This window comes from Leucoraja erinacea, chromosome 34 (genome assembly GCF_028641065.1).
Source record: "Leucoraja erinacea ecotype New England chromosome 34, Leri_hhj_1, whole genome shotgun sequence".
NCBI classification, from domain to species: Eukaryota; Metazoa; Chordata; class Chondrichthyes; order Rajiformes; family Rajidae; genus Leucoraja; species Leucoraja erinaceus.
Genome location: NC_073410.1, coordinates 13,255,654 through 13,327,742, shown reverse-complemented (window position 1 = coordinate 13,327,742; position 72,089 = coordinate 13,255,654). Strand labels below are relative to the sequence as shown.

The following is a 72,089-nucleotide window of genomic DNA, read 5'->3' as shown; positions in this document are numbered from 1 at the left end:
GCATCCTGTATATTTCAATAGGTCATTCTCCAAACTCCAAACAGAATACAGACTCGCCTGTCTTGGTGGGACTGTTCTCTCATCCCAAGAATTAGACTTCTAAATCTTCTCTGGTCTGCCACCAATGCTACTATAACCTTTGTTTAAGAAGGAACTACAGATGCTGGAAAATCGAAAGTACACAAAAATGCTGGAGAAACTCAGCGGGTGCAGCAGCATCTATGGAGCGAAGGAAATAGGCAACGTTTCTGCCCTAAATGGTGAGAAAATGGTGAATTACCTGGGGAAGTTTATCCCCGACCTCAGCGAACTGAGTGCGCCCCTGAGGGAGCTCATCAAAAAGGACACTGCCTGGGCTTGGTTCCCACAACACCAACGCGCCTTTGACGTCCTGAAGTCCGATTGGTCAGTACCCCCAGACTCAAGTTCTGGTCTCCAAGTGGAGGCGTGGGTTCGAATCCCACTTCTGACACCATGTAAAGAAGTCTCAACAACACATTGTCTTAACTGTAGCTTTTATTAACTGTTCACATAATTGCTATACTAGCTGTACGTGGTCTGTCACCAGAGCTAGAGAGAGAGACACCAGGGAGGGAACACGCAATTATACACCTAATAAGGGGAGTGGTTAAGGGTGGTGAGGTCACTATGTTAAAGGCACATGCACTAGCCATCTACACTATATCCTTTCTTAGATAAGGGAACACATAACAATGCCAACACCCTGTACTTTTCCAACAAAACTTCCCTATTGCGAAACTCCAATTCTTTTGCATAAAAGCCAAAATGTTATTTACCTTCTTTAACTACCTGCTCTATCTGCATGCTAATCTTTGGGTGATTCATGCACAAGAACAAGGAGATCCCTCTGAACTTCACTCCCTTGCTGCCTCTTGTCATTTACATCAATCTGCCTTTTGATTCCTCCCACTCAAGTTCACGATCTTGTACATTGTTGCCTTAAATGCTATTTGAGGTAGTGTGTACAGTTTTGGTCACTCTGCTGGAGGAAAGGTGCAATTGAACTGAAAGGGTGCAAGCAAGATTTACGAGACATTACTTAGACACACAATGCTGGAATAACTCAGCGGGACAAGCAGTGTCTCTGGAGAGAAGGAATGGGTGACGTTTCGGGTGGCGACCCTTCTTCAGACAGGGTTTGAGCTATAAAGAGAGGCTGGATTGGCTATGAGGGGTGTACTTCAAGAGGTTTATAACATTGAGGCGTGTCGATAAGATGAATAGCTACGGTCGTTTCCCTAGGGTAGGGAAGCCTAAAACTAGGACACAGATTTAAGGTGAAAGGGAAAGACGTTAACCTCCCATCCCATTCCCACCCTGACCTTTCTGTCCTGGGCCTCCTCCGTTACCTGACTGGGGCCACGGGCAAACTGGAGGAACAGCACCTCATATTCTGCTTGGGTAGCTTACAACCCAATGAAATGAGCGTCAGATTCACCAATTTCAGGTAACCTTTAACTGACGCCCTCTAGCTTCACAATCCACTGTCTCACCGCTTCTGTTCTTATCTCTGGCCTTTGACCTAACCACCTGCCCATGAGCTACCACCCACCCCCCTCTCGTCTATGTCGACCAAGAACCTGCCATGCTTTATCCTGCCTCTCCGGCGTTCTCATCTCCCGCTCAGCCACAATCAGTCAGAAGGGTCTCGATCCGAAATATCACCTGTCAGTGTTCTCAAGAGATGACGCCTGACCGACCTGCCGAGTTACTCCTGGACTTTGTATCCCTTTGCCTCCACGATGCTGCTCGACCTCTCCAACAATGTATTTGGGTTTTTTCCCCTTTGAATCTATGAAGCCTAGCCCCTGGTTCGACGAAGAATCATTTCAAATAATATTAAAGGCATTATATAAAAACTTTTGGGGTTTTTTTTGTGCGTCAATAGTCCAAACGATCCAAGAACAAAATAACCCACTTAAAATTTCTTCTCCATTTTTGGAACTGTGGACAAAATGTATCCTGAGAGAGGAGAATGGAACTTTAATCCACGATTGAGATAACATCACGTCCCTTCAGTAGGGTTTAGTGATCGTGTGTGTTTTTGAGGTTGTTTGCAAGCATTTGTTGATAAAGCCACTTGTTCTGGTATAATACTTGCACTAACTTCTATTCAGCGAACAGTGTGAGACTATGCAAATACTTTCCCCCAAGTCCTTTCAAGCGGGCAGCTCATTGAAAGAAAGAGGAGATTACATTGTTCAGCAGCTGCGGATTTGGACGCTGATTTAAGTCGTGAGTCATTGTCACGTCAATAAAGGGAGCCTTGATGAGTGAAAGAGCAATGAGCAGTGCAAGAAATGTGCACGGTACTCTTGCGCCAGACACATTTTCCCAAACTTTAAGGGGAGATCTGAGCTAGCGTGAAAAAGGGATTTGCATGCCAAATGAAGCAAGCCAGGGGGATACGTCCTGCCTGCTTGCTTGGTGTTTAAATCCTCGCAAAAGTTAATTAAACCTGCATTATACAGTAAAGCAACTTGAAATCGCGCTAATGTTGAGGTATTCCATGGAGATTAAGGGTCATACAATGGGAATATAATTTACATGGTAAATGCTAATATGACCAATTAGAATGAAGGCTTGGAGCCTAGATGTGGCCAGCGGGAGCGATTCGAGTTAAACTCTAAACTTTTTAAACATGTATGTGTTTACGTTATTTTGTATTACACATGTTGACATTATTCTCATTCTCAAACTGTTGGATGCAATCCTTTCGAGAGAAGTCTTGTAAAATGTGCGGGTGAAACATTTGTCACCGTCCCATTAGGACCATTTTCCATTGACGCGAGCATCTCGATGGACGCCAGCTGAACCGTAATGTATCAAAAATATTCCTCATATTCTGCTTGGGTAGCTTACAACCCATATGTTAATTGGAATATTGGAAATTCCAACAGGGAAGCCAAGTTTGAGGAAGGACCCCGAGTCGAAACGTCGCCTGTCCATGTTCTCCAGAGATGTTGCCAGGCCCGCTGAGTCATTTCAACACTTTGTGTACATTTCAACACATATTTAGACAATCTAAGTTCACTGTTCTCTGTGCTGGCTTCGAATGGGCCCAGTCATTCTTGCTTGGAGATTCAGCGCCTTAAAACTTGAGATCGTTCTTTGTGATGAGATGCATCGAGGCTTGATGTTTCACTGTCTCAGACGCCCGGCGACTTTGTGTAGTCCAATTACTATCCTCTGTCTTTTTACATATCTTTCATTAATTTGTTCTATGAACCTGTTCATATCTGTCGGTTCCCGCTCCCCTGACTCTCAGTCTGAAGAAAGGTCTCGACTCGAAACGTTCCTTCTCTCCAGAGATGCTGCCAGTCCCGCTGAGTTACTCCAGCATTTTGTGTCTATATCTCCAATCCTCCAAAGTTTATTTGCACAGTTAAATCCATGCTTTCTGGGTACAATTTCTGTGACCGGAGACTTCACCAAGCACGGAGTCTCGCCCCTTCATTGAACGGGTGACTGTGCACCGCCCGCCCGCTTCATTGGTTTCCAATTGAATGTTTGCTTCGCTGAAGGATCGGTCTTGTGGGCCGTTAATAAAACGAATTGCAATTGCTTTGCATTACTGGGGTAAAGGCTTGAGAAACTTGTTTGTGGAACTTAAGCAAAACATCCATGTTTCTGTGAAATCCCTTCAACAAGAAAATATATAATTTCAAATCAACCTATCGTTGAGGGGAGCTCTCTATTTTATACGATTATCGCCTTATATAATATCATGAGGGTGTTATGTCGGCCTGGGCTCGAATGTAAAACAGACGCGGTGTCACTCTAAGGTTAAGAAGTGTCTTGAGAAACCAGCTGTTCCTCACTTGAACCACTTTGTTTATTTTCTTAGCTCTGTCTGCTCTTGCTTTTCGGAGCTGAAGGAGAACTGTCTTTGCCCTTGGTGAAGTTTACAATGAACCAGAAGGTTTCCCGTCAACCCAATCTCTCCTGCAGTAACTGCCAACGCGACAGATGAACCAGACGTACATTGGAGATCAATGAGAGGAAGCAGCAGCCTCGCAGAAATCGGGTTGGGTAGAAACGGCAATTCGAATGAACCCGAGGCTTCGCCAATCCATGCCCTCGAGGCAGAGATGCCGGCCTGACCCGCTGAATAACACCAGCACTTCCTCCCAAATGTGTCCGACGGAAGGACAGTGGAAGCAGATTCAATTTAAACTTTTTAAAAGAGAATTGTGTCGGTACTGGAAGATAAAGACATGGCCATGGGAAACGAGGAAGAGTGTGATTTTTCACAACTGGCACAGGATGACGGACTGGAAAACCTTCATTAAGCTTTCTGATTTTATGATTTTATATTGAGGAATACAAACACACACACACACACACATACACAGACACAAAAAGCTGGAGTAACTCAGCGGGACAGACAGCATCTCTGAAGAAAAGGAATGGGTGACGTTTCGGGTCGAGACCCACGTCGCCCTTCCTTCTCTCTAGAGACGCTGCCTGTCCCGCTGAGTTACTCCAGCTTTTTGTGTCTATCTTCGGTTTAAACCAGAATCTGCAGTTCCTTCACATACATACATACATACATACATACAATACCGTTTATAGTAATTTGAACCTCAAATGAATTTCAAACGGAATTTGGTTTCTGCAATCATCATACAAGAAAAGAACCAAGACACACACCAACACAGTTTACACACACATCCATCACAGCGAATCTCCTTCTCACTGTGATGGAAGGCAAAGTCTTGCCTCACCCCAGTTCTCCATTCTTCTCCATTCTACACACATACATACATACATACATACAATTAGATCCATGCTCTCTGGGCACAATTTCTGTGACGGGGGCGTCACCAAGCATCAGAAACGAAGTCTTGCCCCTTCATTGTGCACCGGGCACACAAACACACACACACACACACGCGCGCGTTCATATGTAGTGTGCAGGTTGCACTAATATCTTTTTTTTTTGCATTGCCTTGTATAATGTGTGCATGATATACTGTATGTATGATGTAAGTTATGCGTGTTGTTTGAGCTGTATGCCTAAGATGCTGGTGCAAATAAGATTTCATTATACCTGTACGGCACCGTGCTTGTACAAATGGCAATAGACTCGACGTATTTACACACAGAGATTTGATGTGTGGGTTGTTCTCCGTTGCTGTTTTAACTGCGAGCAGAAATATTTGCTGTAAGATCCACATTAATAGGTGACTCGTAGCTTTCGGGAAAGTGTTTTGTGAAGCCGGAGACACACATCAAAAACGTGCAGTTTTTTTAGGACAACCCTTAGGACAATCTTGCATGTTAATTTCAAGTTAATTTAGAGGAAAAAAACTGGCGTTTGAAAGAGAGCCTGTTTGTGGTTGATGCAGAATTGAAAACATTACATTCTTAGCCTGCAGACCTGCACGTTTTTCAGAACACCGGAGCACCCGGAGGAAATGCAATGCAAATCACAGTGCAAATGCGAAACGTGCAAACTCCGCATAGTCAGCACCCGTAGTCAGGATTGAACCCGGGGCTCAGGCGCTGTAAAGGCAGCAACACTCCCGCTGCGCCATTGTGCTACTCGGGGTGAGTTAGTGCTGGGGCGAGTTTATGCTTCACCCGTTTTGCTCTCTGCTCCCTCCGGTAAGACCTTGGGGAATAAGGCTCTAATCCCATCTCCTGGACCAACTGATGAACAGTCACGAGGACAGAACAAACGGCGGGGAACAACGCTATGACTGATATGGAAAACTCTCCAAAAACGGAAGCTTGCCGTTTTATCGCCCGTATCTTCCAATTGATGCTTTTTTAGACATTTCGCTGGTGACGTCCTGTATTAAAATGTCATAACCATACAAACGGAGAAAGGGGATCTATTCTAAACTAACGAGGAATAATTCCTCAAATTTTGCAATTGTAGTTACATAAATCCCGTCATACTGACATCTGACACATGTTTTAATCTAACGATAAGAAAAATACATATTTTATTATTGGGACATGTAAATTTTAAAGAAATTTCAATTTACACGCGTTTACAGTATACGGTGAGAATTTACATGTTGACAGTGTAATGTTACAGCTGTACATATAACTGTGCACAGAAATCTGCATGGTTGTCTTTATAGATGATATTTAAACACCATTAATCGCGCGCGCGTGTGCGTGTGCGTGTGTGTTGAATGTCTATATAACATGTCTATATAAGTATTATTTTGGTAGAGGATGGATAAGATAGCCAGAATTTAAGAACACGAATTACTAGTATTTCTTATTACTGAGTTATCTTAGCTCGTTCAAACAAGACTATGTCATGTTTATATTAATGGCATCAAATCACATTTGTTAATGGTTAATTTAAGCCTTTACGGATAACTAAAGGACAGACAGGATTGACATTAATAGTCGATGTTTCTATGTCCTGAATTCGATTCGTGTGGTTTTGAAGGAAATGCACACAGGTTTAAGCAAACAATTAAAAAATGAAATATTTCTACTTAGGGCATAAAGAGAATCGTCAATAAAGATGAGTAAAATGTCGGGAACATCGGCGCGGTTTCTCTCGCCGTCTTTGTACCACAGAATGGTGAACAAGTAGAAATAACCGCGGCGGGGCATCATGTATCACTCTTCCAAAAGAAGACAAAAGATCTACATTTTCTTTAATTACAAACTGCACATTTTCTACATTTAATCCAATCCAAAGCTGAGAATTAACTAAATTTCAGAGCATCAAACCGGTGCAATAAATTAACGGAGTACAAAGTGCTTCGTGTTCCTGTGTATAACACAATTAAATCGTCCTTTTTCCGTCAAGCTGGAAGAACCTCGGCTTATTAATGTTAGCAAAAGAGGTTTAACTTGCAGTGTAGTCCTTGTGCCATTTGGACAGAGTCAGCGGATCAATACTGGGTTATTCCTTCCCATCTCTTCGGAGCAAAAACAAAGCACACATAAAAATCATCTGGGAGCCCTCAACAAAAAAACCCATCATGTTTTAGTTGTAACAATTCCAAAGTTAATATCGAATGATTAGGATTTCCGAATCTTGTAAGTAACGTGAAACTTTAGTCATGTGCCTGTGCTACAAGCTTCTGGTGCTTGTTCGAGTTTCAGCTGAGCCGCTCAGGAAGATGCAGCATTTTTCACTGCGGTAAAGGGAGGAGAAGATGAGAGTTTGGTGACAAACTCGGCTGGTGTGTTATTCAACGAAATAAAAGCTGGAAGTTCATTTCAACCAGAAATCCCTCCCACTAGCCCAGAAAAACCAGGGTGAATATTATTTATACAGCAGGTGTAAGTAATGCTTTCTCCCTACACACAACCTCCACGTGAGATAAACATTTATTAGGTAGGAAGTATGGTTACAGGACTACTGGGCAAGACTGTTTGACAGACTGGTCAACATGGATTTAATTGAATTTCTGAACAGGCTGGAGGGGCAGCAAGGCACTTTCCTTTTCACATAATCCATTTGAGTTGGTATTTTAAAAAACAGAATTCAATTTGTGTTTCAAATCTCATTTAAGACACAGTTGGACAGGAACATGGATAGGATAGGTTTGGAGGGATATGGACCAAACGCGGACAGGTGGGACTAGTGTACTTGGGTCACGTTGACCGGTGTGAGCAAGTTGGGCTGAAGGGCCTGTTTCCAGGCTGTATCATTCTCACTCGATCTTGTTTTGTTTCTTCACTTAGTGCCATCACTTCCACAGTCACTCCCCAATTATTTCACCCTACAAACAGCTAACAACAGCCTGTTTCCTTAATCATCGTTACTTTTTTGCACATCTTTCATTCATTGTTCTTTATCTCTATACATCACTGTCTATATCTCTCGTTTCCCTTATCCCTAACCAGACTGAAGAAGAGTCTCGACCTGAAACGTCGCCCATTCCTTCTCTCCAGAGATGCTGCCTGTCCCGCTGAGTTACTCCAGTTGTTTGTGTCTATCCACAATTTTTTTGACCTAGTTTAGCTTTGGACAATAAAACACAAATTTTAAAATTACTTAAAATTTCCAGAATTTCTGACTGTATATATTGCAGTTTTGATCCTGGAAATACAACTCCAAAATCCGTGTTTCAATGCATCCGTTAATCAGAACATTGGTAGAACTATGACAACAGAAATGATTCACTGTGGGGTTACAGGGTGGGAACTAAACTCACTCCCTCGTTAATATATTTGACTTATTTTTTCTCATGAGCTTTTCTAGGAGGATGTTTAGGGGCAACGCAAAGTTTAGGGGCAACATGAGGGGGAACTTCTTTAGAGAGTGGTAGCTGCGTGGAATGAGCTTCCAGTGGAAGTGGTGGAGGCAGGTTCGTTTTTCTCATTTAAAAATAAATTGGATAGGTATATGGATGGGAAAGGAATGGAGGGTTATGGTCTGAGTGTAGGTAGATGGGACTAGGTGAGAGTAAGTGTTCGGCACGGACGAGAAGGGCCGAGATGGCCTGTTTCCGTGCTGTAATTGTTATATGGTTATATGGTTATATCAAGGCTCATAAAATATACTCAGGTATTTTCTGCGGCGAGTTTGTGAGCCTTCGCACGTGCCAGAAGGGAAGAAATTGATGATATATGATTGAACAGACATGTTGTCCACATTCACCACCCTTGGCCACTAATCACGTTGTTACATCGCAAGAGTGATTGCACTTCTAAAATACATGACTGGTTGTCAAACATTTGGGCCATGTTGAGATTGTGAAAGATGGTTTTGACAAATGGGTTTCATATTTTTAGTCGGAAATAAGGTAAGACAAGGGATAAAACTCTGGAGAGAGAACGAAAAGTGTAAAAAAAAATGAGGACAACAAACATATTAATATTATAAAAAGATACATGGTAGATCTAAATGGCAGCATTTGAAGGATAATTGGTCCAAAGGCCACTACTGGCACATGTTTGACTGTACCCAGAAATGCAGCCTAATGGCACACCACATCACCAGTAATTGCACTGTTGTACTTACAGCTTGTTGTTCTCTTAATTGCTTAATATTTTGCAAAACATCAAAAAATGGAACAATGCTCTATGACTGAAAGAAACTGGTGCGTCTTCTTAAAGGAGCGCAGTGCTTCTTTTTACATCTACTTACTGCTTTGCTAACGCTGGCCAATTTGAGACCAGAGAGTGTAGTCACTTTATTTAATTGCCATTTTTTAATGGTCTTTGTTATTGTCAGTCAGAAGGACATTCCAATGGATGACCTTACTGCCGCCTGGCGGGTCGCGCACCCTTTCTTTTTGAGGCACTCTCGTTCCTGGATTTCTTGTCCTTCTTCACACAGAAATATTTGGTGATGGTTTTCCGGCACTGTTCACACTTCACCGCACAGCACCAGTGGAATTTGCAATTGCAACTGCTCATCATCTGCGCTCGTCTCTCCCCCACCGCCAGCCCGCAATCCCCACACAGCCTCTTGCAGCTCCGCTTCTCCCACTTGCTCAGGTGCTTGCCCTTCTTGATGCATTCCCTTCCTTCCGTCCCCTGGAGGCCGAGGGTCTTGTTTTCCAGGCAATAATCCGGGGAATCCTCCAGGTGAACCAGCTCCTTCTTGGAAATGGCACTGAACGTTTCAGCGATGGCGCCTCTGCTGGCAGCACTGTTGCCTGCCCCTTTAAGGAGGTCAACTTTCAAGGCTTTGTGATACTTTTCCTTCAGGTAATTCCCCACCTCGCGGAATTCAGGAAGCTGAAGCCAGCAGGTCTGTGTTGTGCAACTCCCAGACACGCCGTGGCACTTACAGGTCTGCTTCATCGTGCCTTTAACAGCCTGAAGAACAAAGATTTAACAATGCCCGTTTAGTCAGCAAATATAAAAACACAGCTCGGGCACCGCAGGAATTAAGTCACAACTTGCATTTATCATGACATTAAAACACCCATCATGACTTCAGGATTCTCCATGCGTTTTCCAACCTTTGAAGTGCCTTTGAAATGCAATAATTGTTGTACCATGACAGCCATCCTCCACGTCACATAGTCGCACAAATCGGTTCTATTCATTGTGAAGGAAGGATAAAATTGAACCTAGGTATTGGGGAAAAAACTCACCTGGTCTGCCCACGGTGTCTAAAGATCTTTTCTCGCTCCATTAGATGATAGAAGGACCTTGGTGTAATGTCACATTTTAAAGTTATCACTTAGACGGTGCAACACTCCATCTACATAATTATACTGCATTGTCTGCAGTGAGACTTGAGTTGTCCAACCTTTGCTTGAGATACGAAAGTGCATTTATGACATATCAAATATTAAAGTAGGTATATCCCTTTTATCTTATTTGTCTTGCTTATATCTTTTGTTCTCTATTTTTCTTCTTTTTTTTCTTTCTTTGATCTTTCTATCTCTTCTTCATGTTTTACGTTTTTAAGGTGTCTCTTTTGATCACTCTTCCACGCACTTACTATCCTATCTAACTCTACTTTCCTTCTTTTTAAGGTTTAAAATAAGAAGTGGTACAGGAAATGTATTATATTATTTTTGGCTTATATCGCTGTAATGTACATTACTTCTAATAAATAAGATATTTAAAATATATATATATTATATTATATATAAAACAGTGGCGTACTGTACATTGTACATGTTAGTGATTCATTGATAATTTGAACTTTCCAAAACAATGTCTTATAATTGGAGATTCAAAAGATGCTGGAATCTTTCTTGATTAGTACGGGTGTCAGGGGTCATGGAGAGAACGCAGGAGAATTGGGTTAGGAGGGAGAGATAGATCAGACATGTTGAATGGCGGAGTAGACTAGATGGGCCGAATGGCCTATTTCTGCTCCTATCACATGACCTTATCGCCTTGAGCAAAAAAACAAACCACTGGCGCATCTCAGTGGCTCCGGCAGCATCTGTGGAGGGAATGAACAAACCATGTTTCTGGTAGGGACCCTTCATAAGGATCATTGTTTTGTATTGTATTGTATTCAAATTTATTGTCATTGTCTCAATTAGAAACAACGAAATGAATTTCCCTTTACAGTCAGTATCATAAAAAATAAATAAATAATAAATATTAAAACATATTTTTTTTTAAAAATAGAAATTTAAAAAAAAGCACAAACACAGAAATTCCACAGTGGCACCAAGGTGAGGAAGGCACCATTGTCCAGCCAGCCTCCTCTCCGATCTTCCCACATTCCCGCTTCAACATATTGTATATAATACTTTGAATAATTCTGAGGATGCAGCTGGGAAGGTGGGTAGCAAGAAAGAACGAATGTATATGTAGATATTCAAAAGGTCATTGATAAAATGTCAGGTGAAATGATGTTCAACAAAAGATCATGAACGGGCTGGAAAGGGATTGGAAAGGGGAAATTAGGTTAAATATAGTAGGCATATTTTGAGGGACACAAGATGCTGGAATCTTGAGCAAAACACGAAGTGCCGGAGTAGCTGAGTGGATGAGGCAGCTTCTGTGGAGGAAATGGACAGAGGATGTTTTGGGACAGGACCTATCTTCGGATTGATGGGACTTTGGGGCAAGACAAGATCAGGCAAACTAGACGTCAATGTGAGGGCGCTGGCCTGATGCGTAAAAATGTGGGGACCCACTTACTCAGTGAGCACCAGTTGATTTAGATATAATGTGTCGGTGATGTATACCATGTCTTCATTTAGGTAACAACATTCTGTATCTTCTATCTACAATTGTTGTCGTTTCTCAGTCTTAGTAATCCCGTGACACTTAGGAGAAATGTTACAAACATATGCCTGGAAGAAAATGGAAAGAATTGCTTCTCGGAGTCGTTCTCAGTGCGGCCTAGTGGCGCAGCGGTAGTGTTGCTGCCCTACAGCACCAGAGACTTGGCTTCGAACCTGACTACGGGTGTTGGCGGTACGTTTTTTGTACGTTGACAAAAGTGCTGGAGAAACTCAGCGGGTGCAGCAGCATCTATGGAGCGAAGGAAATAGGCAACGTTTCGTCCCGAAACGTTGCCTATTTCCTTCGCTCCATAGATGCTGCTGCACCCGCTGAGTTTCTCCAGCACTTGTATCTACCTTCGATTTTCCAGCATCCGCAGTTCCTTCTTAAACACGTTTTTTGTACTTTTCCTTGCGACCGCGTGGGTTTTCTCCGGGTGCTCCGGTCACAAAGACGTGCAATTAACGCGCTAGCTTCTCTAGAATTGTCCCTGGTGTGTAGGATAGTGCACGGAGTGATCGCTGGTCGGCACGGGCTCGGTGGGCCGAAGGGCCTGTTTCCACGTCGTATCTCTAAAGTCTCAAAATCGTTGCTGGTTCAGACAGGAAATGTGTTTAGTTCCAGGGAACTAAGGATATGGACCCTGTGCAAGCAGAGTAGATGAGTTAATCTTGGCATCATGCTCAGTACAGCACAGGATCAGGCCCTTCGGCATTGTGGGCCGAAGGGCCTGATCCTGTGCTGTACTATCCGTGTTCTCCTGAGATGCTGCCTGATCTCTGGTTACTCCAGCATAGACTAGCATAAATTCATACATTCTAGGAGCAGAATTAGTCCATCAAGTCTACTCCGCCATTCAATCGTGGCTGATCTATCTTTCCCCCTCAACCCCATTCTCCTGCCCTCTCCCCATACCCCCTCTCACCCAACATAGTCTCAAAATGCTGGAGTAACTCGGCGGGACAGGCAGCATCTCTGGATGGAAGGAATGGGTGACGATTCGGGTCGAGGTCCTTCTCCGGACGGCCTTATGGATGAAGTTTTACGCTTCCAGCCGCGCCCTGCTCTTCCGCCGGCGCTACCTTTACCTTTCTGCCCGCCTCGTTATTGTGCAGATTCATGGCTGCCCTGGCGTCCTGTCCGGTCTCCAGCGCGTCCACGAACTGTTTGGAAATAGTTTCTCCGAAGCCAACGTTGTCGCTGCATCCACCCCATAACCAGCCGTGTCCCCCTGCAAGGGACCAAGCGCACAGGTTAATGCCGTCCGCGCCATCGCGGCTCACGGAAGCCACTGGTCGGCGGCCACTTGATCACTTACCCAGTTGCCCGTTGCGAGAATCGTCGCAGCCACAGTTGTCGAAATCCCCCAGGCTACAGTTTCTGGTCAATGTGTACATCACCCCCGCCGAGCTGATGGCGTGCACGAAGGCTGCCTCCCGGTTAGCTGTTGGGGACAATCACTTATTATCACCAAGTGTGTGTGTGTGTGTGTGTGTGTGTGTGTGTGTGTTTCTTTTTCAATTAAGCTGACTTTGGATAAACAGTGCGGTGGTTCTGGGTCGTGACAGAGATGGGATTGTAAAGCGAGCGGGGGGGGTGTGTGGGGGGGGGGGGGTGGGGGGGGGGGGGGGGGGGGTGGAGGGGGAGGGGGAGGGGTATGCGAACGGCGGCGAAGGGGGAAACATGAAACTGGGCCAAACGCAAAGTGCTGAAGGAACTCAGCGGGTCAAGCAGCATCTGTGGAGCAAAATGGGCAGATAATTTCAGGTCGGGACTCCACGTCAGAATAGGCGACTGATCGGGGTAAAGAACAGAGAGAATCGCGAGGACTTTGCTCAATGAGACTGGCTGGCTTTACTGAGGGTCGCGGCGATGAGCCCCCCATGCGTCGAGGAACAAACGATGAAAAATGTTCAGTCGCATCGACCACAGATAGAGCGGCTGCCCCAGAGTGCCAGAGATCCGGGGTCAAACGGGTGCTGACTATGTGGAGTTTGCACGTTCTCCCCGTGACCACATAGGTTTCCTCCAGGTGCTCCGGTTTCCTCCCACACTCAAAAGACGCGCGGGGTTTGTAGCTTAACCGACCTCTGTAAATCGCCCCTAATATGTAGGGAGTGGATACGAAAGTGCGTTAACAGAATCCACGTGGACTGGGTGGTCGCTGGTCGGCACGGGCTGGGTTGGCCGAAGGCCCTGTTTCCATGCTGTATCTTTCATTCAAAGCAGCAAATCTGCACAGATTATCTCGGGGAAACGGGTCGATGGATTGTTCCCGTTGTCGGCAGGAATAACTAGGTGAAAAGAAATGTAGAACGAAAGAGACAAGGCGGCCACGGTGGCGCAGCGGTAGTTGCTGCCTTGCGGCGTCGGAGACCCCGACTACCGGTGCTGTCTGTACGGAGTTTGTACGTTCTCACCTTGACCGCGTGGGGGGTTTTCTCTGAGATCTCTCCCACACTCCAAAGACGTACTGGTTTGTAGGTTAATTGGCTTGGTGTATGTGCACATAGTCCTTAGTGTGTGTAGGATAGATAGTGTTAATGTGCGGGGATTGCTGCTCAGCGCGGAGTTGATGGGCCGAATGGCCTGTTTCCGCGCTGTATCTCTAAACTAAACTTACAGCGAAAGCGGTAGTAATATATGGTTTCACGAATGAGTGGCCGCTGAGTTCCTCCAGCTGTATTTGGGCCAGTACACGTGGGGGACGTGCGAGAGGGGAACTCGGAGAAGGGGTGTGGGGGGGGGGGGGGGGGGGGGGGGGGGGGGGATGGGAAATGCGAAATGCGAGGGAAAGCTTCGAGATAACACGTTAGGGCCTGTCCCACTGTACGCGGTAACTCAAGAGTTCTCTCGAGTTTCCCCTGACTGGAATCCGGTGAATTTAAAATTGGAACATGGTCGGTTTTGGGGTGAATTGTATCAGAGATGGTCTCTCTCTCAAGACGACAGAGACCGTGGAGATTTGAGATTAATTGGCTGTTTAGGCGGTTCTGTATTTGGAAAGTGGAGACAGAGACGGCAGTTTTGGTCCCCTAATTTGAGGAAGGACACCCTTGCTATTGAGGGGGTGCAGCGTAGGTTTACAAGGTTAATTCCCGGGATGGCGGGACTGTCATATGCTGAGAGAATGATGCAGCTGGGCTTGTTCACTCTGCAGTTTAGAAGGATGAGAGGATATCTTCTTGAAACATATAAGATTATTAAGGGTTTGGACACGCCGGAGGCAGGAAACATGTTCCCGATGTTGGGGGAGTCCAGAACCAGGGGCCACAGTTTAAGAATAAGACATTTAGAACGGAGATGAGGAAACATTTTTTCTCACAGAGAGTGGTGAGTCTGTGGAATTATCTGCCTCAGAGGGAGGCAGGTTCTCTGGATGCTTTCAAGAGAGAGCTAGATAGGACTCTTAAAGATAGCGGAGTCAGGGGATATGGGGGAAAAGGCAGGAACGGGGTACTGATTGGGGATGATCAGCCATGATCACATTGAATGGTGGTGCTGGCTCGAAGGTCCGAATGGCCTCTACTCCTGCACCTATTGTCTATTGTCTATAAGATGGGAATCTTGAGATAAACACAAAATGCTGGAGGAACAGGTCGGGTAGAATCTGTGGAGAGCAGTGGACGGACACACGACGTTTCAGGCCAGGGCCCTTCTACGGACCGTCTGAAGAAGAATTGTGTCTGAAGAAAGGTCCCTCCCCACCTGAAAAGTCGTCCATCCATCCATTCCCTCCACGGATGCTGCCTGACCAACTGGGTTCCCCCAACGCACTGATTTGCTGTATTTTGCTTGTGTTTCGCTGTATTTGGAAAGGGCGGTTTCACTGCAGGGGTGGAGAGGGGCTGGGGATACGGGAGGTTGGGTTGGGGGGGGGGGGGGGGGGGGGGGGGGGGGGGGGGGGGTGATTCCGGGTTGCAGGAAAGCAAAGCCCCATACCGCTCCGCAGCCCGCTATGAGTGGAAAGTTGCAGCGCTCGCTCCGGGCAGTTCCAGCGATCCCAAGCGAATTGGTGTTTGCATTCCTCGATGCCGCTCTGGGCCCCTGCTGCTACGCTGCTGGAGTAAATCAGATACGCCTGCAGCAAAGAAACACGTTAGGTCAGAACTAGAGTCCAAACATACCTGATCTATATCAAACGCGGGAGTCGGGAGATGCCAATGACGAGACAACCTATGTCAATTCCTAGGATGCGCGTCGGGTCCATCACAACCGCTAACCCTCGGTTACACTCTCCAGAACCCCCAGAAAGGAACTGCAGACGCTGTTTTACACCGAAGATAGACACAAAATGCTGGAGTAACTCAGCAGGCCAGGCAGCATCTCTGGACAGAAGGAATAGTCGGAACCCTGCCTGGCCCACTGAGTTATTCCAGTATTTTGTGTCCACCTCCAGTATTTTGCCCTGTTTTGGGGTCAATCATAAAACGGCGCCGAGTACTCGCTTCTGTGTAGACTTCGCTTCCCCTAGTCGTGGACAGTTAAAGCGATGACGGGAAGGAATGGTCAGAGCAGTTTCTCTGGCATTCTCTGGTACCAAGGTCTAAGCGGAAGCTCAGAGGGGATAGAGCCTTTTCTGTTGCTGCCCCGGCACTCTGGAACACCTTGCCGCTGCAGATCAGACAGGCCCCTTCACTGTCCATCTTTAAATCCTCCCTAAAAACTCACTTTTATTCACTGGCTTTCGACACTGGCTGAGACATTGTTCCTGTTTTAGTGCTTTTAATGTCTTTTAATTTTTACTGTTTTTATAGTCCTGTCGTCTTAATGGTTTTAGTAGTTTGTAATAACTTTTTGTTGACTTCCCATGTACAGCACTTTGTGGTAACTGATGTTGTCTAAAAGCGCTTTATAAATAAAGTTATTATAAATAAAAGTTATTATTATACGGGAAAGCGTCGAACTTCCTACAATTCCGACCCAAATGCACATATCCCTCCTCACACACTCATCTCCCTGCTACCTTCAGGTAGAAGGTACAGGAATGAAGACTGCAACGTCCAGGTTCAGGAATAGCTTTCCCCCCATACCCATCAGGCTATTAAGCTCAACTCAAACATTAATAGCCCATTATCTGTTTATTTGCACTGTATCTGTTTATTTATTAATGTGTGTATATATTTATATAATGGTATATGGACACGCTGATCTGTTCTGTATTCATGCCTACTATATTCTGTTGTGCTGAAGCAAAGCAAGAATTTCATTGTCCTATTTGGGACACATGACAATAAACTCTCTTGAATCTTGCATCTCCTCAAACAGGCAAATCACTCGGGCAAATAAGAGGGAAACGGTACAGAATCAATAACAATTTCGCAAATCGAGGTGTAGATTTGATCTCCTTTCGTCATTTCTAACGGGCTTCGCGTTTCACGACCAGTGTAGAAAGCTACACAGAATATGCCGATCGGAAACTGACCATTATTATCTCGATAAACCGTCTGGTCATAGAACAAGTAAGAATCACTCTTGTGTGATGTGTGGATCTGCCCAGTAAACCATGAACAGAAGCCGAAAGCGTCGGAAACTGGTTATAATAGAATTACCTGTGATCCCACGAGATATATTTTAACACGGTGAAATATTTACACTGGTTGATAATTTTAATTGTTTATTAAAACATGTATTGCATCGAACGTTCAGATTCCCATCGATTTCATCCGACCGAAATTTAATCGCCCGATAGTATCAATTAACCAATTCTTCTCCGTAGTTTTTTCTCAAATGGAATTAAATCTAGTTTCAAAGAAGAGCGCGGCATTTGCATCATCATAACAGTGCCAAATATTTCTAACATCTCCACATTAAAGTCCCCTGATGTGTAAAACACACAGCGTAAAGATCCCCTCCCTTGTGTTTGAATCCATCACTTCACTTCAAATCGTAAGCAGAAAAACAGTCTTTCCTCCTTCAATTATTGTAATGTATCAATTAAGAAAGATCAAAAAGAATCTTTCTTACCTTAGGACCAGTCATAAGAAAGTTATTCACTGACCTGGAAAAACAAGAGCCAAATGATTAAGTTGCAGAAAGCTCCCAACTTTGCCCTCCGAAAATATTTGGGATTTTTTTGGGGGCTGTCTTAAATCCTTCAAAGATCTTCTGATGGGATTCCGCCATCCGCCATCCCCCTTCCCACTTAAGCTGATAACCTTTGATATCGGCCCATCATGTGACGGGGAGCGAGAATTAAAGAAAAGGCACTAAAAGTTCCCCAATGTGTCTGTCGCAGCAGCGCCGGGCGAGAAGGACCAAGCGTCTGACCACAGCCGGGAAAGCGTCGCTGCCTTGTCCCCCAGACGTTTCACTTACCAGGCTTGGCACAGCTTTAGGTAGACGGTTAGGAGTATCAATGAGTGGACCGTGTCTCGGGGAACCATCGTCCAGGGGGGATAACAATGAGGTGGATCTCAGTGAAGGTGGGTTGCTCAGAATGACGGGGAGGTCTGAAGACGGGGTGACCATGTGTGCGCGGCTGATGTGAAATGGAGCTCCTATCATCTCGGCGTCAGATTAGCTACTTAATTACGGATTGCCCTTCTCCCCGCGAGTCAGCCAATCAGGCCTCAAGTGGGAAGGGATTGTTCGCTCGGATCAAACGCCAAATGCAGGCTCGTAGCCACAGAAAGGCTGAGAGAAGTGGGTGCGTGGGAGAGAAAGGGAGAGGGGCGACAGAGAGAGCACGGAGCCTGGCAGAGGGAGTTGAAAGCGAGGGATAAGGAGATTAGACAAGGCAAGGAGACCGTGCTGGAGAATGCAATCGAGGAATGGGGAGAAGGAAGGGGGAGGGTTGATGGGAATGAATCTCCTTAAAGATAAACACAGGATCAGAAGGTGCAATTGTCCAGTGGATTGGATTTAGGCGAATTCCCTGTCAGTAAACAGCCACGGCCAGTTCAGTACACATGGCTTTGATATTATGTGTAGGAAGGAACTGCAGATGCTGGTTTAAACATAAGATAAACACAAAAATGCCGGAGTAACTCAGCGGGACACTCCAGCATTTTGTGTCTATCTTCGGTTTAAACCAGCATCTGCAGTTCCTTCCCACACATTTCGTCGGCTCCACGGCGAAATCTCCTCAAGGTAATGTCTACTTTGAAAAAGTGCTCCTCCTCTCTCCGCCGAGAGTTCTAGCTTTGATATTATGGCGGCTTGACAGAAGGTTTAAACTGAAAGCTATTGGTAAACATAGAAACATAGAAAATAGGTGCAGGAGGAGGCCTTTCGGCCCTTCGAGACAGCACCGCCATTCATTGTGATCATGGCTGATCGTCCCCTATCAATAACCCGTGCCTGACTTCTCCCCATATCCCTTGACCCAACTAGCCACTTCAAGTAGTATGAAGAAACTATTATATTTAATGGCGGAATTTATCTGGATCCCACCCCATATCCAGAGTGGAGAAAATATAGAACACACGTGTAAAATATATGTAGAGACTCGGCCAGTGAAGCTCATCACGAAGATACACAAAAATGCTGGAGAAACTCAGCGGGTGCAGCAGCATCTATGGAGCGAAGGAAATAGGCGACGCCTATTTCCTTCGCTCCATAGATGCTGCTGCGCCCGCTGAGTTTCTCCAGCATTTTTGTGTCCCTTCGATTTTCCAGCATCTGCAGTTCCTTCTTACACACAAGTTCATCGCGAATGTAGACTGTTACAATGCTGGAATAGCTCAGCGGGTCAGGCATCGTTTCTGGAGGGAAAAAAGAATAGGGGGCGTTACGTATCGAGACCCTCGGTTCTCGACCCGATTGACAGGTCACCTATTCCTTCTCACCAGAGATGCTGCCTGACCCGCTGAGTTACTCCACCATTTTCTGTATATATTCGCTATAAACCAGCACCTGCAGTTCTTTCATTTTTTTTTGTAATGTAAAAAAATGTAGAAATGAAATTTCGTTCAAACCTAGGTTTGAATGACAATAAATAGCATCCCATTCCATTCCATCCCATTCCATCCCATCCCATCCCATTCCATCCCATTCCATCCCATCCCATTCCATCCCATTCCATCCCATCCCATCCCATTCCATCCCATTCCATCCCATCCCCCATTCCATTCCATCCCATCCCATTCCATTCCATCCCATCCCATCCCATCCCATCCCATCCCATTCCATTCCATCCCATTCCATCCCATCCCATTCCATCCCATCCCATCCCATCCCATTCCATCCCATCCCATCCCATCCCATCCCATCCCATCCCATCCCATTCCATCCCATCCCATCCCATTCCATCCCATCCCATTCCATCCCATCCCATTCCATCCCATTCCATTCCATTCCATCCCATCCCATCCCATCCCATTCCATCCCATTCCATCCCATTCCATCCCATTCCATCCCATCCCATTCCATCCCATCCCATCCCATCCCATCCCATCCCATCCCATTCCATTCCATTCCATCCCATCCCATCCCATCCCATCCCATCCCATCCCATCCCATCCCAACCCATCCCATCCCATCCCCTCACCACCCATCCCATCCCATCCCATCCCATTCCATTCCATCCCATTCCATCCCATTCCATTCCATCCCATCCCATCCCATCCCATCCCATCCCATTCCATCCCATTCCATCCCATCCCATCCCATTCCATTCCATCCCATTCCATCCCATCCCATCCCATCCCATCCCATTCAATTCCATCCCATTCCATTCCATCCCATTCCATCCCATCCCATCCCATCCCATCCCATTCAATTCCATCCCATTCCATTCCATCCCATTCCATTCCATCCCATCCCATCCCATCCCATCCCATTCCATTCCATCCCATCCCATTCCATCCCATCCCATTCCATCCCATTCCATCCCATCCATCCCATCCCATTCCCATTCCATTCCATTTCCATCCCATCCCATCCCATCCCATTCCATCCCATTCCATCCCATCCCATCCCATCCCATCCCATTCCATTCCATCCCATCCCATTCCATCCCATTCCATCCCATCCCATCCCATTCCATTCCATTCCATCCCATCCCCATTCCATTCCATTCCATCCCATTCCATCCCATCCCATCCCATTCCATTCCATTCCATCCCATCCCATTCCATTCCATTCCATTCCATCCCATCCCATTCCATTCCATTCCATCCCATTCCATTCCATTCCATCCCATTTCATTCCATTCCATCCCATCCCATCCCATCCCATTCCATCCCATCCCATTCCATCCCATCCCATCCCATCCCATTCCATTCCATCCCATTCCATCCCATTCCATTCCATTCCATCCCATTCCATTCCATCCCATCCCATCCCATCCCATTCCATCCCATTCCATTCCATCCCATCCCATTCCATTCCATCCCATTCCATTCCATTCCAACCCATCCCATCCCATCCCCATTCCATTCCATTCCATTCCATCCCATCCCATCCCATTCCATCCCATCCCCCATCCCATCCCATCCCATCCCATTCCATCCCATCCCATTCCATCCCATCCCATCCCATTCCATCCTATCCCATCCCATTCCATCCCATTCCATTTCCTACACGTTTATCTCTTGGTTCCAGTATTCGACAGTGTCACCTTCGCGTCCACATTTTAGCCACGGGAACTTCTGAGTCCAACTTCCTTGCAACTTCACACCAATCCTTGTACTTTAAGTTGATGCATATTCGGCACATGGCCTACGATGCAACGTGGTTGTAATTGACGTTTGGCGAAGTGTGAACCTTATGCCCCTGTCCCACTTAGAAACAGGAACCTCTGGAGACTTTGTGCCCCGCCCAAGGTTTCCGTGCGGTTCCCGGAGGTTGCAGGTGGTTGCCGGAGGCTGCAGGTATTGTTCAATATCTCCCCCATCTCTTTTGGCTCTGCAGATAGCTGTCCACTCTGTCTCTCCAATGGACCAATTTTATCCCTCGTTATCCTGCTTAACTAGCCTTTCCCCTGCAGTTGAAACTCTTAGCCCTGGTATTGCTCCATGCAGTTTTTTACCAATTCAAATCTCTTCAGTATGACCTTGAATCTTCCACCCTCCTCACATCCTAACCTGGCCCCTTCTGCCCTCTAGGTTATAGTTTATTCTCAAACATCTCTTTCCTCCCCAAACTGCTTGGCAAGTTGTTTTTCCAGTCTTCTTCTTCTTGCGTATATGGCGTGAACAGCCTAAAGTTGTCGGTCAACTTGGTCTATTTGTTTGTGCACGTCGGGTCGATTGCATTAGTCGAAACAGGTTGGACCACGTGAAGGTTGCAATCTCCCACCCCGTTTTTTTCCAGTCAATGTCCACGTGAATCATGGTTAACTTCTCTCCGGGGAGATGAACAAATTCATAGCATCTCTAGAAGTTTATTTGGCAACATTTAGGGAGCAGGAATTGGAATGTATAGAGGATAGGACAAAGGCTTTATTAGATGGGTTGAAGTGTATTGGCCGGCAGAAGGATACTAGAAAATACCGCAGCTGCAGGAGGTGTGAAATAAAATCAGAAAAGATAGTGTAGACCATCAGAACGTTTCCCGGGCGTGCCCGGGACTGCTGTGAAGAACAATGGAGGATCCGGTGTGGGGGAGGGGGGGGGGGGGGGGGGTGGGGGAGGGGACTCTAGTTTTAGAATCATCTTCTCAAGGAATAAGCCTGCGTTCGTTTGTTCGTTCGATCCGGTTAAAGGGCCTGTCACACTTGGGCATCAGTTGCACGTCATTTACGCACGATGCGCGCGTCGTGACGCACACGTGATGCGCGCATGGCGTGCATTATGCACGCATGGCCCGTGATGAGGCGTGATGACATAGGCAGGATTTTGGGATAGACAAAATCTTCGTGGGCCACCTGCATTACGCTCCAATGACGCCCAAGTGAGGCAGGCCCTTCAGGCGCTGTGCGCACGACAGCCGGCCAACAGTCACGTGGCTTTTTCTTCTTTATTCACTTCTAATTTAATTTTAATTTCAAGTTTTCGTGTATCTTGTTGTGGGTTATGACTGTTGACAGACCAATTTCCCTCCGGAGATGAATAAAGTTCTATCGCATCGTATCAAAAGATTTGAAGGCATAACGTTAAAGTGAGAGAGGTAGAGTTTAAAGATGTGTGGAGCAGTATTGTCTACACAGGGAGTCGTGGATGCCTGGAGCATTGCCAGGGGCTGCGGTGGAGGCAGACACAAGAGTGACATTTATGAGGCTTTTAAATAGGTACATGGATATGCAGGGAATGGAGGGATATGCATTGTGTGCCGGTAGATGAGATTAGTTTATCTTGGCATTATGTTCAGCACAGACTTCGTGGGCTGAAAGTTCAAGTTCAAGTGAGTTTATTGTCATGTGTCCCTGTATAGGACAATGACATTCTTGCTTTGCTTCATCACACAGAACATAGTAGGCATTTACTACAAAACAGATCAGTGTGTCCATATACCACAATATAAATATATACACACATGAATAAATAAACTGATCAAGTGCAAATAACAGAAAATGGGTTATTAATAATCAGAGTTTTGTCCGAGCCAGGTTTAGTAGCCTGATGGCTGTGGGGAAGTAACTATTCCTGAACCTGGTTGTTGCAGTCTTCAGGCTCCTGTACCTTCTACCTGAAGGTAGCAGGGAGATGAGTGTGTGGCCAGGATGCTGTGGGTCCTTGATGATACTGCTAGCCTTTTTGAGGCAGCGACTGCGATAAATCCCCTCGATGGAAGGGAGGTCAGAGCCGATGATGGACTGGGCAGAGTTTACTACTTTTTGTAGTCTTTTCCTCTCCAGGGCGCTCAAGTTGCCGAACCAAGCCACGATGCAACCGGTCAGCATGCTCTCTACTGTGCACCTGTAGAAGTTAGAGAGAGTCTTCCTTGACAAACCGACTCTCCATAATCTTCTCAGGAAGTAGAGGCGCTGATGAGCTTTCTTGATAATTGCATTAGTGTTCTCTTGTGAAAGACTTGCTCATGTGCGATATTGTTCAATGTTCTATGTTCTGCCTAAAAATCAGTAATTGCTCAACAGAGTTTTCCTGCCAGAAGCTTTCATCAGAATTGCAAAATAATCAGATTGAGATTCAGATTGAGATTCAACTTTAATTGTCATTGTCAGTGTACAGTACAGAGACAACGAAATGCAGTTAGCATCTCCCTGGAAGAATGACATGAGCGAATATGAGCAATAAATACATCTATTTACATGCATACAGACATAGTGTTTTCCTGGTGGGAGGAGTGTCCGGGGGGGTGGTGATTGGCAGTCACCGAGGTACATTGTTGAGTAGAGTGACAGCCGCAGGGAAGAAGCTGTTCCTGGACCTGCTGGTCCAGCAACGGAGAGACCTGTAGCGCCTCCCGGATGGTAGGAGGGTAAACAGTCTATGGTTGGGGTGAGAGCAGTCCTTGGCGAAAATATTCCTGTTGCAACAAGTTTTAAACAAAGGTGGAAAGTGGTGGGATGTTGCGCTGTGGAAAGAGAAACAGAATGCGAGGCCAGCAGAAACACTGCGACAACTGCGTTCATATATAAACTCATAGTCATATAGTATGGGAACAGGCCCTTCGGCCCAACTTGTCTATGCAGATCAACAATCCCCATCTAAGCTGGTCCCATTTGCTGCCATTGTACCGATACAATTGTCTTTTTTAATGCTGTTATCGTACCTGCCTCAACTACCTCCTCTGGCAGCTTGTTCCACCCCCGACACAATGGGCACTGGAAACTTCGAATGAAGATAGGAAATGCTGGAAGTACTCAGCAGGCAGCAAGCATCGATTAATAAAAACAAAGGTAACATCTCATGTTACAGTGGCGCAGCTGGTAGAGCAGCCGCTGATGTCTGTGTGGAATTTGTACATAAGGTTTTATTAGATGTTCTAATTTCCCAAAGACCTGCGGATCGGTAGGCTGTTTAGCCCCTACAAATTGTTCGCAGGGTGTAGTGTAGACGAGTGGTGGAATTTGAGGAGAATATGTGATAATTTATTAAATATGTGTGGTCGGTGCTGGTGTCGGAAGGAACTGCAGATGTTGGTTTAAACCGAAGATAGACACAAAAAGCTGGAGTGGCTCAGAGGGACAGGCAGCATCTGTGGAGAGAAGGAATGGGTGACGTTTTGGGTCGAGACCCTTCTTCAGACTTCAGACAAATGGTGCTTGATGGTTTTTGCAGACTCAGTGGGCTGAAGGGCCTGTGTAGGATATCTCTATTTTTTAATCAGTTGACTTTGGAAGGCTGCTGTGTGCTATCTGCATCTGTATCTGCAGCAGCATCTGCAGTTCCTTCACACACATGTCATGTGCTATCTGGCACGAGCTGTGGGCAGGGAAGTCTGTTGGGGTAGGTCTGACAATGTAAATAACAATGCAAACATGTGGAGTCAGGCTTGGGAAGAGTAAGGAGTTGATCTGTTGAGTGGTCACACAATGTAAGTGGCAATGGCAGCATAAACACTTGCGAAGTATGGAGGATGAATCTCGTACTGTCACACCTTGATCGGAAAAATACTTATGCCAGGATCCTCTTCATAGACTTCAGCTCTGCTTTTAATACAATCATTCCGCAGCAGCTGGTGGAGAAGTTGGAGCTATTGGGGGTTGATGCTGGCACATGCAACTGGGTCCTGAACCTTCTGTCGCAACGGCAGCAGACAGTCAGGGTGGGCAGTAGGACATCAAAAACCATAGCCGTGAGCACTGGCTCACCCCAAGGCTGTGTCCTAAGCCCCCTGCTGTTTAGTCTGCTGACACACGACTGTACTGCCAGACTCAACAACAACTTCATCAACAAGTTCGCTGATGACACAACAGTGGTGGGTCTCATCAGTGACAATGATGAGTCGGCATACAGGATGGAGGTGGAGCTGCTCACAGGTTGGTGCAAATCCCACAACCTCATTCTCAACGTGGGAAAAACTAAGGAGATGGTGGTTGACTTCAGGAGGGCGGGGAAACAACACCATACACCTCTGCACATCGATGGAGCTGATGTGGAAAGGGTCAGCAGCATAAAGTTCTTAGGACTACATCTGTCAGATGACCTGACGCCCACGGCCAACACCACAGCTCTGGTCAAGGGAGCCCAGCAGCGACTACACCCTCTCCGAAGACTACGTAAAGCAGGCCTCCCCACCACACACCTACGGACTTTTTATAGGGGGACTGTCGAGAGCACATTGACCTACGGCATCACTTCCTGGTTCGGGAGCTGCAAGGCGTACGAACGGCACCAACTAGACAGGATTGTGAAGACCGCCAGCAGGATTATTGGTGCTCCACTCCCTTTCCTGCTGGACATATACAGGAAGAGATGTATCAGCAGAGCCATCTCCATCATCAAAGACCCCTACCACCCATCGCATCACATATTCTCCATCCTGCCATCTGGGAAGAGGTACAGGAGCATTAGCTGCAAAACCAGCAGGATGCTCCTCAGCTTCTTCCCACAGGCTATAAGACTGATAAACGGACTTTGCCCCCTGCCAAAGTATCGCGCACCAACCACCAACCTGGACACACTGCAGCAGAGCCACTGTTGTGCCGCTGCCGATCGGAATGCCTGTTGAATGTTTAGTAGAGTGTTAAATTTGTTCATGATACATGTATTTTTATTTCTATTTATTTTTAATGCACACTGAATGGACACTGGTTGAGCAACGTTTTTTTGTTTCCTCTGGGTATGTGAATACTCAGGAAATGACAATAAAGATATACAATACAATACAATACAATACAATATACAATGAAAAAAATAGATTCATCTCAGATTAATCTGGGGAGTCTACATGGGCACCATGGTTCTATTCTAGCTCCATGATTGCATTAGAGTTTCTTCCTTCCCAGCCTCTCCATGAATGGTACCTAGTACCTGAAATAGAGATCAGGCAACAAGGACAGTGAGGGGGAGCGAATCCCATTGAGCACACATCCCGTGAGTTGGGACCATCGCAAACATACTTTACGCAAAGGTACAAGATGCTGGAGTAGCTCAGCGGGTCAAGCAGCATCTCAGGAGAACATGGACAGGTGATGGGTCAGGTCAGGCCCTTCTTCAGACTGAGTGAGGCCTTATTTCAGCAGACACCGTACCATTGTATCCACTAGTTTATACCTCGATGAGTTCTGGGCACACCATGACACGGAGCCTCTGTCTAGGGCCATTTTTTGCTGGTGAAGACTCATTGCAGTCCAGTGACGGCCCCATCTCCCATCACCAACTTCATGGACCTCTCCCCCCCTTGCCGGCCTGCTATCCTCCCTGGATCTTTGCTTTTTACTAGCTACAGTTCACCAATGAGCCCAGGTTGCACATACATCCCAGATGTCTCCACATGGCGGTGCTGTTTCCCTCTGTACGCTCCAACTGTTTGGTTTTGAGGGCAAGGAATTTATTTTTGAGTCCACTAGATGGAGATTGGTCTCTATAGCTCTCCCCGCTGGCTGTTGTGGGGAGGGGGTCAGTCACATGGGTGACAGTCAGCAAGTGACCAGAAAAGGAACATTGAAGGGAATAAAACGAACTGTTGATACATTTAAGATAGACAAAGTCTGGCAAGTGATAGGTGGGTAAAGGTGAAGGAGGTTGTGACTGGCAGATGGGTGGACGATGGCTGGAAGCGGAAAGATGACAAGAAGGTTTTAGATAAAGTGAAGTGTAAAGGCAGAGGGAGGGATATTGGTGGAAGAGGATTGGGGGAGGGGGGGAGGGGGGGGAGAGGGACAAGAGTGGGAAGAATGGGTGGAGGTACAGGAAAGAGAGAAGGGGAAGGGAACTATTACTTAAAATTGAGGAATTCCATGTTCACACCGTTGTGAGCGACCCAAACAGAATATGGGGCGCAGTTACTCTAGTCTGCGTGAGGTCTCACTCTAGCCAGTGACCCCGACGCAAACTAGAGGAACAGCATCATATATTTAGTTTGGGTAGCTTACAACCCAATGGTATGAATAATAATAATAATAATAATGCCATTTTATTGTCACTATACACATGTACAATGAGATTAAAAGCAGCTCCTACTCAGTGCAGACATGTAATTAATCAAAAAACAAAGACAAAATCATAGGGGGGGGATAAGGTACACAGAAACATATGAACATAGAAACATAGAAAATAGGTTCAGGAGTAGGCCATTCGGCCCCTCGAGCCAGCAATATGATAATGGCTGATTGCAGTGGCCTGGTCAAGGTCAGGAAAAGACCGGATTCAAAAGAAGCTTTTTAATTCCAACAGTTCAAGAACACACACCGACACTCTTATCTCTACCCCTCGGGAGTCGACCGGTAAACCCCGTGGCAGACCTACGCCCTGTCCCTCAATCGTCGAGGGGGATGATCCAAGGAGTGGCCTACCCCCCAGGGACCACCACATGATCATCCAAAATCAGTAATCGCCCCGTCCCTGCTTTCTCCCCATATCCCTTGATTCCGTTAAGCCTAAGAGATAAATCTAAAGGGCCTGTCCCACTTGGGCGTCATTTGCGCGTCATTTACGCGATATAATTTACGCGTGTGTCGTGACGCACACGTGATGCGTGCATGGCGTGCGGTGAGGCGTGGTGACGTAGGCAGTGACGCGCGGCGCCCCGGGAATTTGGGATTCACAAAATCTTCGTGCGCCACCTGCATGACGCGCAAATGACGGCAACCAAACGGGCCCTTAACTCTCCCTTGAATACATGGCATTGAATTCAATACCAGCGATGCTGTGAAAAGCGGAGGCACTGTGTACACTGCATTTGAAAGTGAAGATGTTGCAGAGTCGACATTGAAGCAAACTCATGTGACTGAGGTCAAAGGCAGACACGTTGCTGTTGCCGTCAAAGATCCTATAGCGGAGCAAGATAGACCACTCCTAAATGCAATGGGCTGATGTGTAATACGCAACGGAACGGAACGTGGGCCTTTTTTTCATCCATTTAAGTAACCCGACCCGATACGCAATGTAATCAACGTTGCAGGGGAACAGTTTGTGTTAATAAATTATAATTCTGAAAATGAGGAGAAGATTTTTACCAACAAACTTTTATTTTTACGAGGATGTTTCCGTCTCCGCACCAGCTCCGCTACGGGATCTCTGGTGCGGAGACGGAAGCCGGTTACAGAAATGGGGTCGAAAATTACCCATGAATCTGCCCATGACCGTACTACGTCTTTGTCAACCAGTGATCTATCTTGCTTTGCTACAGGATCTTTGGTTGTCGTCAGTAGTGATTCATTTACATACAAAGCAATTAGTGACATGTGACAAGAGTTGGGCTTCCTGTTCACAGGTTGACTCGAGGTCTAGAAGGCAAATTTGAATGACTGGACAACACAGCTGCAGTGAGGGAGATTAGAGTTTTAGTAAAAACTCCCCAGAAATGGCCCTTAAAGGTTTGGCATGTGAAGAATATATACAAGTCGGCTGAAAGACCGATCAAGACTCATCGCTGTGCTGTTTGTAGGAAACAAAATACATACAGATGTCAGTGGGTGCAGCAGCATCTATGGAGCGAAGGAAATAGGCAACGTTTCGGCCCGAAACCCAGAAGGAAATAGGCAACGTTTCGGCCCGAAACCCAGAAGGAAATAGGCAACGTTTCGGCCCGAAACCCAGAAGGAAATAGGCAACGTTTCGGCCCGAAACCCAGAAGGAAATAGGCAACGTTTCGGGCCGAAACCCTTCCGGGTTTCGGCCCGAAACGTTGCCTATTTCCTTCGCTCCATAGATGCTGCTGCATCCACTGAGTTTCTCCAGCATTTTTGTGTACCTTCGATTTTCCAGCATCTGCAGTTCTTTCTTAAATACATACAGATGTCAGTCTTCTGAATATAATATTATCATGGGAGCTCACTCAGTGGGTGTCCATAATTTGAGCATTTTTAATCCAGGGATAGCCTGTAAATAGGAAGTTGACTGGTTGTATTCTGCCTGCCTTGGAGCTTTGACATAATTTAAAATCCTTACAATAATCAAAGATAGACACAAAAAGCTGGAGCAACTCAGCGGGACAGGCAGTATCCCTGGAGAGAAGGAATGGGTGATGTTTCGGGTCGACACCCTTCTTCAGACTGAGTGACACCAGCAATTTGTGTCCTTTTGCATATTAACCAGCATCTGCAGTTCTGAACTCTGTATGGGCCACTTCACTAACTGGGACGTTTCCCTATCTGAAACTACTGGCAGAATGAAGCAATCCTTTGGCTGAAACTTTGCCTGTGAGCTTTGGCTCTCTGGACTCTGGTGTCGGGACCTTTCTGTTCTGGCACCTTTTCCTCTGGCCTTGGTCTCCAGGCCCCATTTAGTGCTTGTGCTGCATTTTGTCTGCGATGTTTAATTGTTTTGGCACCCCCTGTGTCTGGGTTAATTTGTTATCTGTGATTTTATTTTCTGCTCAATGGATTAAGGACATGAAGGATTAAGGGACAGAAGTTTAGGGGTAATATGAGGGGGAACTTCTTTACTCAGAGAGTGGTAGCGGTGTGGAATGAGCTTCCAGTGGAAGTGGTGGAGGCAGGTTCATTGGTATCATTTAAAAATAAATTGGATAGGCATATGGATGAGAAGGGAATGGAGGGTTATGGTATGAGTGCAGGCAGGTGGGACTAAGGGGAAAAAAAGTTGTTCGGCACAGACTTGTAGGGCCGAGATGGCCTGTTTCCGTGCTGAAATTGTTATATGGTTATATGGTTATTAAGGAAGTGGGCCCTATATATTAGGAGCAGGGAGATGTGTTTCAGGGAAGTGTCGATAGACATCAGTGTCTGAGGGAATGTTGGTGCTCGGGGAAGGATTATGATCAAGGAAGTTTGTGGATATACACGAGCGATGAGACTTGGCAGGAACAGGAGTCGTCCATACACAAAAAGAACTGTCGTCAAATTACAAATATGTTGAAACAGCAGACAGCAGTTGTGTAGGATTCATTCAATGCAATTATACGTGAAGCCTTGGACTGAAGCATTATGCAAAGTTCTAAATTAAATTGTGTAGAAAGGAACTGCGGATGCTAGTTTAGAAACATAGTTGCAGGAGTAGGCCATTTGGCCCTTCGAGCCTGCACCGCCATTCAATATGATCATGGCTGATCATCCAACTCGGTATCCTGTACCTGCCTCGCTCCATACCCCCTGATCCCTTTAGCCACAAGGGCCACATCTAACTCCCTCTTAAATATAGCCAATGAACTGGCCTCAACTACCTTCTGTGGCAGAGAATTCCACAGATTCACCACTCTCTGTGTTTATACCATAGACCATTATATACCATGCTATATACCATTATACCAAGTGTTGGTGGAACTCAGTGGGTCAGCTAGCATCTCTGGAGGAAAAGGATGGGTGGCGTTTTAGGTCGGGGCTCTTCTTCAGACTCCTAAAAACTCCATCAGACTTCTAAATTGTATTGACGAGTTTAAGGGAAATTGCAATCCGTCTGATCACAGAGGCTGAGGAATACATTTAGCTCAGCGAGAAATCTAATTATTTCAAATGCATGGATGTGTTGTCAACCAGACATTACTAGCCACATCACATCAGCAGTTTTAGTTTAGTTATAGTTTTAAAGATGCTGCATGGTAACAGGACCATCGGCCCACACACTTCCTCATCCACTCCCTACACAATTTACAGAGGCCATTTAACCTACAAACCGGCTCGTCTTTGAGATGTGGGAAGAAATTGGAGCACGGGGAGGAAATCCACGTGGTCATAGGGAGAACGTGCAAACTACCGACAAAACCCGAGGCTGGGATTGAACCCGGGTCTCTGATGCTGTGAGGCAGGAACTCTACCAGATGCCCCACTGTGCCAGACACTGGTCACATCGCACCAGCAATCCCTCCTCCTTTGTACCAGCAGTCACTGGTAACGTCACTAGCAACATAGAAAGGCATAGATAGTGTGGATGTGGAAAGGATGTTTCCACTGGTGGGAGAGTCTAGGACCAGAGTTCATAGTCTCAGAATTAAAGGGCGCTCTTTTAGAAAGGAGGTGAGGAGGAACATTGCCACAGAGGGCTATGGAGGCTGTCAGTGGATATTTTTTTAAGGCAGGTTCTAGATTAGTACAAGTGTCAAGGGTTATGTGGAGAAGGCAGGGAAATGGGATTAGGAGGCAGTGATCAGCCATGATTGAATGGCGGAGTGGACTCGATGGGCCGAATGGCCTAATTCTACTCCTATAATTTGTGAACATCATTAGTGCAAGCTGCTGCCTTACAGCGCCACACACTTGAGTTTGATCCTGACTATGGGTGCTGTCTGTACAGAATTTGCATGATCTCCCTGTGACTGTGTGGGGTTTATCCAGATGCTTTGGTTTCCTCCCACATTCCAAAGACCGGTGGGTTTGTAGGTTAATTGGTTTCTGTAAAGTGTCCCTGGTGCATAGAATAGAACTAGTGTATGGGTTGGTTGGCATGGACTCGATGGGCAGAAGGGCCTGTTTCCATGCTGGATCTATAAACTACACTGAACTAATCATTTCACACCAGCAATCACTAGTCAGCAGTCACTAGTCACATCAGTGGCCACATCACACAACAGTCACAAGTTAGTTCACACTAGCAGTCACTAATGAGTTCACACTAGCAGTCACTAATGAGTTCACACCAGCAGTCACTAATGTGAGTTCACACTAGCAGTCACTAATGAGTTCACACTAGCAGTCACTAGTGAGTTCACACCAGCAGTCACTAGTGAGTTCACACCAGCAGTCACTAGTGAGTTCACACTAGCAGTCACTAATAAGTTAACACTAGCAGTCACTAGTGAGTTCACACCAGCAGTCACTAATGAGTTCACACTAGCAGTCACTAGTCAGTTCACACTAGCAGTCACTAGTAAGTTCACACTTGCAGTCACTGGTCAGTTCACAACAGTAGTCATTAGTCAGTTCACACCAGTAGTCACTAGTGAGTGAACACTAGTAATCACTAATCAGTTCACACGAGCAGTCACTAGTGAGTTCACACCAGCAGTCACTAGTCAGTTCACACTAGCAGTTACTAGTCAGTTCACACTAGCAGTCACTAATGAGTTCACACTAGCAGTCACTAGTCAGTTCACACTAGCAGTCACTAGTCAGTTCACACCAGTAGTCACTAATGAGTTCACACTAGCAGTCACTAGTGAGTTCACACCAGCAGTCACTAATGAGTTCACATTAGCAGTCACTAGTGAGTTCACACTAGCAGTCACTAGTCACTTTACACCAGCAGTCTCTGGTCACTTCACTAGCCACACACAGGGCACATCACCCCAGCAGCCACTAGCCACACACAGGGCACATCACCCCAGCAGCCACTAGCCACACACTGGGCACATCACCCCAGCAGCCACTAGCCACACACTGGGCACATCACCCCAGCAGCCACTAGCCACACACCGGGCACATCACCCCAGCAGCCACTAGCCACATCACGCCAGCAACACCTGACCGCCTCCGTTCCAGGAAGAAATGAATAACTTCCAGTCGGCTTGTGCCAGTTCGTTCCTATTTGCTGAGCCGCATCATACAAGCCGCTGCCTGCTTGCGATTGGCCGCGCATCCATCAGGAGCTGTGGCGCCTGCCCCCGGCCGCAGTGAATGGAGAGAGTGAATGTGAGAGAGACAGGGGGAGAGAGAGAGAGGGGGGGGGGGGGGGGGGGGGGCAGAGCGCGGTGACCCGCAGTAACCCGGTCAGCGAGGCTGATGCAACACTGTGACTGAGCCGGCCCGGCTAGCTACAGTGCACGTACAGCCCGCTCTTCTACACAGCCCACTCACACATCATGTGGGGAAATAACATCACCAGGCACAAGCTGGTGAGGTGAGGAATGTGTCATCCTGGCCGCAGTCATTTAAATAATTGCCTATTAAATATCGCACCACCGTTTTCTACTTTCAGGGCGGATCTCACTCAGAGGAAAAGTTACAAAATTAACTTCAACAAAACGAAAGGCGCAGGAGGACACACAAGGAACTGCAGATGCTGGGGTCTTCAGTAAAGCACAAAGTGCTGGAGTAACTCAGCCAGTCCCTCTCTGTCACTGCCCTCGTTCTGTGAGTCCGGCTGCTTTCCCACCCTGTTCTGACCCAGATTTGCCACTGCGGCCACCTGCGTTTCTACCTGTCCATTCGCCCCACAAATGCTGCCTGACCTGCTGAGTTACTCCAGCACATGGGTTTTACTCAAGGACTGGAGGAACTCAGCATGTCAGGCAGCATCAGGGGAGGGAATGGACAGGTGATACTTTGGGTCAGGAAAAAAAGTCACAAAGTGCTGGAGTAACTCAGTGGGTCAAGCAGCATCTCTGGAGAACATGGATAGGCAACGTTTCGGATGTGATGCTTCTGTTTCGATTCTTCAGACTGTCTGAAGAAGTGTCCCAACCTGAGACGTCACCTATCCATGTTATGCAATTAGCTTCTACACTGGGGTTTGGTTATTGTCTTACTGGGACTCAGCTTCAAGTAGGCCCCGGTTGAATGAATTACTGGGTCCATGTGTGCCCCTGTGTGGGTTTGTGCTTGCAGTATATGGGTCCCTTGTTAATAGGCCAATCTGGCTGTCCACATGTGTAGGAAGGAACTGCAGATGCTGGTTTACACCGATGATAGACACAAAATGCTGGAGTAACTCAGCGAGACAGACAGCATAACTGGGGCCATTAAATAGGTGACGTTTCTGGTCGAGACCCTTCTTCAGACACCGTCTGAATTCCCTATTTCTTTTCTCCAGAGATGGCTCGACTGTAATCTTCCACTGACTGGTTAGCACGCAACAAAAGCTTTCCACTGTACCTCGGTACACATGACAATAAAGTGAAGTGAAGTGACCCGCTGAGCTACTCCAGCATGGTGTGTTTATCTGGTTGTCCTCATTTGTGGCTGACAGAGGGTGGGGATACTGGAGAATGATTCAGATAATCCCTGTTATACATGAAACCTGATCTACAAATCCATGGCTTCCTCTAATTAGGTTCTCATCATGCTCTGCTTCGTGTAATTTGCTGACATTGTGAAAAAATCCCAGTACTAGAGCAAAATCAGAGGGGGGTACGATACAATAGAACTTTATTTATCCTAGGAGGGAAATTGATTTGCCAACATGCCATAAAAAACACAAAATACATGAAACATACAAGATTCAAGTGAGTTTATTGTCATGTGTCCCAGATAGGACAATGAAATTCTTGCTTTGCTTCAGCACAACAGAATATGGTAGGCATGAATACAGAACAGATCAATGTGTCCATATACCATTATATAAATATATACATACATGTATAAATAAACAGATAAAGTGCAAATAAACAGATAATGGGCTATTGATGTTCAGAGTTTAACATGAAATTAAAAGGACCAGAGGGTAGGCTTGGGGGATGTGCAAAAGATTGGGGGGGGGGGGGGGGGGGGGGGGGGGGGGGAGGGGGAATCAATCAGTCTCAGTCTACCCCCATGACAGAAGGGGGAGGAATTGTAGGATGTAGTTGTGTTGAAGGGTGAGAGTTTAGCTAAAATTGATTACTTCAATGTTTTTACCATTGGGTTGTTAGTTGTCTAAGTGGAATCTGAAGTGCTGTTCTTCCAATTTGCATGTACCCTCTCTCTAGCAATGGAGGTGGCCCAGGACGGAAAGGCCAGTGTGGGAATGGGAAGGGGAATTAAAATGGGGAGGCTGCCGGCCTCACATAGATGTTACAGGGCTTCCAGTAAATTCAACACAGTCATTGCCCATTTATATTATGTTTCATTGATCATGCAGTACAGGAACAGGCCCTTCAGCCCATCAAGTCTGTGCCGATCATTAACCGCACATCCTACGGTCATTAATCCTACGCTCATCTTGTTTTATTCTTCCCATCAGTTCTCTCAGTTCCCACCACTCATTACAGTCAATCTGCAGTGGTCAACTAACCTGCCAACCAAAATAGACACAACGTGCCAATGTTTTCCAGGGATGCTGCCTGACTCGTTGTTCCCCAAGCAATTTGGGTCTTTTTTTTTACTAAAACAGCATCTACAGTTCCTTGTTTCTCCAATCTACCAACCACATGTCTTTGGAATATAGTGTATCGGAGTATATCGGAGCACCCAAGATCAGGACTGAACCCGGGCCGCTGCAGTTGTGAAGCAGCAACTCTAATGGTGTATCTCTGTGCCGCTCATATATTATCCTAGAACTTCCTCACGGCACCATAGACCCGGAGCTCGGGTACTGTCTGTGTGGAGTTTGCACGTTCTCCCTGTGATTGTGTGGCTTTCCTCCACGTGCTCAGGTGTCCTCCCACATCCCAAAGGTTAATTGGCCTCTGTAGACCGTCCAGAGTGTGTAGGGAGTGGATGAGAAAGTAGGATAGCATAGAACTAGGGCAGAGTGGTAGAGTTGCTGTCTTACAGCGCCGGAGACCCGGCTTCGACCCCGACTACGGGTGCTGTCTGTACGGAGTTTGTACGTTCTCCCCGTGAGTTTTCTCAAGAGTTATTCGGTTTCCTCCCACAGTACAAAGATGTACAGGTTTGTAGGTTAATTGGCTCGGTATAAATGTACATTGTCCCTAGTGTGTAGGATAGTGGATTGTGCGGGGATCGCTGGTCGGTGCTCGTGGGAATGGGTGATCAATAGTTAGGGTGGAATTGGTCGGCTGAAGCGCCTGTTTCCATGCTGTATCTCTAAATTCTAAATGAAATATCCCGACTGCTTAAAAGCACTGGGAATATGATTCCATACCATCTGACCATCCTCAAGTCAAGTCAAGTCAAGTGAGTTTATTGTCATGTGTCCCTGTATAGGACAATGAAATTCTTGCTTTGCTTAAGCACACAGAAAATAGTAGGCATTTACTACAAAACAGATAAATGTGTCCATATACCATGATATAAATATATACACACATGAATAAATAAACTGGTAAAGTGCAAATAGCAGAAAGTGGTCATTAATAATCAGAGTTTTGACCAAGCCAGGTTTAATAGCCTGATGGCTGTGGGGAAGTAGCTATTCCTGAACCTGGTTGTTGCAGTCTTCAGGCTCCTGTACCTTCTACCTGAAGGTAGCAGGGAGATGAGAGTGTGGCCAGGATGGTGTGGGTCTTTGATGATACTGCCAGCCTTTTTGAGGCAGCGACTGCGATAAGTCCCCTAGCTCACATCTTCAGCCTTCCCAGCTTCTCTGTGTCTCCATGGTAACTATCACTGATTGAATACAATTATGTAAACTCTTTGGCCAGAGTCCGGAGCCAGGAAGCATAAAGTTAGGATTGGCAATAAATGCAATCAGTAGATAAATAAGAAGCACAAAGTATGGCATGGTAGAGATAAAGCTCGATGTGCAAGAGATGGTGCACGAGAGTGGGGTTATGGTGAGATAGGAGGAAACTTGGCCAGCATAAATACTAGCATGGAGCTGCTGGGCTGAATGGCCTGTTTCTGTGCTGTGAATACCGAGGAGGATGGTAATGACTGTAGATACAGGAGAGATATAGTTGGCATCTGTCCATCTGTATGAGATGATGGTGTGGCTTTGACGTTGTCCTGTTTGCAGAAGGGAATGTCTGACGAAGGGTTTCAGCCCGAAACGTTGCCTATTTCCTTCGCTCCATAGATGCTGCTGCACCCGCTGAGTTTCTCCAGCATTTTTGTCTACCTTCGATTTTCCAGCGTCTGCAGTTCCTTCTTAAACACAACGGAATGTGTTCATCTGTGGTTGTATTTCCTGCTGTGGGTGACTAGGCCTGACCTCGACAGGTCGACCCTCCACCAGCTTCAACCGGTGAACTTGTGTCTGGCCGTTGGAATTGAGTGTGTGTTGTCCATTTTGCAGCTCAGGTTCCTGGCCTCCTGCTTGTTGTGGTGCTGCACACCTCCCTGGAGCTCCTTTCTCCACCTCCCAAGCTTTCCTGCTTGCAGTGGCAGCAGAGACAGGCCTGGAATTTGCGCATTACTAATTACAATGGGTCACTCGGCTGTTGCGATACTCCTGACTCACCCGGTTTGCTCGCTAATCCTCTCCTCTCCTCTCCCCCTCCCCCAACGCCTGCCATGACACGCCACAGCCGGCAGCTCTGCCTCCACCACTGTGCCAGTGCAATGACTTTTAGTAACCCTTGGGAGAGGAGAAGCCAGACGGCAGTAAGCGAGTGAAATGCGTTCCTCCTCTGCGGGAGGCTTCAGCCTGGGCTCCGGTTACTCACACTGAAGCCGGCCAGTGTCAGAGTACAGGGTGAGACACTGAGACGGAATAAATCACGCCACTAATTGGCACGGAGTGACTTGCATTAATCCCAACCACAAGGTTTGCGGGGATTTAGACAAATAAACGCTTATGCCCCAGGTCTTGGTCTGATATGGCCCTGCTTGTACTCTCACTCAGTGTCGGGAACTCAGCGGGTTTCTTCCACTTGACCTTTGCAGTTGTACTCAAAAGGACACCGAATGCTGGAGTGACTCAGCGGGTCAGGCAGCATCTCTGGGGAACATGACCAAGTACAGTTTTGGGTCAAGACCCTTCTTTGGAAAGTTGAATTGTGGCCAAAAAAATCCTCATTTCCTGGAGAGAAAAAAAGAGTGCAGGGGTAAATCTCTCCCCCCCCCCCCACCCCCAGTCTGAAGAAGGGTCTCGACCCAAAATGTCACACATTCCTTCCATCCAGAGATGCTGCCCGTCCCGCTGAGTTACTCCAGCATTTTCTGTCTATCCTCTGGAGTAACGCAGCGGGCCAGGCAGCATTACGGAGAGTCGGTTTGTCAAGGAGGACTCTCTCGAACTTCTACAGGTGCACAGTAGAGAGCATGCTGACTGGTTGCATCGTGGCTTGGTTCGGCAACTTCAGCGCCCAGGAGCGGAAAAGACTACAAAAAGTTGTAAACACTGCCCAGTCCATCATCGGCTCTGACCTCCCTACCATCGAGTTGATTTATCGCAGTCGCTGCCTGAAAAAGGCCTGCAGCATCATCAAGGACCCACACCATCCTGGCCACTCACTCATCTCCCCGTTACCTTCAGGTAGAAGGTACAGGAGCCTGAAATCTGCAACATCCAGGTTCAGGAATAGCTACTTCCCCACAGCCATCAGGCTATTAAACTCCTAAAACAAAACTGAACATTAATAGCCCATTGCATTTTATCTGCTTATTTATGTGTGTATATATATATATATTCATTGGTATATGGACACACTGATCTGTAGGTATGCCTACTATATTCTGTTGTGCTGAAGCAAAGCAAGAATTTCATTGTCCTATCTGGGACACATGACAATAAAGACTCTTGAATCTTCACCTATCTCTGTTCTCCAAAGATGCTGCCTGACCCGCTGAATAACTCCAGCGCTTTGTATCTTTTTTTGTAAACCAGCATCTGCGGTTCCTTACTTCTACTCTATGTGCCTTTATTTCTAAATTTAAGTTTCACTGCCCAATGTGAGTGGGTGGAGCCAAGTGGAGACGGCAGCCGTCTCTCATCCCTGCTTCACGTGCCTCTGTGTGTTCACCCAGTCTATATCTGAAACCTCTATCACACCGTTTAGTTTAGTTTAGAGATACAGCACGGAAACAGGGCATTCGGCCCACCGGCTCCGCGCCAACCAGCGATCCCTGCACATTAACATTATCCTATACCCACTAGGGGCAAAATGTTTTAAGGGCCTGTCCCATCCCACTGTACGAGGTAATTCAAGAGTTCTCCTGAGTTTCCCCGATTCGAACTCGGAGAATTACGGTGGTAGCCGTTCGTAGGTGCTTGGGGGCTTTCGTGGATATTTTTCACAGTGCTGAAAAAACTTCACGAGTTTCCGCGTTTCCCGAGTACCTGCCGTTAGCGTTTCGAGCCGCTACGAGACGTCCATGAGCTCCGATGTATGTAGCCGCTACATACATTCTATGTACTTACCACGAGTTTGATTTTTTTTTTAAAAACTCGGGCGAGCTCTTGAATTACTCGTACAGTGGGACAGGGCCTTCACATTTACCAAGCCAATTAACCTTGCAAACCTGTACATCTTACGAGATGTGCGAGGAAACTGAAGATCCCAGAGAAAACACACACAGGTCATGGGAAGACCGTGCAAACTCCGTACAGGCAGCACCCGTAGTCAGGATCGAACCCGGGACTCCGGCGCTGCATTCGCTGTAAGGCAGTAACTCTACCGCTGGTTGGTATAATCTATTCACACTTTGCAAAGCTCTGCTTACCTCCAGATGTTACTGAAAGTCATTGCACTGACACAAGGATGGTTGCGGGAGGCTGGGACATGTCTATGCAGGAGTAAAGGAAGGGGAAAAGAGGAGAGGATTGATGTACTGTGGAAGCGGGTGTACAAACAGTCACAAACCTGGCTGCTTGTGGATTCAATGCCCACTTGGAAAAGCAGAGGGAACAGAGTCCGTTCCGAAAGATCACGGCTGCTGCTTCTTCCTTGTTTTAGAAATACCAGCGTAAAGAAGGGCAGACTTGCACTTGTAGGCAGCTGAGCGTCACAACTCCACACTTGTTTAGTCAATTAAGTGATGCTGAATTTGACTCACTGTAGTAACCCTTGGAAAAGGAGAAGCCGTGCTTGACCCAGCAAAATAGCACAATCCGAATACAATGGGGAACAAATAATGTGTAGGTGGGAACTGCAGATACTGTCAAATACAGTGAGAGGTAAATATTGACCAGGATACAATGCATGCCCGACTGCCCTGCATGGAATTGACAATTGTTTGGCAATGTGGACCAGTTCCATGCTTGGCATTGTTGTCCGTTACCTGGCTATTCACCTGCACAAGGGTTGTATGTCTACACCCAGTTAAGACAAGAGCAGATCTAACATCTACATAACATTCAGCGCCGAATGGGGAGGCTGAACTATTGAAGTATAGAAGATCAGTGCGCCAGTGTACAGTGAAAAGCTGTTGTTGCTTGCTATCCAGTCAGCACCAAGACAATACATGATTACAATCGAGCCATTTACAGTGCAAATGAAACGGCTACCAGTCAACACCCCCCACATCTAACCTCACCCAAACCTTGACATCTAGACACCCGTCAAGGTAAAGTCACTGTTCGGTTTGAATGTCTGTTTTTTAGTTCAATTTTAGGTCTATTTTAGATATAATTTTTAAGTTGTATGTATTTATTTCTGTTTTTATTAATTGCACTGACAAAAACTGATGAAACAATTTTTTGTTTCCTCTGTGTATGCAAGTACTCGGTGAAATTGTTCCCGATGTTGTTCCCGAAGATTGTTCCTGATGTTGGAGAAGTCCAGGACAAGGGGTCACAGCTTAAGGATAAGGGGGAAATCCTTTAAAACCGAGATGGAGAACTTTTTTCACACAGAGAGTGGTGAATCTCTGGAACTCTCTGCCACAGAGGGTAGTTGAGGCCAGTTCATTGGCTATATTGAAGAGGGAGTTAGATGTGGCCCTTGTGGCCAAGGGGATCAGAGGGTATGGAGAGAAGGCAGGTACGGGATACTGAGTTGATGATCAGCCATGATCATATTGAATGGCGGTGCAGGCTTGAAGGGCCGAATGGCCTACTCCTGCACCTAATTTCTATGTTTCTATGAAATGACAACGTAAATACTGAAAAAAACCAAAATGGTTCTTGAGGCACTATTTCTGCTTACTCCAGAAGCAGTCCCTGGTGGCATGCTGATGGGTTAATGTCTATGGGCACAGCTAGGTATAACTTTAGATAGTAACTCAGCGGGACAGGCAGCATCACTGGAAAGAAGGAATGTGGGACGTTTTGGATATAGACCCTTCTTTAGACTAGTCTTTGATAAGGGAAATGAGAGATAAAGAACAATGAATGAAAGAAATGCAAAAAAGTAACAAGGATTAAGTAAACAGGCCATTGTTAGCTGTTGTTGGGTGAAAACGAGCAGCTGGTGTGACTTGGGTGTTGGTGGGATACAGAGAGAGGGAATGCTGGGGTTACTGGTAGTTAGAGAAATCAATATTCATACCACTGGGCTGTACGTTGCCCAAGCAAAATGTGAGATGCTGTTCCTCCAATTTGCATTTAGCCTCACTCTGACAATGGAGGAGGCAAGGAGGCAGAGGACAGAAAGGTCTGTGTGGGAATGGGAAGGAGAATTAAAGTCCTTAGCAACCGGGTATAGCTTTACTTGGACGGAGAGCAGGAGAAGGGTCAGAGTGGGTATCTCACCCCTCTCAACCCCATTTTCCTGCCTTCTCCCCATAACCGCCGACTCCTGTACTAATCACGAATCTATCAATCGCCACCGTGATAATATCCATTGAATTGAGTGTGATGTGCAAGATGAGCCAGGATATGACTGACCAACCGACCTGATATATGTTGTAGCCATCACTGGACAGGGCTCACTGAGAGGATGTGGGCTGTAGGAATAGAGGGCAAGTGAAGTGGACATCTCGGGTATAACAAATGCATCGTTAAATTGAGGAGATCTGAGAGGAAATATATTGATTATAAAGTTATAGTTTAGATTTAGTTTAGCGATACAGCACGGAAACAGGCCCTTTGGCCTAGCGAGTCTGCAGCAACCAGTACATTAACACTCTCTTACACACTAGGGCCAATTTACAGTCTTTACCAAAGCCAACTAACCTACAAACCTGTATGTCTTTGGAGTGTGGGAGGAAACCTGAACACCCAGAGAAAACCCACGCAGTCATGGGCAGAAGGTACAAAGCTCACACAGACAGCCCCCGTGGTCAGGGTTGAGCCCGGGTCTTGGGCGCTGTAAGGCAGCAGCTCTACCGCTGCACCACCTTGCCACCCGTCGAGTTGTTGCTGCATATGCTTCGTCAAAAATCACATGTGTAAATTGTTTCCATCGGTTTCCTTTTGCCTTTCTAAAGAGGATGCAGAGTGGTGCATATAGATGGTGTAAGGAGATATTTATCGGAGTGTTATTGTGTGGGACGACTTTAATACTTTGTCCTCTGTTGCTGTTTAGGAGAGAGTCCACAAGGTTCAGCAAGGCAGCTCTGTGGGTGAATCTATCTCCATTATTTGTAAGTGGCAACTCTAGCCTGTGGAAGGCAGGAACAAATGTTGCCCATATTCCAAAAATAAGGAAACATTGTCTTGTGTTTTGTACTTTGTGGGAGGTTAGAGAGAGAGATACAGCAGGGAAACAGGCCATACAGCCCACCAAGGCCTCCCTGACCACAAACCAAAGGATTCATACTCACCATACTCTAAACTCAATTTTTTTTTTACCCCCCCACAATTTAAATCATTTACATACATATAGGGGACTATTTACAAAAGCCAATTAACTTCCCAACCTAGATACTCAAAATGCCAGAATAACTCAACGGGTCAGGCAGCATCTCGGGAGAAAAGGAATGGGTGATATTTTGGGTTGGGACCCTTCTTCAGACCGGGATGGGGTGCAAGCCCACTGGGCTGATCTATAGTCAGGGTCAAGCTTCTCAATCTGGACGTTTTTGGCATGTGGCAGGAAATCAGAGCACCGAGGGGAAAAAAAACAACAATCTCAAAGGGAGAACATCCAAACTCCACACAAACAGAGGTCAGGATAGAACCCTGGTCTCTGGTGCTGTGAGGCAGTGACTCTACCAGCTGCACCACCCACATCCAGTCTGTTCCAAATGCAGAGATCGTTCTTTCAGTCTTATTGATTTAGCTGGCAGCCTATGATGGATCAAGCAGGCACCATCACATGCTTTGAAGAACACTGTCATCATATCCAAATACATTATTAATAGAGTCTCGGGAGTTCTAGCTCCGCTCACACGAGCTCCACAGGGAAGCTTGTTTCCAGTGTTGGGTGAGGTCTGGATGGTACCTCCACGATCAGTTGGCAGTCAGCGTTCCAGTCCAAGGTTTGGCCACAGCGATGGGATGGTGGACCACTGGACTGATCTGTAGCCGGGGCCATTTCCTTCATAGCTGGAGACCAGGGTACTCTTCAATGTGTTTTACTGAGTTGGGCCACCCTAGAATGGAAAGGTTTTTACATTCGCTGAGCTCAGCTGCTGCATTACACAAGTAGCAGGAATAACACAACAAGCTTGCCCGAGAGACAGTCTAGCATCACCTCTGGACTCAGTAGCATAGCAACCAATCTCTAATCGTTTAGTGCTTTAACTTAAGGGATTTATTCACAGAGAAGCAGGATTTTATGCTCAGCAACACTGCATCTCACTCGCTCCTGGATGTGCTTTACATCCATGCTTCACCCAACCTGCTCAAATAAGCCCATTGATTAGGAATTCTGCCTCTTCGTGCTAATTCCAAATATTGATCGATTCATTATTGTCACGTGTGCACATGCTTCAGTGAAATTCTTTGTTGTGCATGCATTACACACCGAACACCTGGCACGGCGGTAGAGTTGCTGCTTTACAGCGGCCGAGTCCCGGGTTCGATCCCGACGACGGGTGCCGTTTGTTCATTCTCCCCGTGACCGTGTGGGTTTTCTCAGAGATCTTCGGTTTCCTCCCACAAACCAAAGACGTACAGGTTTGAAGGTTAATTGGCTTGGCATAGCCATAAAGTGTCCCAATTGTGTGTGTGAGATAGTGCTAATGTGCGGGGATCGCTGGTCGGTGCGGACTCGGTGGGCCGAAGAGCCTGGTTGCACGCTGCATCTCTAACACGAAGAGAGACATAAAATGCTGGAGTAACTCAGCGGGACGGGCAGCATCTCTGGAGAGAAGGAATGGGTGACGTTTCGGGTCAAGTCCCTTCTCTAGTCCCGTTGGCCCCTCTTCCATCTCGCTCACCTTCCCCCACTTTAATTGGCATTTTAAATTGCCCGTAATGTGCAGGGAGTGGATGTGAAAGTGGGATAACATAGAACTAGTGTGAATGGGTGATCGATAGGCTTGGTGGGCTGAAGGGCCTGTCTCCATGCCGTATCTCTAAACTAAAACTCTTATCCCTTCCTCATGGTTTTCTGCTCACGGCCTGATCTCAGGAGCTAGAAGCATAGATGAAGCATTCATGAGAAACTTTTGAAAGAGATTTGGTTTTTTGTTATTGAAAAAGAAATATCTGCAGGCGAATGTGGAAGTGGGTAAATGGGCAACTCCCGGAGATGTTGGAGGGCCACCTATCACTGTATGCTGTGACTCTATTGACTTGCTTTTGAACGTAGACTTTGGACATTCGACATGAGTGCATCATTTGTGTATCTATGGAATTTTTGAGTGTTTGCTGTGGCCACAATCACCATTCCGGGAATTCACAGTGTCCAAAAACGCACTTCTTGCTAAAATCAAATAGAAAGTCTCTGTGAAGCAATTTAAATCAGAGGATTTGATTTTTTTTCTTCAATTTTTTTGCCTTTAAACAACATATTTAAGATGGTATTTAAGAAGGAACTGCAGATGCTGGAAAATCCCAGGTACACAAAAATGCTGGAGAAACTCAGCGGGTGCAGCAGCATCTGTGGAGCGAAGGAAAAAGGCAAAGTTTCGGGCCGAAACCCTTCTTCAGAAACTTGGAGCAGACTACATGTTCAGCACAAAAATAAGTATTTTTTAATCTGAGAATTTATTTTAGAGACAGTGTGGAAACGGGCCTTTCGGGCCACCGAGTCCGCACCGACCAGCGATCCCTGCACACTAACGCTATTCTCCAAACACTAGGGACAATTTACAATTTTACTGAAGCCAATTAATCTACAAACCTGTACTTCTTTGGAGTGTGGGAGGAAATCGGATCACCTGGAGAAACTCCACTCGGAGAACGTACAGACGGCACCCATGGTCAGAATTTAACAAGGTAGCAACTCTACCTTGCCAAGGCAAAGGTTCACCTTCACCACTCGCTTACCCACCAAGTCTGTACTTACCACGAGACGACAAGCCGAAATGTCTTTAGTAATGCCAGCTACAACCCAGCTGGTGGGAGATGCAGACTCCAGGGCACCTCCAGCAGCAGATCACCTCCAGTCAGCACAACTGCAGCAAACAGCTGCAAGGAAGTTTGTTTTTTGTGTTCACACACACACGGTGCAGGAGCCAGAGAGCTTCTTCACACCTGGAGAGGGAAATGCCTGAAGCTGCACATAGAACCAGGTTTAAAAACAGCTGCTTTCCTACAAACTATCAGCATGTTGAACCAACTGGCACAATCCTAATCTGACCTTGGCAACAGAACGCTATGGGCCATTTCTTGCATTAGTTTTAGTTTTAGAGATACAGAGTGGAAACTAGCCCTTTGGCGCACTGAGTCCGCGCCGACCAGCGATCCCCACATATTAACACGATCCTACACACTAGGGACAATTTCTTTTTACATTTTACCATGCCAATTTACCTACATACCTGTATGTCTTCAGAGCGTGGGAGGAAACCGAAGATCTCTGAGAAAAGTCACTGGGACAACATACAAACAGCGCCCAGAGTTGGGATCGAACCCAGGTCTCCGGCGTTGCAAAGCAGCAACTCTACCGCTGCACCACGGTGCCTGCTGCTGTGGAGTCGTTTTCCCCCAATTGTCTTTTGCACAAACTTGCCCCTTTCTGAAGTTTTTTTCTTTTATCATCTTGCAGAATGTATGTGCAATTAATGATTGTGGACATTATCCGAGTCTATGAGTTGTGTGTGTGTGAGATGATGTTCAAAGGAAGATTTTCATTGTACCTTTACCACTCCAAACCTGTGCATGTGACAGTAAACTCAACAACATAAACTCCCATGGTTTATTTCAGGTAAATCCACCATGTGCACAGTGGTAGATTGGCTGCCTTTACAAGGCAGTGTCGCAGGTTCAATCCCGACTACAGGCGCGGTTTGAGTGGAGTTTGCACGTTTTCCCTGCGACTGCATAGGTTTCCTCATTATTTCCAACTTATTTATTTGCAACAGTGGTCAGCTTTGAAGTAAATTGGCTGCAATTTAATATTCCGGAGCTTTTTAGAGTTACTTATTAGGTTCGTTGAAACAAGTTATTTTGGGATATTTTGCAGAGCCCCTCTGATATATAATGGCAATTATTTTGAGCTGGGGGCTGGTATACAGTGGTGTCATTGAATAAGAGGTAACCACTGTACATCTTGACATGCAGAATTTCATGCGAGTGGTGTACCAACACAAGATGTGGAAACGCTAGACAAACCTGGCTCTCATACCCCGTCACACACACTATAATTGAGTTACACACTCCATTGGCTTCCATCTCTCATTAGTCTACTAAATAACTGGGGGGTTCTTATGACAGTTACAATATGGCGAAACTATCCACATATCTGACCCCTGCAAATGAAGAACTGGAAACCTTGCAAAACTTCAGAGAGGTGACACAACTCAACATCATGACAGGCTTGAGGTGTGTGCATAGGAAGGAACTGCAGATGCTGGTTTCACCAAAGAGGGACACAAAATGCTGGAGTAACTCAGCTGGACAGGCAGCACCTCTGAAGAGAAGGAACGGTTGAATGAGGTGTGCACCCCTTTGTAGGTAATGGATATCACACTAGGTTTTACATACGTTTTAAATCAATAACATGGGAGGTTGTTTGCATGTCAGCCTCCCTGCAAGACAGATATTTGTAACCAAGGAACAGCCTGCACAGCAAATTGATTTTTCCCCAATGGGGGCATTCAGAAAAAAAGTTTATCACCAAGTTCAAATTAGAGTTGGCCTAACATAGTGAAATCGGGAAAAATTATTTCACATCAAAAGCCTGCATTTCATAGAAACATAGAAATTAGGTGCAGGAGTAGGCCATTCGGCCCTTCGAGCCTGCACCGCCATTCAATATGATCATGGCTGATCATCCAACTCAGTATCCCATACCTGCCTTCTCTCCATACCCTCTGATCCCCTTAGCCACAAGGGCCACATCCAACTCCCTCTTAAATATAGCCAATGAACTGGCCTCAACTACCCTCTGTGGCAGAGAGTTCCAGAGATTCACCACCGTGTGAAAAAACCTGTGGTTGTATGTCTGAAATAGATCCAATTCCGAGATCTGGGATATAATTGAGCAGGTGTAGGATGTTTTGAGGGGCATGTATGGTGTACTTGGTAGAAGGACAGACCAACAGGCATGATGTGGGAATCTTGGATAGACAAAATGCTGGAGGAACTCAGTGGGTTAGGCAGCATCCCTGGAGAGAAGGAATGGATGACGTTTCGGGTCAAGACCCTTCTTCAGACACATGAAAACAGAATCTCAAGTGCAGGACCACAGAGGTAGCTGTTTCAGGACATTGAGATCACATGTAAGTTTGCACAAAGCCAAAGAGATTGAGCCTTAAATTCTTAGTGGACTGGGACCATGTCCAGGGAAGGTGGTACCTGTAGCCAGGCATGGTGCTGCTCAACAGGGCTGGGACCCATGTCCTGGCAAGGTAGCAGTAGCAAGAACAATAACTGGGAGAGTACCAGAGGAACAAAGATTAGTTTAAAGATGCAGCACGGAAACAGGCCCTTCGGTCCTCTGAGTTCGTGCCGACTAGCACATTAACACTATCCTACACACACTAGGGGCAATTTACACATACACCAACCTAATTTGCATACATACCTGCACGTCTGGAGTGTGGGAGAAAAAAAGATCTCGGAGAAAACCCAGAATGTCACGGGGAGAACGCAGAATCGGTGTTTTTGGTTAGAATGGTAGGTGTACTCTTAAAATGACAGCACATGTTCAGTGCAGTTGAGAAAGCATACAAAGCTGCTGAATAATTGCAGCATTTCTGCAAGAAATAATGGAGATTTGTTACGCTGGAGCAGGGGTCACATTGAAACATCATTCGGATTGATACACTTAAGTTTAGAGGTACAGCATGGAAATGGTTGGCCCACCAAATCCATGCTCGCCATCAATCTCACTAGTTCTAGCTTAACCCCCTTTCCAATCCACTGCTGACACGTGGGGTAATTTACAGAGGCGAATTAACCTACAAACACCCGCATCCAAAAAGGAGTGTGAGGAAACCAGAGCACCCAGAGGAAACCCACCTGGTCACAGGCAGAACGTGCAAACTCCACACAGAACTGAACCCAGGTCTCTAGCACAGTGCAGCAGCAGCTCTACCGATCGTACCACTGTGCTGCCATTTGAGAAGTGAGCTATTGCACTGCTTCGACACAATGCTTTGTCACGAGCACAGCTAATCCTCGGATCTCCTTACCAAAAGTATGAATGAAAATATAAAACAAAGAAAGGAAGTTAAATTGTTTATTTTAAATATTGCCTCTGTTAAAATAGGAACAAGTGACACTGATACAAGTGCATCAAGATCTACACAATAACATGATTCACAGCAGGTTCCAGACTACAGTGTTGGTGAACAGGAGATTGCCACACTATAGGGACATTGACTTTAATAAAGCAGAGACTAGTCTGCTCAGACTTGCTGATCGGCGAGATGGTTAGTTGTTCTTCAAGCTCTTGTTAAGTACACACATCAAGCAAAAGGCAAGTTGGGGTTCTGTCCCATGGTTTAATAGACTTGGGCGCCTGCAGACCCACCGCCAATATTCTGGTGGGATGCAGGGATTTCATCAAATAAATTAGAATGGCACATCCCATTCATCCGTGACTTGGTGTCAAACCTTCTCACCTCATTCCTCCCCAGCTGAATCATTAAGGTTGCAGGTGAAAGGAATGTTTTGATTGTTATATGATTGGGTCAGTGGCATTCACATTAGGGGGGGGGGGGGAGGGAGGGGGGGATAACAGCATACATCAGCGGTACAATGCAGCTCCCGACTCGGGCAAGTTATCTGATCTGCGTAAAACTAAGCATGTCCGCAGCCACATGAGGGACAGGTGGATAAGGGGCAGAGGTCACACCCCCGAGCAGGCGAGGTCAGTTTGAAATAAAAGCTCAATTTGTAATCAATTTCAAACCCATAATGGAATATCTGTGGCATTGTCCATTGTTGAGTCAGGTCCCTTTCAGCAGGAGTTCAATTTGCTTTAAACGTCCGAGCCATCAATTAAACCCATTTGGAGTCAACTCATGACCAAGCGATTAAAGATCATTCCTTGGCGCTTGGATCTGCACCGCTGGTCCAGCTGAGAGGAGTCACTCCAGAGGCACCACAATGAACAGGAACCACCACACAGGGAGGTACTGGAGCAGAGGTTAGAATCAAATCACCCAAATGCTGATGCTGCAGCTTGACATGGAGGGCAAACGGACATCTCAATTGCCAATTTATGAGACACCCAAGAACATGGAGAGAGGAGGAGGAAAAAAAAAAAAAAAAAAAGCCATACCCAGCCTGGTTTGTATTCTCTGGAGATCAAGTTGTACTGTGGGAGGATGCAGGAGCTGCTGTTTCTGGACCAAGGCTGTGCAACAAGCTGGTTCCAGGAGCAAAGGACACAAAGTGCTGGAGTAACTCAGCGGGCCAGGCAGCATCTCTGGCAAACAAGGGATGTATGACGTTTTGGGTTGGGAGCCTTCTCCCAGACTCCTGAAGTTCCCAATGGCTTTGGGAAACTTGAATCAGCCCTGGCAACCTGGGACAACTTCAACAGCGAGAGATTTTTGTTTTTAATATAGTGTTTAATTATATTACTATTAACTTTCCGCATGGTTATTGAAGCACAACATTCAGTCACACAAAAGACAATGGCATCACACCTTACACCAAAAGGAAATTCAAAGACTGGAAAAAAAAAATCTCAGAACAAAGCATCTTCCAAAGGAAACTTCATATACAGTACATCCCTGACCATCTAAAGTTCCAACTCCAGAAAAGACCACAGGCGAACCTGTATATTGATACACTGAGTATTAGAAAGAAAGATTGTGTTTGGTGCAGGTAGATTCTCACGCTTACAAACATTTGGTGCAAACTGTCCATCAGTCAATGTCCAATAGTGTACAGAGCACAATGTGTGCCAAAGCTCATTTCTTCCCCTCCCCCTTAATGGAGGCTAGACCATGGATTTCAGTTTAAGTTAGAACTGTTACGTGGGTTAACAAGAAATTGAAGTGGGGAGGGGAATGGGGAAAATGCAATAGTGTCAAATGCTTGATGGTCAATGGTTAGTCGCTCAGCATTTGCTTTCATCGGGCAAAAAAAAAAAAAAAAAAAAAAAAAAGTACTGGCGAGCTTGGGATGGATCAGGGTTGGTGTGGGAGGTGCTGGAACTGTTGAGTGGTCTTAAGGCCAATACGCAACTCAAATGCAGACAAAATAAATATGAGTGCGGCTAGTGATCTACGGCACACTGTTAACAAACACAAACTTAAAATCCAACTTATTACAAAAGGCAATGGGCAAAAGTGATACAGTATGGAATGAGACCATATACTTGAAATGTGTAATAGATGGCAATGAATGGCATGCCATCCACTGTTGCAAGCTCTGGGAGCAGCCAGCATTTGAGAAGAATGATCATCCCAATCCAAATCATTTCCATATCATTGACGTTGGCAGACTCTGCCAAATATTTACAAAAAGCACTTCCCTCTGATCCAGTATTTTTTTTTTTTTTTTTCCCTTAAATTTGTATCGTTTGCACCTGGCTGCGCTGAGAGTTAAGATGGAATCCTTTAATGCAAAATCTTTACCTGTGCAAGGAGACTTTGAAGCAGAGGTAAGAATGGATGGGTGTTGGGAGCTAACACTGTTACGAAACAGTTCTGGAGAAACAAGCGACAAACCAGATGCCCCAAAGATTACCATTCAGTAAGGTGTCAATTCCAAAATTGAGCAAGAACCTACTGTCTACTATCAACAATGAAGCACAATTGTTATTTACAGCCGCCTGCTATTCTCAAATCTTTCATCAGTTTACTGGTAACGTGGAGAGAGGAGACTTCTTAAAAAGGATTCCACCTTAAAAATCATAACTGCTGACAAAACTGCCTTCGTGACTTGGTGGAGTCTTTGGCATTTTGGGGAGCAACAGTGTACGTTGAGTCTGCTCACTTGAGCGCCCTCAGCCACTTCTGGTGCTGCTGTCTCCAGTTCTCCTCCTGCGGGCCAAGATCACCTCATGCGAGGCCACCTTACAATTACTGGCCAGCCCGAGCCAACGCGATATGTTGATGAAGCAGGTGGTGATGTTTCCTCGCCACCCGTACTCGCTGGTCGAGTAGTCGTACGGGAACGTGTGATGGTAGTTGTGGAATCCTTCACCTGCAAAAAGCACGAGGGGGAAAAATTCTCAGCATCAAGTTGCCAACGATAAGGGCGAACCCAGAAATGTAACCAAAACAATAGCAACCCCGTCATCACCAGAATTACCCAACCGACAAATATCCAGCCCTACAGCCAAGAGCAGACACAAAGTACTGGAGTAACTCAGCGGGTCAGGCAGCATCTCTGGAGGAACAAAAAAAAAAAAAAAAAAAAAAGAGGCGACGTTTCGGATCGAGATCTTTGTGAGGGTTGGTGAATCTGTGCCACAGAAGGCTGTTGAGGCAAAGCCAGTGGATATTTTTAAGGCATAGACTAGAACAGGTGTCAGAGGTTATGGGGAGAAGGCAGGAGAATGGGGTTGGGAGGGAGAGATAAATCAGCAGAGGATTTGATGGGCTAATTCCACTCCTATTCCTTATGACCCTTCTTCAGACCCGAAAAGGCACCCATCCTTTTTCTCCAGAGGTTCAGAGACACCGCCAGCATTTTGTGTCTATCTTTGGTATAAACCAGCATCTGCAGTTCTTTGTTTCTACACCTCCAGTCAAATGTTTATTTGTCATATGTACCAACAGAACAATTAAATTCTTACTTACAACAGTGTAACAGATCCAAAACAATGTATAAATAAAATCAATTAATTGAAATACTATTGTAAAAAAACAATCTTGTGTAACCTCGCTAAACTGCTATTTAATATCTTCACTGTCTCCAGTTTTCACCAAGTAGAGAAATTACCACTTTTCAGCTCCAGAGCTGGCAATCTTATGTTCCTCACCCCAGCACTGGGCACAGAGCCATCAGAAAAGCAAATTCACTAATATAACCCCGGATCTGAATGCCAGCCAGCTCCTTTCTGAATGCAAAGTAAAGGGAGGCACAGTGGTAGAGTTGCTGCCTTACAGTGCCAGAGACCCGGGTTCAATCCTGACTACGGGTGCTGTCTGTATGGAGTTTGCATGTTTTCCCCGGGAGCTCCGGTTTCCTCTCAAACTCCAAATACAGTGCAGGGTTGTAGGTTATTTTGGCTTTGGTTAAAACAAATTGTCAATTGTCTCTTGTGTGTGTGTGTGTAGGATGTTGGGATTTCATCAAATAAGTGCCAGTGCATGGAGATTGCTGGTCAGCATGGACTTGCTGGGCCAAAGGGCCCATTTCCTTGCTGTATCTCTAAAGTAAAGTTTGCAGATAGATACAATGCCTGAAGTGCCAATTGTGACTAAGCACTGTTCCTCGTTCTCATGGAGGCAGTTCCCGACTTAATTCCAGCATTAATGTCTGCATGAAGTTGAACCTCCCCTGAAGCATGCACTATTTCTTCTTTGTTGATTGATGCAGGTGCCACCTCGAGACTAAACCTCAATTAAAACAACCTCCATGGACCATTTAAAGACCCAACTTCCTCACAATTACTCCACTTTCAACAGAATTTGTGGGATATCGCACACTGTTTCATCCACAATTTGGCTCCAAAGTTGGCTTCCGGTTCCACTATCACCCAAACACCCTCTCCTCCTTCCTGTAAGATGGGCCATAAAACCTATTTTGAGTCGGGCACTGGCCAACAAAAGGCAGTATGTGGTCAAATAAGATGCAAGTAACCGATTTTATAAAAGTTGCTGATTTATGCAGATAACTGGAATGTTGCTGGGTTTAGTGGGATTTAGTGAGAGAGTGGACAGGCTGGGTTTGTTTCCCTTGGGGAGATGGAGGCCAAAGGGAGGCCCAATAGAGGTGCATAAAATTATAAAACAGGTTGAGATAGGACAGAGAATTATAGCCTTTTCACATGGTAGTGGTATAAAACACAAGAGCATAGGTTTAAGGCGAGAAGGGAGATTTCAAAAGATGGTAGAAGGGGCAAGTCCTTTTATTTATCCCAAACTGTCTGGAACTTGCTGCTGGAGGTGGTGGAATTAGTTACAAACCCCTATGTTTAAGAGGCATTCATTATAGGCAAGCCACAAAAGGATACAGTCCCACTGAAGGACAATTGGACTTTTATAGGTGGATGGTCGTGGCAGGCCGAAGGGCCCCAGTTACTGTGCTGTATAGTTACAATACTCCTACAAAAGTAGAATTTTCAATTTCAATTAAGAATGTAGAAGCAAGGAACTGTAGATGCTGGTTTACCAAGATGAGAAAAAAAATGTTGGAGTAACTCAGCGAGCCAGGCAGCTACCTTGGCGAACATGAATAAGTGACATTTCTGGTCAGGGCACTTGTTGAGTTATTTTAGTCTGAATAAAGGTTGCTACTCAAAACGTCAGCTAACCATGTTCCCCAGGGATATTGCCTGAGCTACTGAGTTAGCTGCTCCAGCAGTGTACGTCTTTCAAATTGATAAATGTTGCTCTTAAAACAAAAATATTGCAGAAGCTGAAAATACTTGACATATCAAGTTGCATTTGTGGAGAGAGAATCAGCTAATGTTTCAGACATCAGAATTATGAACCAGACACCCCTTCACCAGCACAAGCCCAACTGGTCATGACACCACCATCCACGCTCAATTTCACTTCACAGATGCTAGTATTTGTAAGGGTGGTGAATCTGTGGAATTCTTGTCCACAGAAAGCTGTGGAGGCAAAGTCAGTGGACATATTCAAGGCAGATAGATAGATTCTTGATTAGTGTGGCTGTCAGAGGTTATGGGGAGAAGGCAGGAGAATGGGGTTTGGAGGGAGAGATAGATCAACCACGATTGAATGGCAGAGTAGACTTGATGGGTCGAATGGCCTAATTCTGTTCCATCTCTCAGGAGCTATTTCCAGCATTTTGGATTTTATTATTGCTTATAATAGGTCCGCTCTCATACCCCGTGTAACATTGTGGGCTAAGACTAGTGAAACCACTGGTACCAGCCTGGCTTCCATTATTTTCCATGTTCAACAGCACACACGTGACCATGACCTAACCCACCCTTGACCGGAGGACAATGCTTTGTCAACTGCCTTCCCACAAATGTATTCCTGCAATGCCAAACAAGATGTATTTCTCACAGCATAGACTAAAGCTCATGAACTAGATGGTTTCCTGGGGGGGGGGGGGGGGGGGTCTGTATTTGAACCACAACCTTAACTAGTGCCCACATGCTATACAACACACATTATGAAAGAAACACAGGGTCCTGATATCAAAATATCACCAATCCCAGTTCTCCAGAGATGCTTCCTGACCTGCCGAGTTACTACAGCATTGCTTGCCTTTATTATGTAAAGCTCTTTGCTGCTGTATGAAATAGAGTTGATTTTGACAGCAACAACTGAATGCTTAAATCAAAGCCTGGTCTGCAACAGTGCAGCTGATAACCAAATGGCCTTGGGGCTGCTCGGGTATGTATTCAGTTCAGAGACCTTCAGTTAAATGGCTGAAGGTTAATAATTTCACAGCTCAAATATTGACACTGATCCACAAGATGGGTGGATAGTGCTTTCCTGTTGTCAAGCCCCATCAACCAATCCTACCTTTCATTCCCTCATTACAAATAAATCTGGCACTACAACAATTATTGGGTTGTTGTTATTGGTAGCACCACAATTACCCCAAAACTTGGAATTGATCACCAAAACTTTAAAAGCCCTGTCCCACTGTACGAGTTCATTCAAAGAGTTCTCCCGAGTTTGCCCTGATTCGAACTCGGAGATTTACGGTAATGGTATTCGGGACATTTTTCAACATGTTGAAAAATCTTCACGAGTCTTCCCGAGTTTACTGCGTTTCCCAAGTACCTGCCGTTAGCATTACGAGCCGCTAAGAGATGTCCCCGACGTACCCGCTACGTTCATTCTACGTGCTTACCACGAGTTGGAGATTTTTTTTTAAAACTCGGGAGAGCTCTTAAATGAACTAGTACAGTGGGACAGGGCTATACGTCTTCAAAAATCTAGCTCTGCCAAGTTTTAAGCTTTCTGTAACTTGATGCTTTCTAACTTGGGTTAGCATTAAATCTTGTCCAATTGCTCCTGTGTGAAGGGCCTTATGAAGTATTATACCAAGGGAAAGATATTCACCAAATTGTGGTGGTTTTTCAGTGTTAGGTTGGGGGCAGGGCAAGGAGGACGGTTATTAACAGTTTCCCAAGTAGCAGAGTTCAATCGAGCCTAAATTTACAAGGAAAAAAAATCCATATTAACCCAAAACAATAGATTTGTATTGTTTCTGGCCGTAGGTACAGTTCCCTCGAGGAGAAACATGTGCCTGTTAAATTGATTAAGAGACCAAAGTCAAACAAACAATTTCAGATGTAAAGAGCTGAATCCTCCAGAGATTTGCTGGGTTACTTTAGGGGCTGAGGGAATATTTATGCAGATCTTCCCTCAGAGTTTTGAGTAAAATGCAGTAGGGAATACAAATTGTGGAAAGAACATGAACAACAAAATAACTGCTCAGTGCTCCATTGTATCGTTCAAACAACCTTCAGACAGTATACATAGTGACATTTCATTAGTTTGGTTCCCCCACAGCTACAGGCATATTCACCTTTCACCCAATAACTCAAGGCAAAGGTTTTGAATCTGGCTACATTGTGATAAAGGAATGCACAAGGTTTGATTCTCAAGGAGACAGCAGCCAGCACTCACTGTCCTATTGGCAACCTGACCGCAGAGGTCCAGGTTCATTGCACAATGGCCTTGCATTGCGATTATTCCAACACACACTCCCAGTCTGCAATACAAACATCTCCAAACTGGAGCAGATCCAAAACACTGCAGCTCAAACTGACACACAAAAGCCCTGTTCACTCATCAACCCTTCTCAACAGGGCTCTGTTCTCAGATGATTTCACATTTCAAAATTGTTCCTCCATATCCTCACCAACACCATTCCTGGCACCTCCAATCCCCAGACCTCCATTTCTGGCAGCTCATGTATTCCTATTTGCACCAAAGATAAGACACAAAATGCTGGAGTAACTCAGCGCGTCAGGCAGCATCTCTGGAGAAAAGAAATAGGTGACGTTTCGGGTCGAGACTCTTCTTCAGACAGAGTCAGGGGAGAGGGAAGCAAGGGATAATGAAAAGGCACATAGAACAAATTAACGAAAGCTATGCAAAAAGACAGATGCCTGGGTTGCAAAGTCAAAATTCATGCCGGATTTTAATGCACCAGTCCATTAGATTGTCAAGTATTAAAGATGCTAAATAAACACTTTGTGGTTAACAGTAAATTCCAAGCCAAGCAGATTTGGGCACATGATTAGCAGCAGCAACCAAATTTGCAAACATCTAAAAGATAAGTCGGATTAAACGGGAGGCATAGTTGCCCGATGAATATACAGCGGGGCATTCTTACCTATTGCTCCAAATGCGACAAATCTGTTCTCCCGGGGGTTAATTGTAACGTCGTAGGGCTTGTTACCGAACATGTGGGCTGCGCTGTTCACCAGCCAGGTGGCATTCAGCACCAACGTGTATCTCAGGATGGCAGCCAGGAAGTAGGAAGTCCAAAAGGTCTCCTCCCAGAAATACCAGGGAACAAATGTTGGGAGCACGAAACACAAAAGCACCACAGAGGGTTTATAGTACCTGGAAAAGAGGCAGGCGTTTGTTACACATTAGAAAAACACATTACCGGTGTTTAAGTTACAGTTCCAGGAAGCATTTTTATTAAACCTTGGACTCGGGGCTATTTGCGAATTTTAGTTTTGAGACAGTGCAGAACCAGGCCCTTCGGCCCTCTGATCCCTCACCAACCAGCAATCACCCACACACTAGTTCTATCCTACACACTAGGTACAATTTTACAGAAGCCAATTAACCCACAAACATATGTGCCTTTGGCTGTGGGAGGAAACCAGAGCACCCAGAGAAAACCCAGGCCGTCACGGGGAGAACGTGCAAACTCTGTACAGACTGCACCCGTAGTCAGGATCAATCCCGGGCCTGTGGCATATCAGTCTCACACCCCTATGTATGAAGACATTTCACATGTCCCAAACTAAATCTGATATATAATAATAGCTTGGAATCCTCAATTGTAACAACTGCTTGCAAATCGTTCAACTTTATCCCCATTAAGTTGAAAGCTGATAAAATGCAGCAGTTATAAGAGCAAGCTAAGTTTTTTATTTCATTAGGGCCACCACAGTGGCCAGCTGATAGACCTCTGCTTCTTAGCGCTAGGGACCCAGGTTCGATTCCGACGTTGGGATCTGTCTGTGTGGAGTTTCCACTATGTGCCCATGTGAGTTTTCTCCCACATCCCAAAGACATGTGGGGCTTGGGTTAATTGGCACCTAAAGTGCCCCTGCGGTGCAGGGAACGGATGCAACAGAGGGGCAACTGAACCAATGTGAGCAGGTCAGCATGGACTCAGTGGGCCAAAGGGCCTCACTAAACTGAGCTCGAAACTAAAAACTCAGCTTATGCACAAGCAAAAGAGAAGAGCTGTTAGATTGTTTCAAAGACACATTTAGTCGCGGTATACAATCACTTCCTGTCACAGACTCCAGATTAACTCAACGTTTCCTGGCTCAGTTAGAAATGGTCCAAGATCCAAACCTAGGCAACAGTTTAACAGAGCACTACATTGTTGAAGGTTGATATTTGGACAAAATATTACAACTCAAACCCTTTCAACAAATCACGGCTCGGTGGCGCAGCAGTAGAGTTGCAGCCGGACATCCAAGTTTGATCCTGACTACGGGTGCTGTCTGTATGGAGTTTGTACGTTCTTCCCTTGACCTGCGTGGGTTTTCTCCAGGATCTCCAGTTTCCACCCACACTCCAAACGCATACAGGTTTGTAGCTTAATTGGCCTGGTATAATTGTAAATTGCCCCCAGTGTGTGTAGGATAGCGCTAGTGTGCGGAGATCGCTGGTTGGTGCAGACTCCGTGGGCCAACGGGCCGGTTTCCGCACTGTATCTCTGCACTAGACGCAAGGATCCAAAAAACACAGGGCTCATCTCCGGTGATAGGTTATGCAGTAAACCCAATAGTAGGCACTAATAATTTGATCCACTTTGCTACATGTACTATCTTGCCATGCATAAATTGGTCGCGACACAAGCTGTATGCTCTGGGAAACACCGAATGGAATTGTATGCAAATTAACCTTTTTTTACTGGCAGCTACAAGATAGTTGCCAGCATCTTCGACGATCAACTAGGGTGGCACTGTAAATACTTCCTCCGCCGACTCAAGTTAAGAATACAACCCATAAAAACAAATTGAATTGTGCTTAAGATACAATAGTGACATTTAAGAGGGTTTTTATGGATATACAGAGAATGGAGGAATATGCATCGCATGCAGGCAGATGAGATTAGTTTATCTTGGCTTCTTGCTCTGCACAGACATTGTGAGCCGAAGGGCCTGCTCCCCTGCTGTATATACCGAAGATGGCTGTAATTGTCAAAATTTAAACAGCTTCAAATTATCTCAGCATTCTTGCACAGACAGCTGCTAAGTTCGAAAAACTGGCTTGCCAAGGTACATAAAATTCTAACAAAGGGCCTATGCTCTTTTTTGGGCTGGGTCTCACTGCATTCTAAGGTAGCAAAACAGAAAAAAACAAGTTGGTGCAGTAAGAGGCTCAGTACAGTGGAGCTAAGGAGTGCTCTGGCTCCTCCGAGCCACCATATAGTTTACACTGGGTCACACATATTTTGGGCTTCCTCTTGCTCACCGTTCCATGGTGCATTATGGGCAGTGGCGGACTGACCAGGGTGTCAGCTTGCCCGATGGCAAGTGGGCCCCTGATGAAGTGATAGCAAGTGGGGCCCTGTTAATCAATAGCATTGTAGTTGTGGGTGGGCCCCCTTTGTCTCCTGGCAACCAATATTTTTAGACCCAGTCCGCCACTGATTGTGAGTGATAATTCCAAAGCAGGACAGTTAAATGAGCAATAATTCCAGAATGGTTTAGTAAATTCCTTTCACAATTCGACAATATAGTTTAAAATCTAACTCAACTCGTCTACTGCAGCTCTCACTAGGAACGTTGAAACTATTTTGTTTAAGAAAGGTGAAGAGTCCTAACCCAAAATGACATCTATCCATGTTCTTCAGTGATGCTGCCTGCCCGACCTGCCAAATTACTCCAGCACTTGATCTTTTTAAATAGGTGTCCTATGTCTGTTAATGGCCTAAATTCAACCCTGAAGTGGCTGTTGCATTTTGTGTTTCTTTTGTTCAAGATAGCATTTGGTTTTGTTCTGCAATGCCATTTTTCACCTTGTATGAAAATAAGATATTTTTAAAAAGCGGTCTAAAATTACTCTGTTCTGCAGGCCCAAACAGAATCATCCACCTGCTACACGAGATGGGAATGGTTAACAATGCAGTTCTGAGCCAGGCAGATGCAAAATGCTGGAATCACTTAGAACAGGCAGCATCTTTTCAGGCATATTTTGCATTCAATTCACATCTCATCAGACTGAGTTATTAGACATTAGCCAACTGTGTCGTACAGTGCCCTCCATAATGTTTGGGACAAAGATCCATTTAATTATTTGCTCTGCACTCCAAAATTTGAGATTTGTAATAAAGGCTATTTTTATACATTTTGGTTACACCATGTAGAAATTACAACTGTGTTTACACCTAGTCTCCCATTTCAGGGCACCATAATGATTGGGACACAGCAATGTCATGTAAATGAAAGTGGTCATGTTTAGTATTTTGTTGCATGCAATGAATGCTTGAAGTCTGCGATTCATGGACATCACCAGTTGCTGGGTGTCTTCTCTGGTGATGCTCTGCCAGGCCTGTATTGCAGCCATCTTTAGCTTATGCTTGTTTTGGGGGCTAGTCCCCTTCAGTTTTCTCTTCAGCATATAAAAGGCATGTTCATTGGGGTCCAGATCAGGTGATTGACGGCCACACAAGAATTGACCATTTTTTAAGCTTTGAAAAACTCATTTGTTGCTTTAGCAGTATGTTTGGGATCATTGTCTTGCTGTGGAATGAACCGCCGGCCAATGAGTTTTGAGGCATTTGTTTGAACTTGAGCAGATAGGATGTGTCTATACACTTCAGAATTAATTATGCTACTACCATCAATAGTTGTATCATCAATGAAGATAAGTGAGCCAGTAACGTCTGTAGCCATACATGCCCAAGCCATAACACCCCCACCACAGTGTTTCGCAGATGAGGTGGTATGCTTTGGATCTTGGACAGTTCCTTCTCTCCTCCATACTTTGCTCTTGCCATCACTCTGATATGTTAATCTTCGTCTCACTTGCACACAAGACCTTTTTCCAGAACTGTGGTTGCCCTTTTAAGTATTTCTTGGCAAACTGTAACCTGGCCATCCTATTTTTGCAGCTAACCAGTGGTTTGCATCTTGTTTCTATTCAGGAAGTCTTCCACAGGCAGGGTCATTGACAAATCCACACCCAACCCCTGCACAGTGTTTCTGATCTGTCGGACAGGTTTTTGGGGATTTTCCTTCATTATAGAAAGAATTCTTCTGTCATCAGCTGTGGGAGACTAGCAATTGAGCAATCACACCTGAGCAATTATAAACACCTGTGAAGCCATGTGTCCAAAACATTATGGTGCCCTGAAATGGGGGAACTTTGGATAAACACAGCTGTAATTTCTACATGGTGAAACTAAAATGTGTTAAAATGGCTTTTAATAAAATCTGAAAATGTGCACTTTAACCACATGATTTTTTTCTATTACAAATCTCAAATTGTGGAGCACAGAGGCAAATAAATAAACGATGGGTCTTTGTCCCAAACATTATGGAGGGCACTGTATATTTAATTCATGTTGCCACAGAACTGGGATTCCAGTAATACTGTGGCAGATCCTGGCATCCCAGACCATGACCATATCCGAGGAAGGAGGTGCTGGCTCTAGAGAGGGTCCAGAGGAGGTTTACAAGAATGGTTCCAGGAAAGAGTGGGTTAGCATACGATGAGTGTTTGACAGCACTGGGCCTCTAATCGCTGGGGTTTAGATGGTTAAGGGAGACCACATTGAAACTTGCAGAATAATGAAAGGCATAGATAGAGTGGATGTGGAAAGGATGTTTCCACTGGTGGGAGCATCTAGGACCAGAGGTCTTAGCCTCAGAATTAAAGAGTGCTCTTTTAGAAAGGCTAGGAGGAACTTTAGTCAGAGGGCAGTTCATCTGTGGAATTCATTGCCACAGTGGGCTGTGGAGGCCAAGTCAGTGGATATATTTAAGGCAGAGATAGACTTGATTAGAAGGGGTGTCAAGGGTTATGGGGAGAAGGTACGAAAATGGGATTGGGAGACTGAGATCAGCCTGGATTGAATGGCGTAGACTCAATGGGCCGAATGGCCTAATTCTATTCCTATAACTTGTGAACTTATGACAAGCAGAAAACTTCCATTATCTGGCTCTAACATGGTCTAAGCTCCAAAAGTCATTGCGTCTTCATCCAAAACCCATTCCCACACCTTTCAAAACTCACGGAAGCTTTGATCCAGGACCTTATGACCACTCGAAGCTGGGTTGAGACTCGAGCAGAAGGGATTGTTATTCCACAGGCAGGACCCGGAGGGGAACACATGGGTTGGTTTCTAAGCATCTAATGTTTATTGCGAGGTGGAGAAAGAGGATATGCTACTAACTTTTTTTGAAACATGACAACAGGGTCTGCCTTCAGGTCGGTCAGGTCCAGCTTCTTTCCCTTCTCAATCACATCTGGATGCTTGCGAACCATCAGCCAACCCACATGCGAAAAGAAAAAGCCACGGGTGGCATTGTGAGGGTCGGCATCCGTCTCGGAGAACTTATGGTGAACACGGTGGTCCCTCGCCCATTCATAAATATGGTTCTAAAGAGGGAATAGTCACAAAACGTTAGTAAATGTAGGACAGTTTCATTCCAGCTGTTACCAGGCAACTGAACAGTTCTCTCACCAGCTGGAGTGCAGCCCTGACCTCTCATTCAACGCGGCGACCTTTAATCCATCTTCAATTGGAGCTTATCTTGCACTAAATGCTGTACCCGTTATATTTTATCCGTGGACTTTGGACGGCTTTACTGTAATTGCGTATAGTATCTTATTTGACCAGATAGAATGCAAATAAAAGCCATTTCATTGTATCTCAGTACAATAATAAAATAAACTGGGTTGGTGACATGAGAGACTGCAGATGCAGATATCTTGAGCAAAATAAAAGTGCTGGAGGAACTCAGCAAATCAGGCAGTAAATGTGAAGTGAAATAGATAATGTTTCAGGTTAGGACTCTTCTCCCCCACCCTGAAGAGTCCCGACTTGAAACATCACCTAACCATATCTTTCAGAGATGCAGTCTGGTGTTCCCAATTACTCAGGCACCATTTTCTAGTGCCCGAGTATTTGGGAACCAGCATCTGCAGTTCCTTGCATGTATTTCCAGTGTTTGGTTTTAGTTCTCAAACAGCCGATTTCAACACTCCATCCAAGCATCAAATTATTTGCTCATTAATGTGGCTGCTCTGAAAGCAGGAGAATCTGGGTCGGCACCTGATCACAGGAATAACCTTGGATGAAAGAACGACCCATAACTAACTCTCCTTCCCTCTCACCCCCAGTTACTTCCTGACCTGATAGGTATTGCAACGTTGCCTGTTATTTCAAATGTGGATTTTTCCTGCTTTTAGGATTTTCTCAACGCATTGTGCAGTTCCCTCAAATCACAGGGGGACACAGTAGCACAGAGGTAGAGTTGCTGCCTCAGTGCCAGAGATTCGGGTCCGATCCAGGGTACTGTCTCTGTGAACTGCGTTGGTTTTCTCCGGGAGTTCCGGTTTGCACTCCAATGCCAAACAGGTTTGTGGGGGGTAATTGGCTTGGTAAAAATGTAAATTGTCCCTAGAGTGTGTGTGCGTGTGTAGGAGAGTGTCAATGTGCAGGGATTGCTGGTCCGAGCGGTCTCGGTGAACCGAAGGGCCTGAAACCGCGCTGTATCTCCAAATTAAACTCTACAATCCCCACGACACAACATTTTCATTGTACTTACACCACACCGCACTTGCACACATGACAATGAACTCAACTTGGCTGTTCACGTGAAACAAAGCAGCCACTGGAAATTATCCAACATCTTTAACCTACTCAAATTCCCCAAGGCACATGACACACACACACACACACACAAAAAGCTGCATCATACAAAAGAAAACTGTGCCCCAGAATGATGGATGACTAAAAGTGCAACCAAAGCTAGATTTTATGCATCATCGTAAACAGAAAGGAGTCAGGGAAAATGGACGAGGGAAGAAATCCCAGACATAAACAATGGAGCCAGATCTGGAGATGGAATACAAACAGGAGCTGCGTCTTAAAGACAAATTGAGTAGCCAGCATTATATTTTTGGAGAATAACAAGGGTTTACAATGAATTGCGGTATGTGCAAGCTTTCTTTGTAGCGATTACTGGTGTATAATTCCCAACAGCAACCAGGAAAATTATGGAATTATATGACACAGGAGGATGCCATTCGGCCCATCGTGACACTGCTGGTTGATAGCCCGATCTCATTTTCAGCAGTAGGCCCCCAGCCCTGCAGATCCCAACTCTCCAAATACAATACAATGTGATAAAACTACCGAGAGTGTCTACCACACTTTGCGAGAAAATAAATTGTCCTTGTGCCTCCTCTAAACGTCTCAATTATTTCAAAATGTACTTTGTCTAGTTTTTGATTCCTATTGTTGAAGGAAAGAGTGGTAATTGGGAGGGACACACTAGGCCTCCCCTCGATTTTATCCACCTCAAGTTCCCATCAGCGGTGTCCCCATGGCAACAATGAACCTTGACATCATGGTGAATGTCCCCTGCCATCTCTTTTCCTACCTTCCTAAAGTCAAACCTTTCCTATAATTTGGTGACCAGTTATATGAGATATTCAAGCTGGGATCCCGTCAGTCTGGAACACAGCTCCAGCACAATCACCTTGCTGTCATACTGTGTCTCAGTAAACCATCCCATAAACATTTTAAATTTAGTTCATATGTTCCAGGAGCAGAACTAGGCCATTCGGCCCATCAAGTTGACTACGCCATTCAACCTTGGCCGATCTATCTTCCCCTCTCAAACCTATACTCCTGCCTTCCCCCCATAACCACCTTTTCTAAGCAAGAATCTGTCAACCTCTGCCTTTAGCAGGGTGACTTGGCCCCCACAGCCGTCTATGGCAATGAATTCCACGGATTCACCAACCTCTGACTAAATAAATTCCTTCTCATCGTCTTTCTAAAGGTATGTCCTTTTATTCTGTGTGAATGTAGTGAACTTGGGAGTGGTTGTAGCCTCCAAGGCCATTTTCACTCCCCCCACCCACACCATGGTGCCAATTATTCTGCATTGCTTTGTTGCTCCTCCAGGATCCCATGGACATCTACATTATTTGACCAGTCTCACGTGGAACCTTGCCAAAAATGAGAAATATATAACATTCATGAATCACAGAACACAATGTCCTTCTCATTATCTGCTCAAAAAGACAGCCAGTCAGACATAACCCCCCCCCCTCCACCCCCCTAAAAATCCACAGAGAGTATTGTCAATTTAACTGAGAGTTCCCAAATAAAGAAGATAGGCACAAAATGCTGGAGCAACTCTGTAGGTCGGGTAGCATCTCTGGGGAAAAGGAATAGGTGACGGTTCGGGTCTTGACCCTTCTTCTGAAGAAGGGTCTCGATCCAAAAATTCATCCATTCCTTTTTCCCCCCAGAGATGCTGCCAGACCCACTGAGTTACTCCAGCATTTGGTGCCTATCTTCAGTGTAAACCAGCATCTGCAGTTCCTTCCTACACATTTCCTAAAGAAAAGTCGAGTCTGGACCCGCAGAATGGATTCCAATAATCAGCCCACTGGTGGAGTTAATCCAAACTGCCATGCAATTCTTATTTATCCGTTGAGTCTATTTTAAACGCAGTTTATGAGCACTCACACACTCCCCTGGCACCTCAGATGCAGCCAAAGAGGATTGGGAAAAAAAAAGCAAAGCCCCATAATTGTCTTGTGCTTTTAAAGAAACAGTCTGGGATACATTTCAGGCAAGCCTGTGATTTATCCAACTTGTAAAATGCCAACTCTTTAATATTTAATCTTTTATGTTTGTACATCCAATATTTTGAAATCATTTTGCCTTAATGGCTAGATAACCACTGTCATCTTTTGCCACAAGATACTCAAAGAACCCACATCCCCTGCATTCACTTACAGATCATCTTTGGTTCTTAAGTCCTTCTCTCTTGTTGGCCACCTTAACTTTTACAATTAAAATTACTTTGATCTTGACTTCTGTTTTTTCCTATTTTCCTTTTTAATGGCACAATGACATAACCTTTCATTTTACACAGAACCTTATCCTCATGCATTTAGTCATGCACGGGAGTCTAGGTTTGCCAGTTACACGCATTTCCTTTTGTAAATTTCCCCCACAATCTCTCAAATCCCCTTCTTAAAACCATCCTCTTGCTTTCAAGTTGCTGTTCCTAGTTCAGCCATGCCAAATCACTTTGGTCCAACAAAACTACCCTTCCTCCAGTCCGGAAACTTTGTTCCCATTTTATATTTGTCCTCTCCCACCTCTCCCATGACCATGTTCAATCTAATGGAATTTCGACCACTACTACACAAAAAGCCAACACACAAATACTCTTTCCTTCTGCCCAGCTACATTCCCAAAAATGAATCAGAAGAGACCACCATTTTGTTGGGCTCATAACACACTAGCTGTAAAAAAAAATAAAAAAATTCCAAGTGCTAATGAGGTATTTTGTGCTTTCCCACTGACCGCATCCCAGTTAATTTTGGGATAACTGAAATGTTCCCACTAGTACTGCCCTGGCACGTTTGCACTGGTCAACATTTTTCTCCTCATACTGTTTGGGCTCTGCAGTGCACGTCAACAGTACAATTGTTCTCCTGCTCTGCAACACAATTATCTTCATAATACCGTTAAGTCAGTGATCATTTCTTTAGCCAATATTGCCACACCTCCATCGCATCTGACCAGGAAAGCAAAGCTTCCTATCCTTATTTTACCCATTACTGAACTATAGCTTAAAAAAACTCCCTATATCCACCCTCACCCTCAATTAATGTGCCATATTTTACTATGCTCCTTGCATTTAGGAGGCTAGAATTATTTTTCCTTGTTCATTTACAGCTTTTGTTTCCTCGGTTTTTAAACTCGGATTAAACTTTGCCTCACCATTCTTTCCCCAGATTACAAAACACAAGACTTGCATCCCTGCCAACCCAGTTTAAACCCTCTTAAATGGCATTCAAACCCCAGCCACAACCCTGTTGAGTTACAACCCAACTGGGCAGTGCATAATGTCCCAAGTCCACAAGAATTGAAGCCCTTTCTCCTCTGCATCCAACTGTTCTGCCCACTGATTTCCACATCCACAGGGACTGGGGTCATTGAGAAATTACAACCTCTGAACGTCATGCTACTTAAACCCTTTCCAAACTCCTCAATTTTATCCTTTTCCCCCCAACCCAACCCATGAGGTTGACAACATAATGGATCATGGGGCAGCACAGTAGTGGAGCTGTAAGGTAGTTGCTGCCTTACAGCTCCAGAGATCGGGTTCGACTGCAACTATGGGTGCTGTCTGTACGGTTTTGTATGTTCTCCCCATAACCTGCGTGGGCTTTTCACCAAGATCTTCCATTTCCTCCCATTCTCCAAAGACGTACAGGTCTGTACGTAACTTGGCTTGGTATAAATGTAAATTGTCCTTGGTGTGTGGTGTGTGGGATAGTGTTAATATGTGGGGGATGCAGGTTGTTGCGGACTAGGTGGGCCGAAGGGCCTATTTTCGCTCGGTATTTCCAAACTAAACCGACTTCATCTCTTCGTAGCTCAAATGGATGCAACAGCACAACATTAAAAATAAAATTGCTGCTTCAATATTTTAAAATCCATTCACTGAACATAGATATCATTAGCGAGACAGACTTGGATCCTCCATCCCCCAGCATCCGAAAGAATCAACCACATTCATGGGTCTGGAAACTTAAAAGGACAAACCAGGCAATCAGATTTATTTCCCTGAAGCACTTTCGCAAACCAGATGGTGCTTTAAAATCACAATCCATTAGTTTTATGATTACTATAACTGAGACAACTCAAAATAGCTAATGTAATTACTTGAATTTAAATCCCTCAGCTGCCAATGGTGGGGTTTGAACTCATTGCTGGATCAGTGCTTCGGAACTCTAGCTGCTAATTGCTTACTTCATCATAACACACAAGGCTGCTGTTCCACCCATCATGTCTACTCCAGTTCTTAACAATTTACCACATTTTGGCCCATACAATTCTGTTGTAGGAGCAGAATTAGGCCATTTGGCCCATCAAGACTACTCCATTCAATCATGGCTGATCTATCTTCCCCTCTCAAACCCATTATCCAGTGTTCTCCCCATAACCCCCGACATCTGTACTAATCAAGAATATGAAATTCCCATCTTAAAAATATCAATTGACTTGGCCCCTACAGCCTTCTGTGGCAATGAATTATACACATTTACCACATTCTCATCAACTTATCCCACCCCAATCTTTTTAACAACCACCTATACTACATAATTAATCTACCAACCAGACCATCCTTGAGAGGTGGGCGACTATTGGAGTACCTGGAGGAAACCCACACATTTACAGGGTCTATTAACAAACTCCCCACTAAGAACAACAGATTGGAGTGGGGTGAGTCGAGCTGTGAGTCCCATGATCATAATTTCATTTTACCCCTGTTTAATGCCACTTCACCTGGATAAATTATTCTACTCAACAACAGGAATTAAGAGTTATTGAAACACCCCTTCACTGAATAAAACCCCTCATCACTACGATTCTGCTGTTGAAAAGAAAAATGTTGAATTTGCTAGATTAAATTGAATTAGTCAGTAATTAACCAACCAAATGATTGAGAGAGATGCAAACAGGATTACAATTATTGAAACTTTAATATCTTCAACTATTGGAAGTCTGAAATAAAAACAGAAAACGCTGTAAACAAACACCCAGATTAAGCAGTATCTGTGGAAAGGCATGCATCGTTATCCTACTGTTTCTTTCTGCAGATGCTGCCTGACCTGCTGAGTGTTTTTAGTACTTAATGGGATTCATTTCTCTGTAGTGTTTGAGTTTGATAACAGTTTATACAATTATGGAGGCATAGATAGGGTAGACAGTCAGAACATTCTCTCTCCCCCCCCCCCAGGATGGAAATAAAGGTAAGAAACATAATGTGGAAGTTTAAAGGAGTTAAACAGGGCAAGAGTTTTATTTATTTTTACAGATAAGATAGTGGGATTTAGGGTTTTTATCTAGGCAAATGGATCATGTGCAGGCAGCGATTAATTTAACATGGCATCACAGTAACCCGCTGAGTGTTGTGTTTACGTTCAGTATTGATGTTGTGGGCCAAAGGGCCTGTTCCTGTGCTGTTCCACGTACTGTTGTAGTCTGTTTACCGTCCTTCCTCTCGTGTGAGAGGGGGAGGGGGGGGGGGGGGGTAGAGAGAAAGAGAGCACGTAATCTATATTCGCCACCTCTGCAACTCACAACTGCGGGTTATTGAAGCGGAAAGACTTTACCTGAAAGGCCATGGAATTGGCAATGGCCAGGAAGACCCTGAGCGGCGTGGCGGCGGTGTAGGAACGGTGACTCCAGAGCCGGTGAGCGCCCGCCGTCACCCCCAGAGCGCTCAGCAGGAAACAGAAGCCGGCTGCAGGGGAAAGAAAAATACGCAGTTGAAGCAGCCAGTGAAAGCCTCGACAAAACAACTGCAACCTTGTTTCCACCACTGAGGGCAATGAGAGAGGGAGAGAGAAGGGGAAGAGAACAAAGGGTAGTGCAAAATACTTTAATACGCAGCAAGCATTTCAAACAGAAACCGAGCGCCATTACCAGCGCAGCGTTTAGATTATTCACAGGAATCCAACAACACGTTCATTTTTTTTATATTATTGCATCGACTAGCAACGATTTAATCAACATGACGCATGCTATTTTGCCTCAAACTGTTGCAAATATTAATGCACCGTTTAAACACGGGGTTGCGGGGGTGGGGGGGAGAAAAATGAAGTGATGCATCATGCGATATATAAAAAAATAAATAAAAGTTTGTTTTTACCCCAGAGCCAGGTCAGAGCCTTGGCGGACGGCGCCAGAGTGAGGGCGTAGACGGCGGCTAGATGCAGCGCGCCCATCAGGATGATATTCCGCCATACCATCCTCATGGGCGGCTTGGCTTTCTTCTCCACGTACGTGGTGTCGAAGGAATCGTCGACCGGCGGACGGTCGTCCAGGTAGTCGGGAGAGGGGGCGAGCTGGGAGTCGGAGCCGGGGTCGGCGGTCGGCGCCAGGCTTAGACTGCGGGCCATCGTCGTCGTCGTGGTGGTGGTGCTGCTGCTGCTGCTGCTCATGGTGGTGGCAGCGGCGGTGACTGTGCAAGGCAGCAGTGCAGAGCTACTCCGGATAGCAATACCAGCCTGTGGCGCTGTGTGCTCTTCTGTGCAGCCTCCGAGATGCTGATGGACAAGTGGGTGTTGTTGGGGTTGAAGATGATCAATAAAGCAGCCGGCTGATACTTTTCGGAAGACGGAATCACATTGCATTCATTGGTTCAGCTCGCTTTGGTACCACCACACCCCAGAGCTGATTGGCCATATATTGGTGGCATGTTACGCTTGCAACACTCGCACACAATTACATATCTAATATATGCGCAACGCAATACAACGTTTGCACCGTGAATTCAACCAGGGTGGAGTGACTTATCTATCCCCTTTTTCAATTCACGCTGCTATTTGCAGCCACAAATGCATTTTAAATTAAAAGTTTTAAAAATAATTTCACGTCACCCCTCTTTATTTTTAATTGCTTCTCGTAAGACAACGCGCCTTTCTGGTTGGCGGCAAGTAAATATCACCTGAGCGGGCGAGTCAACGGCCTATAGTAACCCAAGGAAAATATAGGTCATTGTGCCAGGATTTCCCGCAGGTCCTAGTGTCCACCAATTCAATATCTCAACCCGTGGTGATTTTAAACTCTTTGCCTTTTTAATTAGTCTTAAAAAAAAACTGTTTAAAAATCCACGGTTGTGTATGTTGCCCTTTTTCCAAACCGCGTGAGCATGTGCGATAACATTAAATAACAATTTCGAAACCCAAGTTTTAATTTGACACAGTCACAATCTTTAGTTGGGATGTTATATTCTAGCGCATTATAATTCGCCGTTAAACAATTACAGAAAATAAAGTGTTTCGTAGTGTTTTAACTTGGAGCAACAGCATTCTGTATCAAATAAATGTATCCATAGCGAGGAGAGGAAGAATATAAACTGTTGCTTTTAATAGGTTGCAAAGTGTAAATAGCAATCAGTGCTGATGATATAGACTAAATAATGTGGACATATTTTGGTTCAAGCACAAAATGGGGTTGTGACTTTATACACATGGTAGTTACTGTATAAGTTTCTTCCACTTCTCCCAAAAGCCTTAATTGCATCGCATGAAGCAGGGATTTAAATACATGTGTTAACATCATGTGGTGAGGCGGAGGGAGCTGAAGAAAATGCTGCTGTTCACTTTGATATTTACAATCAAAGGCATATTGTAGTCGCTGATTTCTGCGTGTTCTTATTTGGCTCGCTGCCTGACTCCACTTTATCCGATAGTAACCTCCTCGTCCGTCATGTGACCATCTGGGGCGGACTCTCTGAGTAACAAATTTGGATACACCCCCATGTCTCATGTTTTTGATTTATCACGAAAACCCCCCTAGCAGTAACTTGCAATATAAAGCCTGGCACTGTCCTATCAATGACAGTCCCAATCTTTCTCCAGTATTGCTAATTCTCGCCAATACTGGGAAATTTCTGGTAATCTAATCTCACAGGAGTAACGGTAGCAAGTTGCAGTTTGAAACCAATACTTTAAAATGTATATCATTCCCAGTAAATGCTGTGCTCGGAATACAAAGAATTGGTTTAAAAGATTAAAAAACGATTCAAACTAAAACAAAAACTGTCCAAGGTGCCACATCAGAGACTGTGGATGTAATCTGATACCATTTTACCACAACCAGAGATCAATCCTGAGTGACAAACATGTTCATTGGAGACCCTTAAACTATATTTGATCAGACCTTACTGGCTTTATCTTGCATGAACCGTTATCCCATTATGTATCTGTACACCATGAATGGTTCGACTGTAATCATGTACTGTCTTTTCGCTGACTGGTTAGCACGCAAAAATAGCTTTTCACTGTACACTCTAGCACTGGTGCCAGGAGAACAGCCTCCTCTTGAACATCAAAAAAACGAAGGAGCTGATCATGGACTTTAGGAGGGCACATCATCCGAGGACGTACACTACATTGAGTATAAATGGGGATCCTGTGGATAGGGTGAACTGTTTTAAATATCTGGGAGTCCACATCTCTGAGGATATGACATGGTCATCACACGCCTCAGCACTGGTGAGTA

The 72,089-nt window shown here is 45.4% G+C and overlaps 2 protein-coding genes across 2 annotated transcripts; both read right to left on the bottom strand.

Moving 5' to 3' along the window:
- Positions 1–7,051: 7,051 nt before the first annotated feature.
- Positions 7,052–18,044, bottom strand: wnt8b (wingless-type MMTV integration site family, member 8b). The gene is made up of 7 exons (XM_055661562.1): positions 17,977–18,044; positions 17,626–17,659; positions 16,962–17,150; positions 15,601–15,748; positions 12,977–13,102; positions 12,747–12,889; positions 7,052–9,774 (listed from the first exon to the last, which is right to left on the bottom strand). The coding sequence occupies exons 1-7, from the start codon at positions 18,042–18,044 to the stop codon at positions 9,211–9,213; spliced, it is 1,272 nt and encodes a 423-aa protein (XP_055517537.1). The 3' UTR covers positions 7,052–9,210.
- A 30,665-nt stretch (positions 18,045–48,709) lies between these two features.
- LOC129713017 (acyl-CoA desaturase-like) lies at positions 48,710–70,292 on the bottom strand. The gene is made up of 5 exons (XM_055661865.1): positions 69,733–70,292; positions 69,194–69,324; positions 62,208–62,413; positions 56,946–57,178; positions 48,710–51,647 (listed from the first exon to the last, which is right to left on the bottom strand). The coding sequence occupies exons 1-5, from the start codon at positions 70,214–70,216 to the stop codon at positions 51,448–51,450; spliced, it is 1,254 nt and encodes a 417-aa protein (XP_055517840.1). The 5' UTR covers positions 70,217–70,292; the 3' UTR covers positions 48,710–51,447.
- Positions 70,293–72,089: the final 1,797 nt, after the last annotated feature.

Bases quoted from the DNA above. Each gene is read 5' to 3' on its own strand.
- wnt8b (XM_055661562.1), bottom strand. From the start codon at position 18,044: ATGGTTCCCCGAGACACGGTCCACTCATTGATACTCCTAACCGTCTAC. The intron at 17,660-17,976 runs GTAAGTGAAACG...TTGTTTTTCCAG, and splicing joins CTAAAGCTGTGCCAAGCCTG to GTCAGTGAATAACTTTCTTA. The intron at 12,890-12,976 runs GTAAGTGATCAA...GGTCCCTTGCAG, and splicing joins TTCTCGCAACGGGCAACTGG to GGGGACACGGCTGGTTATGG.
- LOC129713017 (XM_055661865.1), bottom strand. From the start codon at position 70,216: ATGCAATGTGATTCCGTCTTCCGAAAAGTATCAGCCGGCTGCTTTATT. The intron at 62,414-69,193 runs GTAAAGTCTTTC...TTCCCTCTTTAG, and splicing joins CCAATTCCATGGCCTTTCAG to AACCATATTTATGAATGGGC. The intron at 57,179-62,207 runs GTTAGTAGCATA...CCTCTTTTCCAG, and splicing joins GTTGTCATGTTTCAAAAAAA to GTACTATAAACCCTCTGTGG.